The sequence below is a fragment of the Cervus elaphus genome, chromosome 7, assembly GCF_910594005.1.
Source record: "Cervus elaphus chromosome 7, mCerEla1.1, whole genome shotgun sequence".
Lineage (NCBI taxonomy): Eukaryota > Metazoa > Chordata > Mammalia > Artiodactyla > Cervidae > Cervus > Cervus elaphus.
In genome coordinates, this window is record NC_057821.1 from 21,117,357 (window position 1) to 21,189,445 (window position 72,089).

A 72,089-nucleotide genomic window follows, 5' to 3' on the forward strand; every position below is an offset into this window, starting at 1 on the left:
TTCCCCAGTTGAGCATCCAGATGAAAATGAAGACCAGTTAGCTCCTTCACAACAGTTTGTGAGACCCTGAGCAGAGGACCCAGTTAAACTGTGCCTGGTTCCCAAGTCAGGGAGACTATGAGATCATAAATGCATGTTGCTTTAAACCCCTAAGTTTGTGGCAGTTTTTTATATATAGAAGCTATTCCAATGTCTTTCTCTCTCTCTTTTTTTTTTAAGTTTCTTTCTTTTTATTTTTTGGCTGTACCACACAGCATGTGGGATCTTAGTCCCCTAACCAGGAACTGAACTTGTGTCCTCTGCATTGGAAGGTAGATTCTTAACCACTGGGCCACCAGGGAAGTTCCTTAAGTTCTTTTATCATTGTTTCAGTTGCATACTTGAAAGAAGCTGAGATGAATGTGTGTGTAATCAGTGAGTTAGACGACAATGGCATATGGCGTGTGACATGACACACTTTTAAAAGACCCTAATTTCAGTTAAAACAGGCAAGTAAACATTTCTAGCTACTTGCTATGGACTGAATAGTGTTCCTTCAAAAATCCCTATGTTGAAGCCCTAACCTCCAATGTGCTTATTTGGAGATAGGGTTAGTAGGGAAGTACTTAAGGTGGAATGAGCTGATCAGGGTGGGGCCCTAATCTGATAAGACCGCTGTCCTCATAAGAAGAGGAGACACCAGAGAGCTCCACTTGTGTGCATGAAGCAGAAGCCATGTGAGGACACAGACAAGACAGAAGAGCAGTCTCACCAGAAGACGAGTCCGATGGCACGTTCAACTTGGACTTCCCAGCCCCAGGACCGTGAGAAAATACATTTCTGTTGTCTAAACCACAAGTCTGGGATGTTCTATTCCAGCAGTCTGAGCTGACTAATATATTCCTACAGATAGCCGTAAATATGGACATGATTTGCTTTCATAATCACAAGCTGCTGGGTCTTAGGACATCAGGGCTATGTGTAAAATAGTGGCTAGAAGAGACCTGAGCTCCCTTGCAGACCAAGCAGTCTAGGATTCCAATTACAATTAAATAAACAATGTCAGTCTGGCTAGACTGATTTACATAACCCCCCTCTTACTGTAATTCAACTTCTATAACTTCTATCCTGGCACAGCCATTTGCCATCCGTGTTGCCCTGCTCACATGATCTCACCTCTCTCTGTGCCTTAGTTTCAGCAGCTATAAAACAGGGATAATAATATTCCTCCCTCTCAAGCTTATTGTGAAGATTACATGAGATTAAACACAAAACAGATACATGTATATTTATGGCTGAGTCCCTTTGCTGTTCGCCTGAAACCGTCACAGCGTTATTTTTTAATTGGCTCCATCCCAACACAAAATTTAAAAGCTATTAAAAATAAATAAAAAATAAATGCAGAGCAGAGCTTGACACATCGTGAGCACATACACATGTTGCTTCTTCTTTTCTGATTTCTTACCATCGCCGTCAGCATCATTATTATCACTACCGCTATTGAAAGGAATAGACACTTGCTTTAAGAAATCCTGCTGCAGATTTTTTAGGAAACTCTGGAAGCAAGGATGAATCAAAGGGCTTAGTTCTTCTGGGCTCTATGTTCAGGGCTGGAATTCAGGTGAGCCCAAAGTGATGGCAGTGAAATGTCATGGAAGGGAAATGTCACTTCCTAGAGTGTCTTCACCTGCTGCTTTGTTATCTCATCCCAAAGTAGCACCAACAATACGTGTAAGTAACTTCCAGTAAGCGCCTACAGTGTATTATGAAAAAAAACCAGGGTGCTTTAAGGCTTTCCTGAAAACTGACAATCAAACTCTCTCTCACTTTGCCTCTGACATAGAATTCTGGGAGGAAGAAATGAAGAACTTAACCTCACAAGGTTTGATTAGGATTGCAGGTAATTTTCAAGGCTGTTATGGGGCTGTAGAAATGGACTAGGAACCAAAGTCCTAAAAGTGCCCAATACCCCTTTAGTATCATCACAATGCTTGGCAAGTCACTTGACCTGTCCAAGCCCAAGTTTCCTCATCCCTTCATTCTGTCTGCCCAGACACCTCACGTCACTGGATGGGGACCAGATCAAAGTTCTTTGTAAACTGACAAATACTGCATTATATATATATATATATATATATATATAATCACATTGTTATAGTTTCTAAGTCATGGCTACAAAGCTGTCTGAAATGGACACTTCCCATTTTGTTTCTGATTAACCTTCAGACTTCAGTGACTGAATCTAAAAATACAAGAACAAGCATAAAATTTGACTGGAAACTGGGGAAGAAAATGCCTTTTCTCTAGAATATTTCACCAGTGATTTTTTTATAAGAAAGTAAACATGGTCCATCAATGTATTTAAAGTGATTTCATGACATTTCCTTATTCCAATTCAGATAATTGGAAATGTCACATGCATAATGCTAACTTATGAAAAAGGAAACCACAGTTTGTGGCAGTGAGAAGCTAGTACAACTGACAAAATTTCTGACACAAAACTAATCTTCTACATTTATGAAGCGATTCCTTTAAATCAAACCGTACAGAAATAAATCTCTCCATTTAATTGAAGATAAAAGATGGTGGTCATGAAGCTGCTGAAAGTTCCTTATTTTATTTCCAGATTTTTAAATCAGAAAATTCCATTGAATATCATTTCTTTGCTGACATTGAGCTCTGAATGTCGATTTACTAAAAAAAAAAATAATAAAATTATCCTTGATTTTAGGATTCCCTGCTTTGTTCAACTGATGAAAACTGAGTTAGCATGATGTCATGTGAGGATTCTCTAGTATAGGAAAATACATAGTGGCCTAAAAGAGGAAAAAAGAGAATAAGAATTATTGCTGTTATGTTGGAACAAGCATAAGATCAAAATTAGAGTAAGCCTATGCAATTCTTTACAATTCTGACAGTTTCATGAATAACTTAGTGTAGACCCGCATTTTATTAATGCCATCGAAGCTTACATCTCTCAGATTTCTCTCATTTAAGAAGAGAAACCCCACATTTTCAGATCCTGGGGAGTGAGATAAAGGTTTGAGACCACTGAAGGTTACTGCTGGAAGGAACCTTAGTGGTCTCTTAGTTTTTCATTTTACTGATAATGAATCAATGTCCAAAAAGGTAAAGAGATTTATTAAAAGCCCTCAGGCTGATTTTGGTGTACTTTTTGTCATGTATAGCTACGCATTCCTTTATTTTAACCCGAAGACCTTTAATTACACAAATAACGTATTATCCCCCAACGGTGCCCACAAAAGCCCTCAGACTGGTTGATGGCAGTGATAACAAGACCCAAAGCTTTTGGATGACCACATTGAGCATTTGGGGTGGGAAATGCTTTTTCAAGTTAAGACACCTGAACTTTATCTGAAATTCAAGGAATTTTGATCAGAATCTAAAGTGAATTACCCATGACAGATTCATATTCTTTCTTCCTACCCTTTGGAAACTTTGGTCTGTTTTTACTCACCTTTCGGTTGGAATGGGTTGAAAGTCTTTTCGAATCTGAGTTTGACAGATGAATCTGATAACTTCTGCTGCACCAAAGAAAACCAAGTCACTTAGGCATTCAAAGTATTCTTTCACATGCTTCCTTATTCCTTCACATTCCCTCAGAAGATTACAAATACTCATCTTTTCTTCTGCCAAATGTGCTTTGAAGATGAAAATCTCATTTCTGTCACCTACTCAGGAGACAAAAATCTCATTTTTGTCACCTAATTTGAAAGTGAAACTGCTGCTGCTGCTAAGTCGCTTCAGCCGTGTCCGACTCTGTGCAACCCCATAGACCGGCAGCCCACCAGGCTCCTCCATCCATGGGATTTTCCAGGCAAGGGGTACTGGAGTGGGGTGCCATTGCCTTCTCCAGAAAGTGAAACTGGAGGAGTACAAACGGAGAAGATGTGAAGCCCTCACTGACCACAGCTGCCTTCTGAAAAGTGAACACTTTATGTTAGAAACAGGGAGAAAAAAAACACTGTTGGGCATCTTTACTTTGGGGTTTGTTTTATTCTACTCTTGAGTGTTTTTCTTTCTTTGATTATCCAATGAGGAAAATTCTGACTCCCTGTTTTGTAGGATGGCGGGGGGGGGGGGGGGTGTCCTGTCTTACTTTACTAAAGGTTTATCTTTAATGCAGTCACACAGGCTGTAACTCCTTCTCTTTTTTTTAGTTTACTTTTAATTGGAGGATATATTATAAAATACTGTGCTGGTTTCTGCCATACATCAACCTGAAATCAGCCACAGGTATACCTAACATACACACGTCTCCTCCCTCTTGAGCCTCCATCCCACCCCATCCCACCCCTCTAGTGTGTCACAGAGCACTGGGTTTGGGCTCCCTGGATCATATAGCAAATTTCCACTGGCTTTCTATTTTACATATGGCAATGTGTATGTTTCAACGCTACTGTCTCAATTTATCCCACCCTTTCCTCCCCCTACTGTGTCCACGAGTCTATTCTCTACATCTGTGTCTCCATCGTTGCCTACAAATACGCTCATCAGTACCACCTTTCTAGATTCCATATATACTTGTTAATATTTGATATTTGTTTTTCTCTTTCTGACTTACTTCACTCTGTATAATAGGTTCTAGGTTCATCCACCTCATTAGAACTGACTCAAACGTGTTCTTTTCTGGTGAATAATATTCCATTGTGACATTGTGAAAAAGACACTTACTCCTTGGTAGAAAAGTTATGACCAACCTAGACAGCGTATTAAAAAGCAGAGACATTACTTTGCCAATGAAGGTCTGTCTAGTCAAGGCTATGGTTTTTCCAGTAGTCATGTATGGATATGAGAGTTGGACTATAAAGAAAGCTGAGCACAGAAGAATTGATGCTTTTGAACCATGGTGTTGGAGAAGACTCTTGAGAGTCCCTTGGACTGCAAGGAGATCCAACCAGTCCATCCTAAAGGAGATCAGTCCTGAATATTCATTGGAAGGACTGATGTTGAAGCTAAAACTCCAATACTTTGGCCACCTGATGCAAAGAACTGACTCATTGGAAAAGACCCTGATGCTGGGAAAGATTGAAGGCAGGAGAAGGGGACAACAGAGAATGAGATGGTTGGATGGCATCACCGACGCAATGGATATGAGTTTGAGTAAATTCCAGAAGTTGGTGATGGACACGGAGGCCTGGCGTGCTGCAGTCCATGGGGTTGCAAAGAGTCAGACACAACTGAGTGACTGAACTGACTGAATAATCCATTGTACATATGTACCACACATTCTTTATCCATTCATCTGTTGATTGACATCTAGATTGCTTCCGGGTCCTAGGTATTGTAAATAGTGCTGCGATGAACTTTGGGGTACATTTGTCTTTTTCAATTATGGTTTTCTCAGCTCACTAGTGGGATTGTTCAGTCATATGGTAGTTTTGAAAAGTGAAAGTGTTAGTCACTCAGTCATATCTGACTCTTTGTGACCCCATGGAGTATAGCATGCCAGGTTCCTCTGCCCATGGCATTCTCTAGGCAAGAATACTGGAGTGGGTTGCCATTCGCTTCTTCAGGGGATCTTTCTGACCCAAGGATGGAACCTAGGTGTCCCGTATTGGCAGGCAAATTTTTTAGTTTGAGCCACAGTGGAAGCCATGGTAGTTTTATTCTTAGTTTTTAAAGGAATCTCCATACTGTTCTCCATAGTGACTGTATTAATTTGCATTCCCACCAACAATGCAAGAGAATTCCCTTTTCTCTACACCTTCTCCAGCATTTATTGTTTGTAGATTTTTTGATGATGGCCATTCTGTCTGGTGTGAGATGGTACCGCATTGTAGTTTTGATTTGCATTTCTCTAATAATGAACCTTCTTTTCTTAATAGTAGAGAATGATTCATTAATTTCACATTTTCTGGCTCAAGGCATTTTAATTCTTCAAGACATACAATTAAAATCACAGAGCATTAGAACTTCTGCTTTGAGTAACTAGTCCAACACTGAATTTTTACAGTTTGAGAACATGAGACCAAAAGGTACTAAGTGACTTTCCTATGATCACACAATCAGTTGGTTACAGAGTCAGAAATACAGGGCAGGTCTCTCAATTCCTGAGTCATGGGTCCTAATTCACAGCACTCTCCAATGAAATGCAGACCCAGGAAAATCACTTCAACGCCAAAAGCGAATTGCCTCATTGTTTCTTTATTTCAAAAGTTTGTATTATCCCATATTAAAAAGAACTCTAAATATCTATGTATTTTCTTCATGCATTTAGGTCAATTGATTTTTATCAAACACAGAAATTTCTGCTTTAGAATCCTTTCTGAAAGACCTTCCATGTCTTACTGAAAGACAAAAGTATGAGGTAATGTCAAAAATACTAAATAGGGAGGCAAGTACTTTTGTTTCTAACTATATGGTTCCTTACACGGATTGCACATTTGTGGCAAAGAAAACAGAAATCCTGTCTCCATACAAACTTGGCAGTTTGTGGACTAAAGAGCTAAAATTGCAAGGGACAAAGTTAGTTATACCAGCGTAAGAGAGAAAATTCAAAGGGAGAATTTTTTATATTAGAAGTTAATGAAGACTTTCCACTCTGCTTTTCTAGAGTAGGAAAAGGGGTCTATAGGAGATCCAGAAAGTTAGGCAGAGAGAAAGACGCCATTGATTCTAGATGTTGGGAGACAAGTCAGACTACAGCAAGTGATACGCTTCAAATGAATTTGCTCGCAAGAACACTGCAGACCCCCATGCCTGAGCATCTTTGAAGCTTTCCACACATTTGCATTCATTCATTCACTCACTCATTCACTCACTCACTCACTGAAAAACTTTCTGGTGAATAGTGAGTGTATGCTGGACATCGTGCCAGATACCAGGAATATAATGGCAACAGAAACTAAATGGGTTTACACAAAACTGGGCCTGTTGTGGGACTGTGTAAAAAGTACAAAACTTCACAAACTGCCTCCATGGTAGCAGGAGATAATTACCTTTGATGCCTGGTCCCAGCAGCTTAAAGGAGACAACTTGTTGAGCAGCAGCTGTCGCAGCTATAGGGCAAAAAATAAATATTGAGGAGCTACCCATATGCAGTCACACATAGATATATCAAGAACAAAACTAGTAAAATTGTTATTTAGTAATAGTATTTCCCAGCGGTATTTAATAGACTGTAAGCATAGGGATCTGATGAAAGGATTTTTCTTTTATGTCTTTTCTTATAAACAAATCTAGAATGAAACAAAGAATGACAGTACCAAAAGCTATAATAATTCAGATTCTAGACATTAGTAACTGGCAATAATTGCTAACTTGAAGTTTATCTTTGAAGTGAAGAGTCTCCTCACTGACTAAATGGTGAAAACCACAGAATTATTTATTTTTATTTAATTATTTCCTTACAATCCTTCCAATCCAGAAGAAAGCAAATTACTTCTTTGTAAACAGGAGTTTGAGGGCATGTACAACAACAATTATAATATTTATAAAATATCCTTATCTTCTTATTAAAACAAAGGCTACATTTATTAGCTTACTATCTTTACTTCTCTCGGCAGAATTGCTAAAAGCTTGGAAAAATAACGAAAGTAGTATAAGTTTTTTTCTATTATCTTTTACTTGCATTAGCCATCCTTCATTAAGAATTTTATTTCATGTTAGAGGCTACAAAATATTTACTATATAAAATTCTAGAAACATAGAAATAAATAGGCTTTTCCAACATAAGGGAAGTTTTTTTTGCTGGCTAATTATGCCAAGTCAAAATTTGAAAGTAAAATCAAGTTTCCCCCTTTTTTCTACAATGGTCACATTATATGTTGTGGTTGATTCACTATAGCTCCATTATCAGCAAAGATCGTTTAGTTTCTTTGTATCCTGACTGAACCTGCCTTTTGTAAAATTATAGAACTTTTTTATGAAAGTACCCATGGTCTAACCTCTTATATATGAATAAGGATCTTAGAACTGAAGGGGAGGGATTAGATTCCTGGATTAAAGGAGGAAGAGAGAAATGAATATACATACCTTACTATCCAAGAGAATTCCAAAACATAAGATGAAAAGACCCTTTAAATGAAGGAATAAAGCACATATATTATCTCTTCCATTTCCAGAAAGAAAGTTTTTATATTATCATTATTCTCCTATATCCTCCAACATTGAAATTATTTCCTTGTCTGTCCCCCTATTGGCTGTGGGTTCCCTGAAGAGAAGGATACTATGAAACCTCCACAGTGCCTGGGTTAACACAAAGTACTCAAACATTTTTGTTGTTGTTACTAATTAAATTATTGAGTAAATAAAGTTTGAAACACATGTGGAGCTTCATGTTCCCCTTTGTGTCATGTGTCAAATAAAGAACTTCCATTTGCTTCTGTGTCTTAGGCTTTCTTTAGACATTAAACAAACGCCAACTGAGCATCTTATGACTGAAACCCTCCTCCTGGTTGGAGCACCCTCAGTTGGTGCCTATTCAGATAGCATGTCACCAAGGGCCCTGGATGAAAGCTCCCTACACCTGTCCCCATGAGGTGTGTGCTCTCCATGACAGTCTTTGGGTCACCACCTAAATGTACCCCAGTTTGCTGAAGTAGGTGGAGAACCACCTGCTTTCTGGAGGCATTTACTGAGCACTTACTCTGTGCCAGGCACAGTGCTAAGTACTGAATGATCTCATTGAACCCTTGTATTTACTCTAAGATACAGGTAATAATTGGGTTTCCCAGGTGGCAGAGTGGTAAACAATCCACCTGCCAATTCAGGAGACGTAGGAGACCTGGGTTCCACCCCTGGGTGGGGAAGACTCCCTGGGTAGGAAATGGCAACCCACTCCAGTATTCTCGCCTGGTGAATCCCATGGACAGAGGAGGCTGGCAGGTTACAGTCCACGGGGTCTCAAGAGTCAGACACGACTGAGCACCACCACCAGAGCACACAGATAATAATATTATCCCTGTTCACCAGATAAAAGAATTGAGGATAGAAAAATTAAATAACTTGTTAGCAGTCACACAGTTGGATAACATGATATATTTGAGTCCAGAGCTATTTAACTCCAGAGCACAAACCTTTAACCACCACTACCCTGAGACACTGTCCAGGGTAGGAGACCCAGCCAATGTTCCTTGAACCAGGCTTGAGGACTCTTCCAGATTCTCCAAATCTAAGGAATATTTTGCCCGCCTACTCACTGAACACTCCCTGATCATGGCGTATAAAACCTGTGCTTGGCAGCAGAGGTCCGCAAACCTTTTCTGTAAAGAGTCCGAGAGTAAATATTTCTGGTTTTGCAGGTCATCCAGATTCTTACAACTGCTCAGCTCTGTCCGTGTAAGGGAAACAGTCACAGACCCTGTGTAAATGAACTGGCGTGGCTGTGGTCCCATGAAATTTTATTTACAAAAACAGCGCTGCCTGCAGTTGGCCAGGCTCTGCTCTGTGGCACACTAGGGACTTCCTTGGCACCATTCAGACTCAAAAAGTATTCTTGATTTATTTCCCTTTCCCTGAGTGCCTTCATAGAGATCAGCACAAGATGAAGACGACTGAGTCAACAGCAAGGGAGGTGAGTGCTAGCTACGTGAATTCGAACTTGTAAAACCCTGGAATGGATTACTGAAGAAGCCTAATATTCTGCCTCAGTATGAGAATAACTATTGGGGAAAAAATGGATCTTTTTCTTCTGTTCACTGTTGCAGGCAGTTTTGTTTGGAATAGTCCTGCTGGAGGCAAGGAGATGAGATCATCTCCAGAGTGGCCTCCCCATCCTCAATTCTCTACACTCCAGTTACCTGATTATACAATAGGTTATTCTCATTGTTCTTACCTGGAATGCATTGAGAAATGCAAAAATAATGTGCCAAGACAGATTCCGGCTGTCCACCATTGTTGCTATGCCGAAACCCCAGGTGAGCCCCAGAAGAGGGGTCAGGATGAGGAGGCTCCTCCCTATGCGCATGACAGTGACCTTGTTGTCCTGGGCCAGCCTTTCTCCAATAGCTGGCCTCCAGAGCTTCGTGAGAACTAATAGCACCACCGCCAAATTTACAGCCACAACAGTCAGGGCAGGAACCGCAAAGGCCAAGAGAGGCTTGCTCCCATTGGACCAGTTAAGCCAACACGCATCCTTCCTTTTGTAGCCATTGCTGGGCTGCGTGACCGCAATGGTGACGATGGATATAATGAGAGGGCACCCGTAGCCCAAGCAGAACCCAACAGCCACCATCAAAGGTGTGGCCATGTGATGGAACACGAAGATCACCCGATATGCCAGCAGGAACCCGAGCAGAAGCATCCAGAAGAACAAGGAGAGGTAGAAAAAGTGTGCAAAGAATACGGCAGCTGTGCAGATGCCAGAAGAGTTTGCCGTGGAGTCCACCGTGGCGGCGACAATAAACCAGACGTCTGCAATCAGGAGGCACAGAGCTATGTTCACTATGCAGATGTGACGGCTGTGTGAGGTTTGGTTTTTGTTGACCCGCTTCCAAAACAGACCTTCGATGGTCAGGCATAAGATGAGACTTCCGATGGAGACCCCCAGCCCCACAAAGGTGATCCATTTCACAATGGGAACGATGGCAGGGGGGACAATGGGGGACATCAGCATGGAGAAGGAGGTCAGGTGAGTACAGAGGCATGTCACCGAGTTTGCAGTTTCGTTCTCTAGGTGGCAGCCGGTATCTCTCCACTGCAAATGACTGAAATCCCAAAACACACAATGAGGTTGGCTTAGATTCAATTTCATCTTAGAAAAAGTCAGGGAAATTTCATCGATGGAAGAGTTTGGGATAATAACGGATATCAGGGGCCCATTAACCTGAGCATTTGTATTTTTGGCAATGGGTAGAATGTTCCCCAGGGTCAAAGAGGTCATGCTGATGATAGTATATGGAAAGTGCTTCTTGAATTGTCCTGGGCCAATAAACACATGGCCTGTGATGGGACTGGGGGTATTTTGGCGGGGAAATTCAGTCTCATAATTGTAACTTTGATTGCTGAGATTTGCAGATACTGGAATCCCTTTCCAGTTAATGAAGTCTCGAGAAAAATTCAGAGGCAGAGCTGTTGAAGGTACCAGAGCGCTGATGTTTTCCAGTGATGCTAGTAACTGGGAACTGGCATCCTTTTCTTTCTGCAGTAACACTGTCCAGTTGGTTAGCGAAGCTGAATTAAGGATGTGATCAGCTATATTGATGACATTCTGAAATACAAGGATGAAAGTCAATTTGGATTTTGAGTAAACTGGTCAGAGGACTATGGATGGATAGTCACTAATCTTAAGCTCAAGAAAATTGCCCAGAGAATTGGCTCAGTCGAGGATCACACAGTAAAACTTAGCAGTGAAATACAGCATGGTGCTCCACACAGGGAAAGCTCTGGGCTAAGGAAAAAAGATCCACAGAATCATGTCAGTTCTGGGGTGAACACCTGCCAGGAATTCATAAACCAAACAGGGTTTAGGCATGAAGGAGGAGAATGCTGCAATGGGGGCTGCAAAATGTGCATTTTCTTCCTTCTGAGATAGCAAACAGGACTGCAAGACTCCTCAGGCTGAGGGTCCAAGAGTGAGATGTTCCTTGTAACTACTCTACCATATTATATTTATTTTGCTAACATCAGAAGTTCTAAATTCATGTCACAAATGTTCAAGCTTTAATTCATGTATATTTATGACATTAACAGAGGAAACTAAAAAGCAAAAATTCTTAAACCCTGGACATGCAACAAGGAAGCATTGAATTGAGCTGTGGGTTTTAAGGGTCAGTCTTAATTTAAGACGTTCCTTTTCCAAACATCCCTGAAAGGCAGTGTTTTCTTTACCAGGAGCCTCACTCACTCTCAACGGCTCTGGTCCCCAGGCATCTGCTCTGGGTATCTGTCACTCTAGCTGAGACTCACCCTGAACTCTCTGTGACTCCTGGCTCAAATCCCATAGTGGGTTTCTTTTACTGCTTTCAGCAACCTCTGCCTTCTTTTGGTTTGGGTGTGCAGCTCTATTTTCCCCTTTATTTCATTTTTAACTTTTTTTGTGTGTCATTTTGTTTTACTTGGTCTCATTAATACATAGTCAGGCTTTTTGAAAAAAATAGATCTGAGCATCTTTGTTTCAGGGAGTTTAACTTATTCACATTTAATGTCACTTCTGACATATAATGTTCACCTTATATAGTTAAGGACCATTGTATGATTATGTAACAGTATACATAATATAAAACCCAATTTTGTAAAATATTATATACTTTAACATATAAAATGCACACATCCAAAATTTTTGGAAGGATATTTATTTAACAAATAGTTATTGAGTACCTGCTGTGCGTCCCTTGTCAATCTTCTAGGCACTGAGATAACACCTAAAATGTAAGCAGTGGCCATTCTAGAGTGACAAGATTACATATCGCTTATTTTTCTTTTTGTTTATTTGCATATCTTATAGTGAGCATGTCTTATTTGAGGAATTTTTAAAGTTAATTTTAAAATATCCAAACTAAATCATGAATTCCCCACTCAAGAAATGGAGTTCTTAAAATGCACTAAATTTAATATACTAGAGTCAGAGTTTACAGCCACAGGAAGGAAAAACTGCAGACTCAATATTAAGTATCAGAAAGTTGGCACCTGTGTCATTCAGGGTCAGGCAGGTCAGAGACTTACACCTTTCCTTTAGCCAGGTGCCACCCAGGCGGCCTGCCTGGAGGCAGCTCCCTCTTACTTTGTACACACATAATTGACCCCAGGGGTTTCTTACACATTGCAGAGGAAGCAGCGAAGCTCACACAAAGACTGTTACATGGCTCTTTGGTCCTTTTCAACAGCGTCTTATCAACTGGGGCTTCTGCCATTCCTCTGACCATATCGAACATCTAAAGTGAGCCGTTTGAGCTCACGCAGACCTTACCTCCATTGTCAAATTGGACACCGTGAAGCTTTCCTTCAGAGATGAGATTCCGCCCAGAATTGACACCACGGAAGCCAGGTTCCCAGCTGTGGTTGACGGGCTTTGCTGAATGACCATCGCAAGCTTCTGCACCAGAGACGACACAGCCGCCTCAGTGTCAGTGTTGTTGCTGGCGAGCTCACTTAAATTCTAGGAACAGAAATGGTCACATTCTAGGACACAATGTAATGCTTGTGCTTCATCAGACTTAAATCAGCGTCATGGCCACATATAACTAACTCTTGTATGGTGCGTGATAACCTAGGATAATCATATAACGATGACAGTAACACGGCAGTGGCAGTCATCCAGTGCTTTCTGTTTCCCATACACTGTTCTAAATGCCTCACTGGGGATTCACTGATTTGATTTCGTCCTTACACTACCCTTTAAAAGAGGTACCATGCTTATTTTCATTTTGATTAAGGAAATTAAAATTTGAAGAGTTTCATTAAAAAGCATTTTTACATAAATTCTTACCCTAATTATACAGAACCTGAAGTTCAGTGAGATTCAGTGACTTTCCAAACAGTACCCCGCTAGGAAGCGGAAAGGCATGGTCTGCTTGGCACTAAATGTTATATCCATTTTTACTATGCTGAGAAATCCCTGTAGAGCAGGGGTCCCCAACCTCCAGAATCTAAAGCCTGATTATCTGAGGTGGAGCTGATGTAATACTAATAGAAATAAAGTGCGCAATAAATGTAATGTGCTTAAATCATCCAGAAACCACTCCTCTACCTCCCAGTCCATGAAAAAATTGCCTTCCAAACTGGTCCCTAGGGCCAAAAAGGTTAGGGACCAATGCTATAGAGGATTTAAAGGGATGTATGTGGAGATTTGACTACACTTGGTCACTGGAGTTGGGGTTTTACTTTTTCCTGAAGCCTCAACACTGAGCTAATTTGGAAGGCAGCTAGAAGGGATATTCTCCTTACTCAAAGACTGTCAACCCAGGAACCCAGATCCCTCTGTTTTCCTTTTTACTCTTCTCGTTGACAGAGCTGTTCTCTGCCTCAGGCACCTGGGATCTGCTTGTCCTTATACGCTGGGGTGGCCTAGTCCCAGCTATGGTTATGTCCAGAGCTTGAAGCAAAGAAGGCAAGGAAAAGGATAAGCCCCAGAAGTCATCTGCTCCAGCCTCCCTCCCAAGTTTACAGATGAGAAACTGAGGTCCGGAAAGGGAGCAGTAAACCTTCCCCAGTCCCTTGGTGAATACCATGGTGGGTTCTTTGCTTCTGAAGCAGGGTATCTGTCTGGGACTGAAACCCTGTTCACTATGAAGGTCTGTTTGCAGGATGATATTTGTGAACTGGTCTTGGAGTCCCTTTTCCACACCTGAGTTTTAACTCGTCACCATTTGCTTCCATTTTTCTATTTATCAAGTCTTAAGTACTTGAATCTTCCTGAGAGGTCATATGAAGGTCATAGTCCTAATCAAGTGACCACGTTTCTAGTTCAACACTATTGCTACCTGAGGGACCATTAGGCTCCTAGTCTCTCCTTTTCCAATCTATTGGATGAAATTGGTAAGATGCATGGCCCTAGAGAGCCATTGTAGTTCTCTCATTCTATATGGTTCACCTCTGGCTGACCCAATCCCTACCCCCATTTCTAACACATGACAGCTTCACTTGTACTAAGGTTATGGCTTCGGACTTAACACCTTCACTTAGATCTTCAATTCCCAGGCTTTCTGGATTCAGTTGCTGTTCTGCCATCTATGGTAGCCCTCTACAGCATTGATTCACGCCTCTGCAGCACCCTCCCCCCAAAACCATCCAATCCGACATTTCTGGCATTCTCAGCTGCCACTTAGGCTCACTACTCCTGGCTACACTCCCTGGGTTTCCCAGGGTCTGACGTCATCGACATCTGACCAATGAGACAAACTGATACATATTACACGTACAGGAGGGTTCACTGGAGACACCCACTGTGAAACTCAAAACCAGGGCAAGTATGCAAAGTGGAAATGCCTTTTTTTGTTTTACCTTCTTCAGTTCTTCCAGCTCAGAGAGCACACACATCTCCCTGAGGATACGCCACCCAGAGGATTGGCACCTGACCGTGATGCTTCCGATGTAGCCGCGGCTACAGGGAAGAGTGTACTCGTCATTCTCAGACCCAAATCCAAAGGCAATGCTGTTACACTGGGCTGGAAAAAAATAGAAATAGAGAAAAGAATAGAAATAGTAGAAGAATGTCTTGAGACTCTCTATAAACTATGTATTAATAGCAGTGCTTTAGAATGTTTTGAGACTCTCTATATAAACTATATATTAATAGCAATGCTTTAGAAGTCATATTTTCAGAGCCAAGCCTAGGCAAAATTCAGGAGTAGGAGAAGTTTATCTTTGATGTCCAGCTTTACCCCCATCAGTCCCTTTTCCTCTTTCCTGATGTTCTGCCCTCCCCATGTCTGGCCCCCTTTCCCTCCAGGTATGTAATCTAGGCCAACAATATGACTTTAAGTGAGCTATCAAATAGTACATATTCGCTGAGAACAAGCCAAGGTGTGATCCCTCCCAGAAAATACCTACCCTCTCTAAGGGAATGCTAGAATACCAGATAAGCTTCAAGATACTGTGGGACAAAGTAGGCATGAAAGGGTTAAAAGACAGGTAGTTGCCATTTGGGGGTGACATGTCCCACTCTGTTCCCCTTTAAAAGCTTCTCACATCATGACCAGACACTTAGTTCCCCTTGCACCAGGCCCTTCATAATATGTTCTTACCATGATTGTGACTGGGAGAAGGAAGAACCACAAGGACTATGGTTTTTGTTTCTTTTCCTCACTGCTCTGTCTTAAGTGTCTAAGCACTTTGTACACTTAGTAAATATTTGTTGAATACATGCTGAAAGTGGCAAAAATCTTAGTAAGAGAGATGGAAATTGAATGCAAAGACTTTTTCAAACATTTGAAGAAATGAAGTGGAGTGTGTGGGCCTGCATATTTCTCTGTGTGTTTGTGTATGTGAAAGACCTGAAAAAAATGCATTCTTTCCTGGGTCCCTTGGATTATAATTTAGGAATGTCATCAGCCCCAGGGCTCTTTCAACATGGACACCAGTAAACTATTGCTGAATCATTTCCAACAGAGCCTGCAGTGAATCAGTCTTGCATGACACTTACATTAAGAATAAGAGGTCAGATCACCCATGAGCAAGAGTCTGAAACAGTCAGCTGAAATTGAGTTTCATCCTGGTGGGAGTTGGGGAGGAGGGAACAGCTGCTTGATAAAGTCAGTCTTAGATCAGTTCTGTTTTGGGAACATCTCCAATACACAATCTCCTAATTAGGTTCCCCTAACCTACTTCCCTGGAGCTTCCCAGGTGGCTTAGTGATAAAGAATCCACCTGCTGATGCAGGAGATGCAGGTTCAATCCTTGGTCTGGGAAGATCCCCTGGAGGAGGAAATGGCAGCCCATTTCATTATTCTTGCCTGGAAAATCCCATGGACAGAAGGACCTGGCAGGTTACAGTCCACAGGGTCACAAAGAGTCCCACATGACTGAGTGTCTGAGCCCGTATACAGGCAACCTAATTCTACAGAATCCAGCATTACCTTCTCCGTACACTCTGAAAGAGTCCTCTTCTAGCGCATACAGCTGGCGCAGATATGTCTTAGCCTTCTCAACCATCTGCTCAATGCCCGACAGGAGCTCATATGTGTTGCTGGAACCAACAACTTCATACCCAACAACGATGCTTCCTTCTCTACAGTGATGATGTGGAAAGAAAAATGAGATTTACTTGTTAAGTCTCTCAGAGCTTACTCTGTGGGGGTGACATTAGGTCTGTAGGAATAGATCAAACAGATTTGATTTTTGCCTACATGGAGCTTACATGCTGATGGAGAAGGCAAGGAAAATAGAAAAAAATAACCACTATATATAAATATATATAATTCTAAATTTTGTTAAGTGTTATGAGAGACCAGTTCAGGGATAGAGTTACAGATATAAAAAACAAACATGGTTACCAGGGTTTAACATGGGGGCAAGGATAAATTGGAAGCCTGGAAGTGACATATACACACCACTGTATATAAAATCTTTCCCAGATTTTAGGAAGAGATTGAAGGCTGGAGGAGAAGGGGACAACAGAGGATGAGGTGGTTGGATGGCATCCTGACTTGATGGACATGAGTTTGAGCAAGCTTGGGGAGTCGCTGATGGACAGGGAAGCCTGGCCTGCTCCAGTCCATGGGGTTGCAAAAAGTCAGAAAGGATTGTGTGACTGAACTGAACTGATATATAAAATAGGTAGCTAATAAGCACCTATTGTATAGCACAGGAAAGTCTACTCCATACACTGTAATCACCTATATGGGAAAATAATCTACAAAGGGTGGATAAATGTATGTATAACTAATTCACTTGGTTGTATACTTGAAACTAAGACAACGTTGTAAATCAACTATATCCGATAAAAATTTCAAAATAAAGTTTCTTCATCCAGGTCTTTTAAAAAGCATATTGGGACTTCCCTGGTGGTCCAGTGGTGAAGAGGCCACCCTGCAATGCAGGGGATGCAGTTTCCATCCCTGGTCAGAGAACTAAGATCCCACATGCTGTGGAGCAGCTAAGCCCACGTGCCACAGCTTGAGAATCCATGTGCTGCAGTGAAAGACCCACGTGCTATAGCTAAGATGTGACACAGCCAGAAAAAGTCCCTAAAATAAGCTCGGAGAGCTCTAAGATTTGGGTCTGTACAATGAGGAGAATAGCATCTCTGGAACTGAGATGGGGAAGATGGCGGGAGAAGAATGTGAAAGGTTATGATGGGGGGAGATGGAAGACCCCCATTTTGGACGTGTTACATTTGACATGTCTACTACAAAATCAACTGGAGATGTTAATAGGCATTGGATATTTGAGTCTGGAATTTAGGGGAGAGGCTGAAGTCAAGTAACACATGTAGAACCCACCTGCATACAGATGGTATTTGAAGTTATGAAAGCCAGTGAGATAAATATATATTAATTTAATCCTGCGATTCAGTGAGGGTTAGGCTTAGGGTTATTCTCATTTTATAGGTAAGGGAACAAAGTCCTAAAAAGAAGTTGGGTCAGGTCATAAATTATTAATTGATGGGGACTTCCCTGATGGTCAAATGGCTAAGACTCCAAGTTCCCAACGTAGGGGGCCCGAGTTTGATCCCTGGTTAGGGAACTAGATCCTACATGCTGCAACAAAGAGTTTGCATGCCACAACTAAAATGATTCTGTGGGCCACAACTAAGACCTGGTGTAGCCAAATAAATTAATATTTCTTAAAAGTTATTAACTGATGGATAAGAACCTCTGGCTCTCTTAAGCTCAATTTTTTTTCTTTTTTTTTAGATTAAAAAAAGAAATTACTCCAAAGGTCAAATTCTTAATCACTTCATTGAACTAACATTGAGGTACATTGAACTCACAATAAATAAACCCGAATACCATTTTAGGTTGTAATGGTCACAGTATTGTTTCATTGATACGGCTCTTCTATAGTGTTTGAAAAGTATTTTTCTACTTATTATTTCATTTTATGTAATTGACTTTCAATCAGATTTCAGAGCTATTAATAGTTCTGTTTGACAGATAAATAGAGAGAGTGAGAGATTAAAGTTTACTTTAGATCATATATGTAAAGAGTAAGACCCAAATAGTTGCATTTTATAGACAAATCCACTTCTACTGTGATTTTGTCTATGAATTATTGGAGACAATTTGTAAGATAGATAGATAGAAAATTTGGTGGAATATAAATTAGAAATATAAATAGAAACCCAGGACCAAGGAAAAGAAAAATGTGAATATTGAATACAAAACTGTTGACTACTTTTCAATTTTGTCTGTGAATTCAATAACGACAGAGTCAGAAATAGAAGTTACATGAATTATATAGATGTTGATATAAGAAAAAAGAAGCAGAGTGTTTCCTAGCACTAAATTTTAAAGAATATTATACATGTGAGCCTTTTTGTAAGTATATGAGAAGACTTAAAGGATAATGGTCAAAACAATATATTTGTAACAAATGTTACTGAAAATTTCCTGTAACTATTCTGTAACTATGGAAAAAAAATATAAGAAGCTAAATTCTCTGACCTCTAAGTCACTTCCTCTAGCAGACTAGAAATAGCTGGTAATCAATACACACATGGGTAACTAACCAAATAGCTTTTGAATTAAAGTATAAACAAAAGGATAATTTACTAAATATCTCTCTATTTGCTGTAGACAATGACTACTGGGCTTTGAAGTATGGTGCATACATGATATCTACACAAAAAATTTAATATTTTACCCAAGGAGCCCCTTCTGGGTCCCAGTTATACAACATTACACCCTCTCTGCTGAGGAGCAAACCCATTCCTTCACAACCCACGACCCTCATCCCCACCCCTCGCCCCTTCCTATTCATGCCTTCCTGCTTCTTTCCAAGCTCTGCCCTGCCATCTGGGTTTCTGATTCTAGTTTCTGATTCATAGTTTTGAGAATGACATTTAATATTTATGCTTGCAAAAACATTTAAGTGAGAATATAGGCTTTCTTCTTCAGACTTTTTCAAGCATCACAGACTTTTATCCAGCTTTAGCGAGAATCCTACATCAAAGACCAGTTCTGACCTATTTTCTGTCGTGGTCACTTGGAAACAGCACGAGACATCCTACTTGGCTCTGGGGAGGCCCTTCTAAGACCACTGTGGTACTTACCGAAACTGGGTGACTCGAACGGATTCAAAACCCTGGATTTCTTTGTATGCTTCCTTTAGCTTTACAAAGAGAGCAAAGGGCAATGTGTTGATCTTTGTCCCCACACAAGAAAGACATTTGAGCAAAAAAGTGGATGCAGACAATAAACAAACCAACTGAAGCAATGAGCAAAGGAAAGAGACATGGCGGGAGGTAATTGTGTGTTGCAGAAATACTCTTCAAATGAGAGCAGAGAATGAACACTCACACACCTGTGCACACACATACGCTGTAATTTTGAGGTGGCTAATAAAGAACGGAGAAGCAATTTCTTAGATTAGAGGATGAACTGGGTACCAGACAGTATAATAAATTCACCCCAAGCCCATCTTTTCCTTCCCCTAAATAAGCCCTTTATTCCAACAGATGCCTAAACTGAATCTACCTGTGAAGCATTTGTGCATGCCTTCAGTTAGGACCACACCTGAACCACCAGCCTAGACAGAGGTAATTTTATGTGACTTCAGTATCAAGTCCAGAATTTTGGAGAGGAACTCTCTTTAGCTTCTAACAAGAGAGACTTCTTTAAGGAAAAAAATCCCAAATGTTGACAATTGCACTCAGATCATGAAAACTTTCTTTTGACAAATAAAAATCAGAAAATAATCAATAAGGCTTGGTTTAATATTACGCTAATGAATGAGCAAAACCAAGCACTAAAGGAATGAGAAGAGGTCAGCTGCTTAATACTCCTTGAAAGAATATGTTTAAAATATATTCCTTGTGGGCAGAGTAACTGCTATGTAAGAACTAATTGAAAAATGAATGAAGAATATGTGTTAAATAAACATGTTGAATTAGAAACATCTGAACTTATGTTTAACCAATAAGTTCTTATATAATAAGGGGCAAATGCTTACCTGCATTTCAATTCCAGTGGCATATTTGGCGTACATAGCAGAAGATGAGTCCAAAAGGTCTTCTGTAAATTTTTCATTAATTTTGAAAGTACCCCAAACCTCTATGGAAAAAAAGAAATTTACAGAGATGAAAATTACTCACTTGATATAGCATAAAATTACAAGTCTAATTCAGCCCATCTATTTGACAGTGGTACTTCAATTCTTTTTTTATTTTTTTGGTCAATTTCTTTTTATGATGAATGTTCCCCTAAAGTAAGTAATACAGGAAGAAAAATACTTCTCTTTTGTGGCTTTGGAACATAATGGGAAATTGCAGTAATCAAGACTACCTTTTGCTGTTGTTCAGTGGCTAAGTCATGGCTGACTCTTTGATATTCCAAGGACTACAGCACTTCAGTCTTCCTTGGCCTTCACTATCTCCTGGAACTTGCTCGAATTCATGTTCAGTGAGTCAGTGATGCTATCTATCCATCTCATCCTCTGCAGCCCCTTCTCCTTTTGCCTTCAATCTTTCTCAGCATCAGGGACTTTTCCAATGAGACAGCTCTTTGTATCAGGTGGCCAAAGTATTACAGCTTCAGCTTCAGCATCAGTCCTTCCAATGAAAGTTCAAGGTTGATTCCCTAGGATTGATTAGTTTGAACTCCTTGCAGTCCAAAGGACTCTCAAGAGTTTTCTCCAGCAACACAATTTGAAAGCTTCAATTTTTTGGCACTCAGCCTTCTTTGTGGTCCAAATCACACATCTGTACATGACTATTAGAAAAAAACCTAGCTTTGACTATATGGGCCTTTGTCAGCAAAGAGATGTCTCTAGTTTTTAACATACTGTCTAGGTTTGTCATAGCTTTCTTTCCAAAGAGCAAACGTCTTTTAACTTCATGACTGCAGTCACCATCCACAGTGATTTTGGAGCCCAAGAAAATAAAGTCTCTCATTGTTTCCACTTTTTCCCTTTCTATTTGCCATGAAATGATGGGACCAGATGCCATGATCTTAGTTTTTTGAATGCTGAGTTTCAAGCGAGCTTTTTTACTCTCCTCTTTCACCTTTTTCAAGAGACTCTTTAGTTCCTCTCCACTTTCTGCCATAAGAGAAGCATCATCTACATATCTGAGGTTGTTGATATTTCTCCTGGCAATCTTGATTCCAGCTGGTGATTCATCCAGCCCTGCATTTCACGTGATATACTCTGAATAGAAGTTAAATAAGCATGGACAATATACAGCCTTGACATACTCCTTTCCCAATTTGGAACCAGTCCATTGTTCCATGTCCTGTTCTAACTGTTGATTCTTGACCTGCATACAGGTTTCTCAGGAGACAGGTAAGGTGGTCTAGTATTCCCATTCCTTTGAGAATTTTCCACAGTGTACTGTGATCCACACAGTCAAAGGGTTTAGTGTAGTCAATGAAGTAGATACTTTTCTGAAATTCCCTTGCTTTTCCTATGATCTAACGGATGTTGGCAATTTGACCTCTGGTTCCTTTGCCTTTTTAAAATCCAGCTTGAAAAAATAAAATAAAATAAAATAAAATCCAGCTTGTACAGCTGGAAGTTCTCCGTTCACCTACTGCTGAAGCTTAGATTGAAGGATTTTGAGCATTACTTTGCTAGCCAGTGAAACGAGCACAATTGTACAGTAGAGCAGTTTGAACATTCTCTGGCATTGCCCTTCTTTGGGATTGGAATGAAAACTGACCTTTTCCAGCCCTGCGACCACTGCTAAATTTTCCAAGTTTGCCGGCATGTAGAGTGTAGCACTTTAACAGCGTCATCTTTTAGGATTTGAAATTGCTCAGCTGGAATTCCATCACCTCCACTAACTTTGTTCGTAGTGATGGCACTTAGGTCCCACTTGACTTCACACTGCAGGATGTCTGGCTCTAGGTGAGTGACCACACCATGATGGTTATCTGGGTCATTAAGACCTTTTTGGTATAGTTCTTCTCTGTATTCTTGCCATCTCTGCTTCTGTTAGGTCCATACTGTTTCTGTCCTTTATTGTGCCCATCTTTGCATGGAATGTTCCCTTGGTATCTCTAATTTTCTTGAAGAGATCCCAAGTCTTTCCCATTCTATTGTTTCCCTCTATTACTTTGTATTGTAAACTTAAGAAGGCTTTCTTATCTCTCCTTGCCCTTCCTTGGAACTCTGCTTCAGATGGGTGTATCTTCCCCTTCCTCCTTTACTGAGATGGGGTGCTATTTCCTCCTCCAGTGGCATGGCTCATGACTTCATTCAGTTACATAAGCCCCTTTGCAATGGCAAAGATGTGACCGATGAAGGGGATGACCTTATAAGCAGGTAAGCAAGTAAGCACTCATATGTGGTTACAAACAACAGTCACTAGCAATGAAATATATCTCAATTTAGGCACTGAGCTTAAACATTGTCCCTATTGAAAAAAAAACTTAAAAAAAAAAATCACTATTTGCTAATTCCAACTTAACCCTTGCTTACATATCACTGGTGCCTTTCTGCTCTGGGACAGGCTATTCCCTACCTTTGGATGGACAAATCCCGTGTCGTTCATTCAGGACTTGGTTAAATGCACCTCTTTCGCAAGGCCTTCCCTAGGTCCCATATAAAAAGAGTCTTTCTCTCCTTTAAATTCCTACAGTACTTTATCCATACCTCCCTTCCAGCCTTTACACCTACACATCTACCTGTGAACACACCTCATGTGTATACATTCCCACTCTATTTGGGAAAGATCCTTGTAAATGTAATCCCTGTCTGATTCATGTTTGTATTCTCCCAAAGATGGATCAGAAATGGACCACTCTTCAAAGAGTAGGATTCCATCAAAATCTATTGAAAATATGACATCATCTTTTTACATGTGTTAACAATCTGGCCTCCGCAAGCAGCTTGCTAATTCATCAACAGCAAGAGAAATGCATTATAGTGACCTCCCAGAATTTGCTCCAGATCTGGATATAAAGATGGTGCTTAATAATTACATGTTATTTGGGGAGGAAAGGATTAGTCATTTGGGATTAGCAGATGCAAAGTATTATATATAAGATAGATAATCAATAGGTCCTACTGTATAACACAGGGAACTATATCCAATATCCTTTGATAAACCATAATGGAAAAGAATATATGTATATATATGTGTATATATTCACATATACATATACATATGTATATGGACTTCCCAGGTGATGCTAGTGCCAGTGCAGGAGACATAGGAAACCTGGATTCACTCTTTGTGTCGGGAATCCCCTGGAGGAGGGCATGCAACCCACCCCAGTATTCTTGCCTGGAGAATCCCATGGACAGAGGAGCCTGGCAGGTTACAGTCCATTGGGCTGCAATGAGTCAAACACAACTGAGGCACCTTGGCATGCACAGATGCATACGTGTGTGTATGTGTGTGTGTGTGTGTGTATCTGAGCCTCTTTGCTGTATAGTAGAAATTAAACACAACATTGTAAATCAACTGTATTTCAATACAGCTTTAAAAATAAATAAGTAAATAAATAAGCATCACCTTAACCTGAATTGCTGTGGTCCTGGGAAAGGGACCTAGGGATACCCAGGGAAGCTGGGCTATTTCAGGTCCTCCTTTACTGTTTGCTCCACTCTACCAAACTCTGGAGCTTCAAGATAACTGGACTAGTCACTGGGGACATTTCCTGAAGTCATTTGGTCTGTTGGGGGCCCACATCATCCGGGTCACCATAGCATACACTGAACATCAACCTAAGCTGGCAGTAGCTCCTTCAGAATCCACTGGTTTCCTAAGCTAGACTTTCAACTTCCGTTTAGTTTTGGCAGTTCATTCAGTACACATATTTGTTGGCAATTTAGAGCATTTCTTTCACTGTAATTACTAGATAACCCTCTCTGTTTCACACCTCTGAATTTTTATTTTCTGGAAATTGATGTTGGCCCAAGAAGTGGAAAGAAAACGTTATTTACTCAGGCTGTTCCCTGATTTGGAATCCCAGGGAATCTCCCTAAATTTCAGAAGAATCATAGAATTGTCGAGGTGAACTAGATGTACCTCCAGGATAAACTGGCACCCAAACACCAACTTGCATATCTGAATTTTCTGCACTTCCAAATTTCTCAGTGTGTCCAGCCAAGCCTAACACGGTACGTCATCACTGCTTTTCCATCTCCCTGTAAACACTAGCTCTCCTCTGGGAGGCAAAGAGAAACATCGGGATGCAGATCTAGGAGTCCTTTTCCTCTCTGTCACTTGTGGACGTGGGAGGCGCCCTGGGCTCCCCTCTGGGTATCCATAGGTGCTTACTTGTTCTCTCACAGAAATAGACGCTCTGGGTGAGGTTGCTGGGATGACAGTCACAGCTCTGGAGTGATCCTGCCTTGAGAAGGGAGCAATTCTGGGGGTCGAGGCACTGGGGAGGAAACCAAGAGTAGCTGTCTTCACAGGCACAGCGCAGGACCCCGTTCTGGTAGCCACAGTCTGCAGGAAAAACAGAGCTGGGTCTCACCGGGCCTTTTTCATAAACTGGCTATAGCTGAGTTCTCCTCCTTGGCTTTGACACAGAATATGAATCAAAAGCTAGAGGTATCTCTCTCCAAAAGCTAAACCAAAATGGAAACAAGCATGTTTAAAGTTAAGGAAACATCCTGCTCCATAGATACTGAGGTTGGATCAGAAAGCCAGCAAACAACAAGCAAATATCTTGAGAAGTGAAAGTGAAAGTGTTAGCCGCTCAGTCGTGTCCAACTCTTTTTGACCCTATAGACTGTTGCCCACCAGGCTCCTCTGTCCATGGAATTCTCCAGGCAAGAATACTGGAGTGGGTAGCTGTTCCCTTCCCCAGGGGATCTTCTCAACCCAGGGATCAAACCCAGGTCTCCCACATTTCAGACAGATTCTTCACCATTTGAGTCACTAGCATCCAAAAGAAGGATGTATGTTCCATTGATATCCTTTGAATGGAGAAGGAAGCAGAAGAAGGTTTGACAACCTGAGGGTTATTTGAAGGATTCTAGAAGGTATTTGTCCACTGTCTTACTGGAGGCTCTCATCAGCCTAGCATCACTCCCCCAAAGTCCCTGTTAGCCATATGGCAAAGACAGAGAGACCTTTCTGTTGAGAGTTATAAGGAAAAATTATACTAACCAAACCTGTATGTTTCTATTTGACCTAAAACTCCCACCAAAAATCTTTCCTTTTTAACAGACCAAAAAAAAAAAAAACTGGGGCAAAGTCACCAGACAGTGTTGTGAAATTACACACGACTGTGCACAGTAAGTGGTTCTCAGACTTGATCGTGCATCAAAATCTTCTGGGAGGGGTCTCATTCCAAAGTTTATGAGGCAATGTCTGGGATCTGCATTTTTTTTTACATTCCCTGTTGCTGCTGCTGCTACTGCCAGTCTGGATACCACACCCTGAGAACTCTTGTTTTAGATAAATTTCTTAATTTCTCCTAACCCCACTGTGGTGGTTGTTAGTTGGGCTTCCCAGGTGGCTCAGTGGTAAAGAATCCTCCTGTCAAGCAGGAGATGCGAGTTCCATCCCTGGGTTGGAAGATTCCCCTGGAGAAGGAAAGGGCAACCCACTCCAGTATTCTTGCCTGGAGAATGCCATGGACAGAGGATCCTGGCAGGCTACATCCATGGGGTCACAAAGAGTTGGACACAACTTAGCAACTAAACAGCCTTCTTTCCAGCCATAGCTATTGTGGGAGTGACAGATTCCACAGGATAGCCTAAGCTTTACCCGACTCAGGCATCACATTCCCCGTTTCTCCTCCCAGTCAACAGAGACGGACTCACACGTGGTGGCCTTTGCTCTGATGATCTTCACTGGCTGAGGTAATAAAAATGAATAAGGGACCCAAAACTTCAGAAATTTCGTCAGCTCTCTTTTCTCCTTGGAATTTCGATAGTGCACCTGAAGCAGCAACTCGTATTCCTGGATTGAGCCTAGAGAAGAGGAGAGACAGTCAGAGGCATCCTTTCTCGGGCTGGGAGGGAGATACTGCCGGGCAAGTGATCACAGAAGAGAGGTCAGGTTCAGCGTGGGGCTCACGGACGCTGCTTGGTATTCACTTCCGCTCATGCAGTCATGGACTAAAAATAGGCCTCCAGAGTTAAGCATGCAGACCGCCCACACAGGCCCAAGACACATCTCTTCTCTGACTTCTGCCAGACTAGCTGCCCCATGCTCGCCAATCCAGCTCAGCTCTGACGTCCTGATTCTCCCTACTTCTCAGGTCACATCCAGAGTCAAGCTTCTGGGTCAAGACTGAAGGGACAAGAGGTGAGGAGCTCTTAGTCACTCTCCCTTCCCGCTCCCTCAGCTCTGATCTTCTGAAAGCACCTCTGATACTAAACCCCCAGTCCGGACTTCTCTGGTGGTCCAGTGGTTAAGACTTCACCTTCCAATGCAGGAGGCGTGGTTTCAATCCCTGGTCGGGGAGCTGAGATCCCAGAAAACCAAAAAAAAAAACAGAAGCAGCAATAATATGTATACCTATGGCTGATTCATGTTGATGTTTCACAGAAATCAACACAATTCTGTAAAGTAGTTATCCTTCAATTAATAAATTTGAAATTAAATAAAAGAAGTAATATTGTAAATTTAATAAAGACTTTAAAAATGATCCACAAAAGAAAAATCTTCAAAAAATAAATAAATAAATAAAACCCCCAGTCCCCTCTTTCCTCTCCAAAGAGCCTTTCCCTCTCACACACAAATGTTCCACTAGTTAGCTGAGTCTGATACTGAGATGAAACGCAAAAGTAAAACCAAAGCAAACCTTACTTGAACCTTAGCGCACTCTCACCTCCACCTTATCGTTTCTGAGCAGCACCTCTCGTTTCCTTAAGGAGAGGCCATTAGGTGCTTTGGGCTGGTGTAGAAGAGGAACCCCACCCAGAATTTACTTAGACACATTCATATGAAATTTGGCATCAAATTCCATGGGGTCTTAATAGCCTCCCAAGGTCCTCTGTGGACCCCAGACTGAGATCGTCAAGGACTTCAGAGACAAAGAGGCAAAAGGTGAATATCTTTTTCCCCTGAGTCTCATTTCATTGCCATTGCAAAGAAACCTCTAAGAATCCCGTAGATTTCTCAGGACACCACCGTGCTTTCTATGGGCACAGATGAGATGGGGAGGGCTCCTATGAAACTGTCTCATTTCTTAGGGGCCCTGGGGAGTTGGAAGATTTATAGGGAAGAAAAGCAGCTGAATCAATCCCTAGGCGAGGAGGGCATGGCAACCCACTCCAGTATTCTTGCCTGGAGAATCCCATGGGCAGAGGAGCCTGGCGGGCTACGGTCCACAGGGTGGCAAAGAGTGGGACATGACTGAAGTGACTGAACACACACACAGGACAATCCCTAGGCTTCTTGGAAGGAAATCCAGAGGCTGCAGCCTGCCCCGGGACATTAACAGGAGACTCCTGTCTGTCATGGTTGCCACCTATTCACCTCTCCCCTGTCTCCTTCAGGCTGGAAACTCTATCCCAGCCTTGGGAATTACCCCCAGTGATGAGGGCTAAAGAGATATCCACTGCCATGGCCCAGACAGGTCAGAGGTGGGGAACTGGGGAAAGGTTGACCCTGGCCAAGCTGTCAGGGGTTAATGCTTCTTGTTCTGGAACCAGACGGATTGGGGTTGAACCACGCTTCCTCCCACCCCTGCCCCTCCCTGGGCTCTGTCAGTTTCACACTCTGTAAAATAAAGACGGTGATTGAACCTAACTGATAGGATCCATGTGGGAATTTAATTCATCTAACACATCTAAAATAGTGCCTGGCATTTGTAGCAGTTCAACGTGTACTTGTGCATTTACCATTTTATTGCATTCCAAGTTGCAATTCTGATTTCATTTTCCCAAAGAATTGTGGCCTTGCGACAATGTGGGAAGGCCTATGACTCTGTGAGCATATTGTCGGATGGCAGGTTTTCTGTGGTGGTTTAGTCGCTAAGTCGTGTCTGACTCTTTGACCCCATGGACTTGTAACCCGCCAGGCTCCTCTGTCCATGGGATTCTCCAGGCAAGAATACTGAAGTGGGTTGCCATTTCCTTCTCCATGGGATCTTCCCAACCCAGGAATCGAACCCAGGCCCCTGCACTGCAGGCAGATTCCTTACCGACTGAGATACGAGGGAGGCCCAGACGGACTGGGGTTGAAGATTCACTACACCGTAACAAAGCTTTAGTGGTCTGACCCAGGAATCTAACAACCATCTGTGTGTATTGTTTCCATGGGGAAATATATTAAATGCTTGAGACATCACACTTGCAAATCAAATTTCAGATCACAACTCATTTCTAGATTGATGTCTGTGCCTTTAATTACATTATTGGGGTCAAGATGAGGAAGGAAAGAAAGAATATGGGGCAGCTACTGGCTGGGCACGGGATAGGATACTATGCCTCTATTATATTACTTCATCCTCACAAGGAATTACTGTTATTATCATTTTACAGATTTGAGGTATTTAACGACAAGCCCAAGATCATACAACCCATCAGAAGCACTCCTAGTACTTAAACCCTGCTCTTCTGGCTCCAGTGACTCAGAAGGTAAAGAATCTGACTGCAGTGCAGGAGGCCTGGGTTTGATCCCTGGGTCAGGAAGATCCCCTGGAGAAGGGAATGGCTACCCACTCCAGTATTCTTGCCTGCAGAATTCCATGGACAGAGGAGCCTGGCAGGCTACAGTCCATGGGCCTGAAAAAGTCAGACATGACTGAGTGACTAACACTTTTACTTTCACTCCTGGTTCCAGTGAATGCCTCCAGTGTATATGAGTCTTACCTGGAGGCTTTTGCTTATTCACAATGAGTTCTCGTTTTGTTTTGATGCCATCATCCCACTGTTAAAAAGAAAAGAAAAAAAAAAGAATTACAGCAAGGGTTTGTCATGTTGTGTTTCATAAAACCTTGTTGGATTTCCCAGATTAATTAAAATTATGTATCTAAAACCTAGCGGGATGGTGAGTGGATATAAGACAAGACATGGCTGAGACACCTTTTGAGCACAGATCTGAAGGAGGTGGGAAAGGGAGGATCTCCGAGAAAGAACTTTCGAAGAGGAGGGAAAAACAGCACATGCAAAGGCTATGGGATAAGAACATGCCTGGCACGTGAAGGCCAGAGTAGCTATGTGGTGTCGGAGAGGGGGCAGGAAGTGAGGTCAGAGAGTAGCTCTAGGGAGGCAGGTCCTGTAGATCTTTCTGGGTTGTGGCAAGGGCTGTACAGAACAGGGAACTATACTCAATGTCTTATAATCACCTATAAAGGAAAAGAGTCTGAAAAAGAACACAGATGCGTATATATATTGGGCTCTCCTGGTGGCTCAGTGGTAAAGAATCCACTTGCAATGCAAGAGACATGGGTTCAATCCCTGGTTTGGGAAGATCCCCTGTAGAAGGAAATGGCAACCCTCTCCAGTATTCTTGCCTGGGACATCCCATGGGCAGAGGAGCCTGGCAGGCTAGTCTATGAGGTCACAAAAGAGTTGGACATGACTTAGCAACTAAACAACTCAATCACTTCGCTGTATACCTGAATTGAACACAACGTTGTAAATTGACTGTGTAAGCTTAACTAAAATACGTAAATTATTACTTCAGTTTTAAAAAATGGGAACCTCCCTGGTCATCCAGCAGTTACAAAGCCATCTTCTAATGTGGGGAACACAGGCTCCATCCCTGATTGAAGAGTTGAGATCCCACCTGCCCCATGGCAACTAAGCCTGTGAGCTGCAATTAAAACCTGACATGGCCAAATAAGTAAATTTAAAAAATAGACAACTCCTTATTTTTAAAATGACTATTGGAAAAAAAGAAAGTGAGAATAGGTAGGGAAGAGTCCAAGAATTGCTAATGTCGATTAATGTGGATTTATATGCTCTTTCCTCCATCAAAGAGGCCATAGGAGAGGATGTGCTGAGTTAGATGTGATCTCCAGGATGGCTTAGTCCAAGATGCTGGCTTTGCAGTCAAATCATCTAAGCTCCAGGAGATAAAATGACTCGACTAAGGCCACACAACTAAGGCAAGCAATGTTGAGACAAGAACCCAGCACTTCTGATTCCAAGTCTATGAAATTATGTCATTTCAGTTGCCTAGAGAGTGATGGGGATTCAAAGTGGCAGAAGGACAGAGAGGAAAACCGGACATAGGCCAGCTCACCTCTAGGAAGCTATCTTGGCCCTCGGTGATCGTGAGGAAGGAGAAGAGCCAGAGAGGATGAAATCTCATCTTCTGATGGTCCCTCCTGGGCCTGGAGTCACAGTCTGTGGCTAGACGTGTGTGCCATGCAAGGATAAGACATGAAGACAAGTCATTCAAACCAAAATTTTAAAATGCATTGGTGGGGGTGGGGATGGGGAGGGGGGAGTACCTCCCTGGTTGTCCAGTAGCTAAGATTCCAACCTCCCAATGCAGGGGGCCCAGGTTGGGTCCCTGGTCAGGGAACTAGATCCCACATGCCACAGCTCAAAGATCCTGCATGCCATAGCGAAGACCTGGTGCCTCCAAGTAAAATAAAACGCCCAGAGGGGTAAAACCTAAGTGGGCTCATCAGAAGCTCTGAGGGTTTGGTTATTTATGTTCACCAGAGAGACCATCTCTTCTACTCTCACTGTAGAACTGGTGAATTTTTCTCTTTACAAACTTACTAGACAATTTCTCTGGAATTTCTTCTAAGTGATCAAATATGACTCAACACAGGGCCTCCCTGTTGGCTCAGATGGTGAAGAATCTGACTGCAATGCAAGAGACCTGGGTTTGATCCCTGGGTAGAGAAGATCCCCTGGAGAAGAGAATGGCTACTCACTCCAGTATTCTTGCATGGAGAATTCCAGGGACAGAGGAGCCTGGCAGGCTACAGTCCATGGGTTTGGACACCCATGTGTGACTAACACTTTTACATGACTCAACACAGGCTATTTTAAAATCTTGACTTGCTTCACTTTGCAACTGAGTGCATTTAACATCCAGCCTTTTATATTTCACTGAGGTTTTCTTTTCATCTCAGTAAAGACATACACTCAAACAACCAAGGACCCTAGAAACTCTAATATTAAGATAGAGTATTTTAGCATAAAAATAGTCATGAACCGGTCAAATTTCCTTCTTTATAGTTCGTGTGGTTAGCAACAAATTGTCCTCCAGTTCATGGTTATCTCAGAATAATTTAGACACAACTCAGCCCACAGTCATGGCCACAAAATGCCCTTTACAGCTCCACAGGAAAAGATGAAGAGCTATGATTCCCCAGCATTGGAATCAGTGCCTGGAGTCAGCAGCACAGAAGATCAGCCCAGCACTTACCTTCCTCTCTGGGTGCCCTTTAAACTTCATGCACGCTTTGCCATCCCAACAGCACTGCCCTGAGCTTTGCTCTCTGATCTACATGAAAATACAACAGTTGGGGAGGGATGGAAGGGGAGGTTGGAGTTAGCAGGTGTAAGCTTTTATATGGATAACAGATTAACAACAAAGGCCTACCATATAGCACAGGGCTTCGCTGTGTATGCTTGGCCACTTAGTCATGCCCAACTCTTTGCGACCCCATGGACTGTAGCCCGCCAGGCTCCTCTGTCCACGGGGAATTCTCCAGGCAAGAATACTGGAGTGGGTTGCCATGCCCTTCTCCAGGGGAATCTTCCCAACTCAGGGATCAAGCCCAGGTCTCCAGCATTGCAGGTAGATTCTTTAACCATCTAAGCCACCAGGGAAGTCCCAGAGAACTGGAGTGAGTAGCCTATCCCTTTTCCAGGGGATCTTTCCCAACCATGAATTAAACCGGAGTCTCCTGCATTGCACAGCACAGAGAGCTATATTCAATGTCCTGTGACAAAGCATAATGGAAAAGAATATAAGAAAGAATATATATATAAATATAATCCCTAAATCACTTTCTTATTCAGCAGAAATTAATACAACATTGTAAATCAGCTATCAGTCAGTCAGTTAGTTCAGTCACTCAGTCGTGTCCAACTCTTTGCGACCCCATGAATCACAGCACGCCAGGCCTCCCTGTCCATCACCAACTCCCAGAGTCTACCCAAACCCATGCCCATCGAGTCGGTGATGCCATCCAGCCATCTCATCCTCTGTCGTTCCCTTCTCCTCCTGCCCCCAATCCCTCCTAGCATCAGGATCTTTTCCAATGAGTCAACTCTTTGCATGAGGTGGCGAAAGTACTGGAGTTTCAGCTTCAGCATCAGTCCTTCCAATGAACACCCAGGACTGATCTCCTTTAGGATGGACTGGTTGGATGCTATAGTTCAATTTTTAAAAATGCATTGATTACGAGACTTCCTTGGCTTCCCAGTGACTAAGACTTCACACTCCCAACAGAGGGGGCCCAGGGCTTGATCCCTGGTCAGGGAACTAAGGTCCAACATGCCACTACTAAAGGTCCTGCATGCCACATTGAAAATTGAAGATTTGAATTCTTCAATTAAGACCCAGTGCAGCCAAATAAATAAATAAATATTTTTTAAAATATTGATTAAATAAAGAAAAAAGACGTTAAAGACTGCAACTACTGCCACAGATATGGCCTATATGTTAATAGAGAGTCTTTCTAGGGCTTTCTAGGACAGCATGAAAAATAAGCCATGGGACACACACCCCTTCTGTATTTACCTGCTCCCTTTAGTGAATGGTGCTCACATGCCCCCATCCCCTGCCTCCCAAGACTCCCCCTAAATAGACTGCTTTAACTTTCTTTGGGCAGCAATCTGGACTCCAGATCATTCTTCTCCTTCTTGCTTCCCAAAACCTATCTGCTCTGAGTCCTGGTCCCTCTGACTTGTGCTTTTTGCTTTCTGAAAGTGATAGGTTTTTGTCTCTAGGGTGGTTGTTTTTCCAGATATACACTATGCACAGATATATATATATACACAGATATATATAGACCATCAAGTGTAAAATAGATAGCTAGTAGGAAGCTGTTGTATGGCACAGGGAGCTCAACCTGGTGCTCTGTGATGACCCGGAGGGGTAGGATGGAGGGGATGAGAGAGAGGCTCAAGAGGAAGGGAATATGTGTGTGTGTGTGTGTGTGTGTATATAGCTGATTCATGTTGTTGTATAGCAGAAGCTAACACAACACTATAAAGCAATTATATTTCAATAATAAATTTTTAATTTAATTTTTTAAAAATAAAAATCTTAATTAAAAATGAAATTTTAAAAATTAAAAAAGTTGACTCCATAAAAATAGACATATTTTATAACATGAGTATATGTATATAGGGGCTTCCCAGATGGCACTAGTGGTAAAGAACCCGCCTGCCACTGCAGGAACTGTGAGACGTGGGTTCGATCCCTGGGTCCGGAATGTCCCCTGGAGGACGGCATGGCAACCCACTCCAGTATTCTTGCCTGGAGAATCCCATGGACTGAGGAGCCTGGCAGGCTATGATCCGTAGGCTTGCACAGAGTCGGACATGACTGAAGTGACTCAGCACACAGGTATGCACCCATATTTATATTGGGGCTTCCCTAGTGGCTTAGAGTAAAGAATCTACTTGCAATTTGGGAGACCCAGGTTTGATCCCTAGGTCAGGAAGACCCCCTGGAGAAAGGAAGGGCTACCCACTCCAGTATTTTTGCCTGGGGAATTCCATGGACCGAGGAGCCTAATGGGCTACAATCTATGGGGGCTGCAAACAGCTGGACCTACTGAGCAACTAAAAAAAAGAAAGAAAGAAAAATAAAGATGTAAACATAGATAGATACACACATACATAATAAAACATGTCTATCTATATCTGTATCATGTGTATATACACACTCATACATAATAAAATTTCATATCGATGTAAAATAGCTGAATTGTTTTATGAAATAGAACTTCTTTTCCTATGTCCTTTGGATATTTTCTATTTGTTTTTATTTATACATATATTGTTATTGCTTATTTGTTGGCGAACTGCCACATCCTGCTAAACTGAAACCCTGATCCTAAGTTCCAATTTACCTCATCCTGCTAAGCCAATTTTCCAGTACCTTCCTGAAGTGAAGTCACATTGCAGAGGAATCTGGTGCTCTTTGTAGCCCCTTTCACACTTTTTCTCCACTTCCAGGGATGACTTTTAACCTGATCTCCTCTTGTTCTCTTGTGCCAGGGCCTGCTTCCATGTGGGAGGCTTGGCAATCACATGGCTTTTTCTCTCCATTTCTCTCTCTCCCTGAAAAATCTCTTTCTCACATATGGCACCCAGGCCTGAGGCTGCAAACCCAATGTGAGGAGGCCTGGGTGATAGTTCCAAGGGTCTTGAAGAAACTCTCTTATCCTCTTGGCCTGTTTATTCCCTCTTCTTCCCCGGCTGGAGGGTGGGGCATGAGCTGTTTGTCTCCTTGGACTTGCTAGAAATGGTAAACTGGAACTTATAATCAGGGTTTCAGACCAGGGATTCCCAGTCACTGGTCCAGAGGCCAATCATGAGTAGCTAGACTACGAAAAGGAGGGGGAGGCATTGGGAAGGAGAAAAGGAAACACTTCAGGGCCGATTTGAAAATACAGGCACCCGCATTCCACCATAAACCTACTAAATCTTATGCAGACCAGGCTCTGCCATGTGTGTTATTAAAGCTTCCCAAGTGAGGCTGACCCCTAGACAGCTCTGAGAGCTGTTATTCTAAACTGCTTCTAGGAGAGGGAAAAAAGGTTCTGCTCCAAGGCTAATTAGAAAGACTGAAGCTGAAGCTGATGCAAAGAGCGGACTCATTGGAAAAGATCCTGATGCTGGGAAAGATTGAGGGCAGGAGAAGAGGGTGACAGAGGATGAGCTGGTTGGATGGCATCACTGAACCAATGGACAAGGGTTTGAGCAAGCTCTGGAAGATATTGAAGGACGGGGAAGCCTGACCTGCTGCAGTCCATGGGGTCTCAAAGAGTCAGATACAACTGAACAACCACAATTGAGGCTAATACTGTGACATGAATTCTCCTTTTAGAATTTGAGACCAAAGCTCCAACTTACCAAAATGTTTTCTTTGCTTCCTTGGTACACTCAGCTTCCTCTAGGGTAGGGTTAGAAGACTTACTGATAAATAAAGAATAATTTTTTAGTGTTAGGTATGAGCCGCACAATATTTGGGACACTATTCATTGTTCAGGATGACTGTTGTTTTTCTGAAATTCAAATTTAACTAAGGGACTTCCCTGCTGGTCCAGCGGTTAAGACTCCACACTCCCAGTGCAGGGGCCCAGGTGTGATCCCTGGTCAGGGAACTAGATCCCGCATACCACAACTCAAGATTTTGTGTGCTGCAACTAAGACTTGGAACAGCCAAAAATAAATAAAAATAAAAAAAAATTTAACTGGGCATCCTATATTTGACAACTAATCGTAGACATGGGTAACTCAAGGTGCATGGGTCAAAACAGGCTCTGTGGTTAGCCTGCCCAGGATTCAGGTCCTGGCTTTGACATTTATTAACTGGATGCTCTTTGGCATTTTCTTAATCTTTCTATGCCTCAGTTTGCTCATCTATAAGATGGGGAAAGTTTATCAAATTCAGAGATTCTTTAGAGAATTGAATGAGTAATTGCATATAGAGAACCTAGAGCAATGCCCAGCAGATGGTGAGCCTCAATGATTGATAGCTGCTAATATTAGCATAACTAGTATTTCAATCTCACCACCAGTTTCCATAGTAACTGTTGGATTGTTCCAGAATTTGACTTCAATCTGAGTCAAATTAACTAATCAAATAAAAGGTACTCCTGGGTTGATGCCCAGTATGGTATCAATGGAGGGATCCAAGCTTCAAGGAAGTAAGAATACATGTTTACAATAAGTGAGTTAACAGATTCTAAAGACGGTTAATTGTGTGTGTGTGTTGAGGAGTTGTTGTTTAGTTGCTAAATCGTGTGTGACTCTTTTGCAACCCCATGGACTGCAGCCCACCAAGCTCCTCTGTCCGTGGGATTTTCCCAGGCAAGAATACTGGAGTGGGTTGCCATTTCCTTCTCATGTGTTAAGGAGGTGTAATCTTAAATCCTACTTAAATTTGCCTTCACTAGAGGCAAGCCCCATGGTATTTTCAGCACTTCCCTTCTCAGTTGGAAGTGTCTTGATTATTTTTAAAAAAAGAAAATTTCTCAGAATCCAAGTGCCCTTGCCATAGATGAGGAGCTGTTGTTGTCATCAGTGTGTGTGTTTGTTTACATGACACCTCGCTGGGGGTCAGTGATACCTGACCTACAGCTGTGTCGGCCCTGGCATCCATGGGAAGGCTTGGCCATAGTGGGACCCCCTTCACTTCCTTGAATTCATTCAGTTGAATTCATTCCTGATAATCCTTGTCCTTCAGTTTTTGGAGAACAATCATTAGCATTTACTATTATGCTTCTGGAGACAGCTGCCCATTGTCTTCCAGTCTTCCAGTTATGTATTTATGGATCAAATATCATTTATTTATGTCAACAGCTATCTCCTTATCAACAGTGGTTCTGAACTGGGACTGCTCTCAACTACAGTTTCCAGAATTTTTAGCAACAATCTATTCTTAGGCAGAGTTGAACTCGGATGGCTTTCTGGCATCAGTATTTATGGGATTATGTTTCTTCCTCTATAAATAAAAGAATTCCCAGTAGAATCGTCACCCTCCTCTCTGTCTTGGACTCATGTGCATGCACGCATATGCACACGTGCACACACACACACATACGGGAAGAGCAGATCTCCAACTGGGATATGAAAGATGTTATGATTCAAATAGAACTGGTTAACAGATGAGAGCCTGCCAAACCTTGGTTTTATTTTATTCTTTTTTTTATGAGTTTTTGGTCATGTTTTCATTGGGGTCTGCCTTTGTATAGGAATCCCTGGGCCATTTGCCTTTGAGAATTTCTTCGTGATTTTCAGTAGGCAGATACAGTAGAGAAGACAGGTGGAAATATAGGTGGGAAACAAAAAAGAAAACCAGTGTCACACTTGGAAAAATATTTGGTGGTTTGGTCGTTTTTTTGAGCTAGACTGACTTCTTCTGGAAGGACTATATTTAAAATTTCAGTGTCTGTCTGTGTTGTGTCCCCAGTACAATTTAGACACATATTTTATATATTAGCATGTTTTCAGTATGTTAATATTTAATAAACTTGCTGGGAAAAGACCTAGATGAATTAGACCCTAACCTCAACTTTGTCCTTTATCTGCTAGAAAATGTACAAGCTAAAAAGAACTCTTGCTGGACTCAACTTCCTCTTCCCTAAAGTAAGCAAGAAAATAAGATGCACTCAGATCTGTTCTCATTTAGATTCCATTATTATATGCGCATTTGGCAGCTTCTATTTATATATCATTTATGTTATTGTTCTTTACATTAGTGTCGATCAGTTACTGAATCTGAGCTTGGAGAGATTAAATTTTTTTTACTGGACTCTATTCTTATTTTCTCTAGTTATTATCATACCTGAACATCTTTTAAGGTGAGCTGAGAATCTACTTAGAATTAAGTCCTTAGGATGAGAATAGCAGTGGGGTGTTTTAAGAACTCCCAAGGTTGGAAGAGATAAAAGAGACTACTTAGCTAAGCTGGCCTTTCCCTTGGGACACTTCACCAGTCTGCAAAGCTTTAATTTGTCCGATCACTCTCTCCAATTTCCTAGGCAGGGTGTTTGCTCACTGTAGCTCCACCCCCTTGGGGAAGCTCCATAACCGTGATCAGACCTACTTTTGAGAACAGCTGCTGCATTGCTTGATTTTCTCTCCTCCAAAGTCCCTATTTAAATTTCCGATGGTTCACTGAATGGATCTCCTTTCAGAGTCCGGCTTAAGACCCTATTTCTTCCCTGATCCTTTTTCCTTCAAAAATTAAGATACATTTTTTTTTTCACAAGTCCCTGTGTCCTTTGCCATGAATTGGAACTTCAGCTAGAGAGCATTTCTCCTGTCGCTGGTGCTGTCAGCATAGCTCAGCTGTCTGCTCCCTCCTCACATGGATTCTGGTGTTTGTTGTTTTTTTTTTTAGTTCATTTATCTCCACTTTACATCTTAAAAGAGTTGCAAGCTTGCTCAGTTTTGTCAGACTCTTTGCGACCCTATGGACTGTAGCCCACCAGGCTCCTCTGTCCATGGAATTTTCCAGGCAAGACTACTGCAGTGGGTTGCCATTTCCTCCTCCAGGGCATGTTCCAAACATTGGGACTGAACCCGAGTCTCCGACATCGCCTGCATTGGCAAAGAGGTACAGAATGACTTGTCGTTCTTAACTCATCGCCCAATACTTCTCCGGGTGTCCTACTTTATCCCTCATAGATAAGTCTAGCTCCATTCTGCTGTAAAAAGCCTGACTGCCAGCCTCAAGGGTTGGGTCTATTCCAACCCCCGGTAACTGAAGATTTTCTCCTGTCACTCACAGTTCAGTAGAGCACAAATTACCACCAAGCCCTTAAAACATGATTAATGGCACTCCAGAGGAGGTGTGCCAAGCTCTTTTTTGCAGCCAAGACTTCAGCTTAGCAATGGGGACCCAGCCTTCCTGGAATCCCCCGGTCATTATTTGTCATCTTCCCCGCTTGGTTTTGCCTACTGACAATCAGTAAAGCCCAGAGAACTTGAGTTTCCTCTTGGACTGTTTACTTGAAAAAAAAGTACCTGAATAGCACTCCAGGGAGGGGATAGTTACATAAGAAGAAGTAAGGATAATTCTTTCTAATTTACAAAATGCTTTCATATGTATTGCTTTGATTATTTTGGCAGTTAAGTGGGAATTATTTTGGCTTCACACTTGTATGAAATGAGAAGAGTAAACCTAAATTCTAAATAAAAAGACTGTATCAATGATTTCCTTAAATTTCTCTCCCTAAAGAACCTCATATTTCTCTTAGACTCTGGGCCCGGTTCATTTTATTGCTTGGGCCAAGGTCTTTCTAAAATTTGAGTATAATTGCTTTATAATGCTGTGTTAGTTTCCTCTGTACAATGAAGTGACTCAGCCATATGTACACATATATCCCCTCCCTCTTGAAACCCCCTCCCGCTCCTCCCCCATCCCACTCATCTAGGTCAAAGCAGAACACCGAGAGGAACTCCCTGTGAAACGGAGCAGGACCCTATGGTCCTTGCCCCGCATGTCCTCTGCCTGCCTTTTGTCTGCGGAAAACTTTAGTCAAAGAATACATTTAATCATAAAAGTGAGAAATGCTGAAACAAAGAAAAAGAGTCAAAGGAGACTAAATAATAATAATACCGTCATTAAAGTCAAGGACCTTTAGTTCTTTCTCAAGGGCTATAGATAATATTCAGAGCCATATCCTGTGAGCTGTCTCACAGATATTAAAACACCGGGTGGGAGAAGTTAACGACAAGATGACCACTCTACCCAGGACATGAGCTGCCACAGTTTCAAGAACTGGCTGCAAAGAAATGGGAACAAATGGACCTGGAACTAAAGATTAACCATACCCCAAACAACCGAGATGATGTTGGTCAGACCCCTGATGACCAATTTGAAGATGGCTCTTAGAGATGACTGTGCTGTTTCCACATGGAACTCAGTTAAGCTCTCTTTGTGCAAGAAAAAGAAGAATGTATGTTTCAAAGCTATCTTCCTAACAAATGTGAATGTCATTTTGTATCCAAGGAAACCTAACTCTTCAAGAGTGAAAACATAACTCATCAGGCCTACTGGAAAGAACCTACAGAACAGACTTTGTGGGGTCTTCAAGGGTTAAAGGTCAAATTAAAGATCTTACAAACTGTTCTTAGGTGATCTGTTCTTAAATGAGTAAAACAATATCTGACTTCTCATTCAGGGCTCACATTGATAAACCTTGTTTCAAATCTACCAAAAAAACACTCATTCTATAAGTTTCCCTACCCATGTATTAACAGTATTTTCATCATAATTTCCTAGTAAGTAAAAGCCTATTTTACTATCATATTCCCCAAATGATTTTTCTAGAAATAAAACCAGTTGCCTGGCATTCCTCCTATCCTGCAAATACTATGCTAATTCAAAACTAAAACACCTTCATATTATGCATAGATGAAAAGCAAACGTATCATGGTAAATTTGTTATTTAGACTCCTATAATCTGTCTTAAATGTCCCTTCTATTAACCTTTTTCTTGTTCATCCTTCATTCCAGATTATTTTGAGTTTTGATAGACATGGCCAAATGAGCCTTTTAATTTGTATCTAGTTATAGTCCCTGGTAAGGTGTAGAAATGCCTGTTTCATCACACTGGTCCCAACATGGTTATAATGCTTGCCAAACTAATTGGCAAATTTTAATCTAATTGTTTTAATTTCTAGGCTTTTGATTATTAATAAAATAAAACATTTTTTCAGATGTTTATTGGCCATTTATATGTAAAACTAAGATCATGGCATATGGGCCCATCACTTCATGGCAAATAGATGGGGAAACAGTGGAAACAGTGTCAGACTTTATTTTTGGGGGCTCCAAAATCACTGCAGATGGTGACTGCATCCACGAAATTAAAAGATGCTTACTCCTTGGAAGGAAAGTTATGACCAACCTAGATATCATATTAAAAAGCAGAGACATTATTTTGCCAGCAAAGGTCCGTCTAGTCAAGGCTATGGTTTTTCCAGTAGTCATGTATGGATGTGAGAGTTGGACTGTGAAGAAAGCTGAGCACTGAAGAATTGATGCTTTTGAACTATGGTGTTGGAGAAGACTCTTGAGAGTCCCTTGGACCTCAAAGAGATCCAACCAGTCCATCCTAAAGGAGATCAGTCCTGGGTGTTCATTGGAAGGACTGATGCTGAAGCTGAAACTCCAATACTTTGGCCACCTCATGTGAAGAGTTGACTCATTGGAAAAGACCCTGATGCTGGGAGGGGTTGGGGGCAGGAGGAGAAGGGGACGACAGAGGATGAGATGGCTGGATGGCATCACTGACTTGATGGGCATGAGTTTGAGTAAACTCCGGGAGTTGGTGATGGACAGGGAGGCCTGTCGTGCTGCGATTCATGGGGTCGCAAAGAGTCGGAAACGACTAAGCGACTGAACTGAACTGAATATGGTATTTTTCTGGTTTGACTATTTAAGTCTTTATATCAAGTGTTTCTATTGAAATGTTCACCTTTATCTTAAGAGCTGCTTTTAGGAGCTCATTATAGCATGGATATCAGCTCCTTGTCACTCATGTTATAAATATTTGCCCATCATTTGTTTGTGGTCTCTTAACTTTTTATGTTGTCCTGTTTAGCACAAAAGTTTAAAATGTTCATGGAATCACATCTGTCAATCTCTTCCATTATGGATTTTAAATCTGGGGTCATGCTAAAAATTTTTTCTATGCAAATATGGTAAAAAAAAATCCTCTTATATTTACTTCTCACACTTTTTAGGCGAGTTCATTTGTTTGTTATAAACATTTAAATCTTCAATCTTCCTGAAGTTATTTTAGGTTTGGGTATAAAATAGGGCTTTAGGATTTCCCAGGGGGCTCAGTGGTAAAGAATCCGCCTGCCAAGTAGAAGACAAGGGTACATTTCCTGAGTCAGGAAGACCCCCTGGAGGAGGAAATGGTGACCCACTCTAGGATTCTTGCTTGGGAAATCCCATGGACAGAGGAGCCTGGTGCGCTACAATCCATGGGGTCACAAAAGAGTCGGACATGACTTAGCGACCAAACAACAACAAGGGCTTTACTCTCCTTTTCCTCCAAATGAATAATTAGCTATCCCAGCTACATTTCTTCACTGAACCATTCTTTATCAAGATCACCTGGGAAAATCTTTATCAAGTTTAAAGGTGCATATTGCCATCATAAAATTCTAACCTGAATATTTTTAAAATTCTATGCTGTCTTTGTCTTTTCTTTTGCTAGTTACTTGCTTAATTGGCATCTTGGTCAACAACATAGAAGAGTGTTATGTTATAAGCCTAAGAATTATATTGTTAAGTTTCTTATTAGAAATGATTAGCCTGATACTCTTAAGCAATTAAGCACAGGAATGTCATCAAGCAAAACTGGGCTAAAGTACAAACAAAAAGTCCAAAAGGTTTCCTGGAAAATATAATCTACTTAATCCAAAGTCTCTTTACCCAAAACATTGCAGGTGTGAACCAGTCCTAACACCACACTTTTATAGTAAATGTCTGCTTATCCCTAAATAATAGAGGAAACCTTATGACCAGATTTTTAAAAAATTTTATCTTATGAGAAAGAGGCAAATGATAAAGAAATTATCTTCAAGACTTTATTTAAAGTCTGTATTTCAAAAGACCTTCTTTAAAGCAAAACAACAGTTTCCACTGCCTGTGGGCCTCTGAAGATTAAAGACTGACATTTACACAGAGAACCCAGAGACTATGATGACCAGATCATTCTCATCAACAAAATTCAGCCGTATTTTGCACTTTTTTCATGTCTGTTCACCTTTTTGGATTTTATTCATTTAACTGACCGTGCACAGGAGATTTACAATAACTCTAGAAAATGCTAGGGCACTTTCACACTTATTAATTCTTATGGATATTTGTCCTCCATATGCCAGAGCCCAGGTTTTCATGTGCCATTGAACTGGAGCTTCTATGAGATTCTCTGTGGCTTGCTGGGGAGTGGGGTGCTCTAAGAGACACCCCTCCCCGCATTTCCTCTGGTTTTGTGTACTACAGTGGTGGAATTCAGCAAGACTAGAACTACCTGGGCATGGGAGAGAGGGTAATGCTCTACATCTTTTGCACCATCCTTCTAGGTTCCTAGATTATTTTCACAGCTATTAAGACCATATATCCAGTCCAGAACTATGAAGGCCTTGATATCCTGTGAGCACATCTCTGCTCAGACACAATCTATGTAACTATGGGTATTTCCTGACAAAAATCTTTGGAAAGAGAACAAGGCAGAATGTTTTGAAAATTGCAAAGATGTATGTTTAGATCGGGTAGAATGTTGTTTCATAAGGCATTCCTGTTTGTTTAGTCACTAAGTCATATTCGATTCTTTTGTGATCCCATGGACTTCTGTGACTCCATGGACTATAGGTTCCTTTGTCCGTGGGATATGCCAAAAATAATGGAATGGGTTGTCATTTTCTTCTCCAGGGGATCTTCCCGACTCACGGATCAAACTTGCATCTCCTACATTGGCAGGTGGATTCTTTACCTCTGAGTCACCAGGGACACGAACATGAATAGCCTTAAGCAAAACTGTGAATTCAGTGACATTGTTGGGGGAAGCCATTCGTCTACTTTCTGAGTTGTTCACCCTGGGGACACACCCCAGCCACTGCTCACATCCTTCCATACCCAGTACCCTATTGCTTCTTCCAGTTCATGCTTGCACCAAACCAAAGTGCTCAGAAAGCCTTCCTCAGTGATCATTGCAAAGAAATAGAGGAAAACAATAGAATGGGAAATACTAGAGATCTCTTCAAGAAAATTAGAGATACCAAGGGAAATTTTCATGCAAATATGGGCTCAATGAAGAACAGAAATGGTATGGACTAACAGAAGCAGAAGATATTAAGAAGAGGCGGCAAGAATACACAGAAGAACTATACAAAAAAGATCTTCATGGCCCAGATAATCAGGATGGTATGATCACTCACCTAGAGCCAGACATCCTGGACGCGAAGTTAAGTGGGCCTTAGGAAGCATCACTACGAACAAAGCTAGTGGAGGTGATGGAATTCCAGTTAAGCTATTTCAAATCCTAAAGGATGATGCTGTGAAAGTGCTACACTCAATATGTCAGCAAATTTGGAAAACTCAGCAGTGGCCACAGAACTGGAAAAGGTCAGTTTTCATTCCAATCCCAAATAAAGGCAATGCCAAAGAATGCTCAAACTACCACACAATTACACTCATCTCACACGCTAGTAAAGTAATGCTCAAAATTCTCCAAGCCAGGCTTCAGCAATACGTGAACCGTGAACTTCCAGATCTTCAAGCTGGTTTTAGAAAAGGCAGAGGAACCAGAGATCAAATTGCCAACATCTGCTGGATTATCGAAAAAGCAAGAGAGTTCCAGAAAAAAAACATCTATTTCTGCTTTATTGACTATGCCAAAGCCTTTGACTGTGTGGATCACCACAAACTGTGGAAAATTCTTAAAGAGATGGGAATACCAGACCACCTGACCTGCCTCTTGAGAAATCTGTATGCAGGTCAGGAAGCAACAGTTAGAACTGGACATGGAACAACAGACTGGTTCCAAATAGGGAAAGGAGTACATCAAGGCTGTATATTGTCACCCTGCTTATTTAACTTGTATGCAGAGTACATCAGAGAAATGCTAGATTGGATGAAGGAAAAGCTGGAAACAAGATTGCCGGGAGAAATATCAATAACCTCAGATATGCAGATGATGCCACACTTATGGCAGAAAGCAAAGAAGAACTGAAGAGCCTCTTGATGAAAGTGAAAGAAGAGAGTGAAAAAGTTGGCTTACAGCTCAACATTCAGAAAACTAAGGTCATGGCATCTGGTCCCATCACTTCATGGCAAATAGATGGGGAAACAGTAGAAATAGTGACAGACTTTATTTGGGGGTGAGGGGGGCACTCCAAAATCACTGCAGATGATGACTGCAGCCATGAAATTAAAAGACACTTACTCCTTGGAAGAAAAGTTATGACCAACCTAGACAGCATATTAAAAAACAGAGACATTACTTTGTCAATGAAGGTCTGTCTAGTCAAGGCTATGGTTTTTTCCAGTGGTCATGTATGGATGTGAGAGTTGGACTATAAAGAAAGCTGAGCACCGAAGAATTGATGCTTTTGAAATGTGGTGTTGGAGAAGACTCTTGAGAGTCCCTTGGACTGCAAGGAGATCCAACCAGTCCATCCTAAAGGAAATCAGCCCTAAATATACATTGGAAGGACTGATGCTGAAGCTGAAACTCTAATACTCTGGCCACCTGATGCAAAGAGCTGATTCATTGGAAAAGACCCTGATGCTGGGAAAGATTGAAGACGGGAGGAGAAGGGGACAACAGAGGATGAGATGATTGGATGGCATCACCAACTCGATGGATATGAATTTACATAAACTCCGGGATTTGGTGATGGACAGGGAGGCCTGGCGTGCTGCAGTCCATGGGGTCGCAAAGAATAGGACACGACTGAGTGACTGAACTGACTGAAATGAAAGTGCTCAAAAATGTCACTGACACCCTAATTTGAATGAGTGTGTTCATTTACTTTTCCTAAGAGTATATTTCTGTCTCTTTAATTACAGAACGAATGGCATCAGAGGGCACATGGATACCAAACTATCGAGCCCCCTCGTCCTCAGCACAAGACATAAACCCTTCATGAGAATCCTGTCCCTGTTTTTCAAAAAGAGTAAAGGAATACACTGTCTTTTTAGAGAAGCAAGATATATGTACCTATGAGGCACGTCAGCAACAATTTACATCAACTTGTGGTCATGCATTAAATAGGAGTGCGTGCAAGTCAAGCCTCTTAGACTCAACATGTTCATGCTCCAGTTTTGACACTTTATGCTCATGGCTACTATTTTGCACATTAAATAACTAGAACAAGAACAGCTGAATAATTTGCTCAAGATTATGCCACTTGGTAACGGCAACCCACTCCAGTTTTATTGCCTGGAGGATCCCATGGCAAAAAGAGCCTGGTAGGCTACAGTCCATGGGATCGCAAGAGTCAGACACAACTTAGTGATTAAACCACTGATGGCTGAATAAAGTACTCTGTGTGGTTGTATAAAGTACGATCCTTTTAAATTTGGGTTATGGTTGAATAATTAGTAGTTGTTTTATTAAAAACATAACAAAAGGTTTGTGTTAATACTCTGATAAATTACAAAATATATTTTAATCTGATTTTGTTACTTCCCTTGACTCTGTAATCTCCAGCCTACTGTGTGTTATTACCAGGTTTGATTTAATGGATTTGTCCATGGAAATGCCAAAGGCATCATTTCCCCCTACCTGTGACCTTCCTTCCATACCTCCTTTGGTAACTTCCCATGATTTAGTCTCTGGCATGGATGAATTACATTGAATATCAGGCTTTCATACATGGATTCTTCATGAAAAAGAAAAAGGAAAAGAAAAATGACTACATTTCAAGGCCTGTCAGAAAATATAACATGTCACTTTGTACTTATTTAGGGGAGAGAGACAAGGAAGTGATTAAAAACATCAGTTTGTGAATTTTTCAGAGCCCAGAGAAGAAGGTAAATTGGAAATACTTCCTGGAAATACACCAATTAGGTCAAATCTTAAATTAATTCATCCTAAAGTGAAGATAAACTTGATCTTCTTAGATGGCTCAGTGGTAAAGAATCCACTGCCAATGCAGGAAATGCGGGTTTAGTTCCTGGGTCAGGAGGGTCCAAGGGAGAAGGAAATGGCAACCTGCTCCAGTATTCTTGCCTGGGAAATCCCATGGACAGAGGAGACTGGCTGGCTATAGTCCACGGGGTGGCAAAGAGTCAGACACGACTTAGTAACTTAAAAACAACAAGACTAATATATTGCTAATTTGTGGAAGCCATGAGATTGAAGTTTGTACAATTATCTTTGGTGGATGGAACCTTCTTTATTTCAGTCAATCCACCTCCCAGACACCCCCTCTCCAAGAAGAAGGGATACTGTATTGAAATCGATAGAGAGAAGGTTATGCTTTGAATCAACAACCTTGAGCCTGAGACTCACATAACATCTCAATTTATATAGTTACCAAGAAACTGAACTCGATTGTATCTGTTCATTGTTTTCTCCACTCTCCATTCCTTTAGTTACCCTTCTTCAGGAAATGGGATATTGAAATATGAGTTTCAATTATCGAAAACTAATCTCAGATTAACAGATGGTAAGGATGATGCTAAGACACGTTCTAAGGAATCAAATCACAGCGTTAGGGCTTACCTGTGATTCCACTCTTCACATCACAGCCCCTGGGAGCCCTTCTTCCGGGGTAATCGTGGCTCAATCACTTCTTGCTCTGTTTGGAAAGACAATCGTAATATCTGAGCCGCAGCAGCTCGCTGGAAGGTGTACAGGCCACTGATTTCCCAGTAACTCCTGTAGCACATTGCTACCCTGTAGGCAGACAAGCCCAGAACACACCCCCTTCAAGAAGGAAGAGAAAAATACCTTTCTGTTGACTCTCCCTCCCACTTAGCGTCCCTATCAGGCCTGGTAAGAGGAAGGAGCTCAGAGCCCATGACCTAACAATTCTCCCAGCAGACAGAAATCACGGAGGGGAAATGGGAGGAAAATGCTCTAGGGGAATGCAGGACACTTCTGTCCTCGATGTGTGTGTTTCACAGTGTCATTCTGCCCAGCTTCCACAACCAGCCTCTGGACACCCAGGGTCATACCTCATAAAGCAGAAGGAATGCAGCCCTCCGTGTGTAAGTTTCAGGTGGGGAGAGGTGGGTCATACCAGTGGGGTATGGAGAGAGGCAGATATTATTTCTCCTTTTCTGATTTTCTTGTGCAACACTGAATAATTGGCCTGCTACTTTCCCAGATGGAGCCCCCTCAGACTTCTGTTTGGAATACTACAGAATGAAGGTGGGCAAAGGAGGGCCCTGGCATGTACGCACAGGGAAAATGCTTTTAATATGTTGTTTGTCCTTAGAAAACCTCATGCTAAAACTTGTTCACTTCTTGCATAAGTTTCTTTCTCCTTTCTCCCATCCAGGTTGAAAACTAACACTCCACAATCACCAATAATTTGAGGTAGCTGACTCTAAGTCACTCTGTAACTTACAAATGATTTGAGGCAGCTTATAATACTAACACTTAAAATCATACTAGAATAAACATAAAGAAATTTAAACTGTAATAGTTCTATACACAAACTATATATATATGTATATGGAATATTAAAAAGAGAAACTATAAAAGTAGAGCATCAACTAAGAGAAAGAATGTAAATAAAAACCTATTAGGTAGTTGTCATGTTTTGTAAATTGAAAGCTTGTCTATGAACAGAGCTTCCTAGCAAGGAAAAGAGGAAGCTAGTCTGGTAGACTGCTCTTATTATCAGAAGAGAGAGGAAATATACACTTTCTCAGGAAGAACAAAAAGGTCTTGGAGCACTAAAATCTAATAGAAATCTTTTTTTTAGAGAGAACAATATTCCCCAAACTATCAAGGTCCATAACTTCGAGTTGAAGACTGACCTTCAGTGCCAAGCAGGCCTAACCTCAAAGTGATCTTCTTGTTTCCAAATCCAGCTTGGCCACTGGTCCACATCCTCGCTCTTCATGACCGGGCCTGGATCTGGTCCAGTGGAAGAGTTGACAAGAGAACGAAGCCATTCTGATAACCCCCAGTTTTTCAAGGGCATCAACCATCCCTCCTGTGTCACCCACTAGCCTGGGTGGAATAGAGCTGATGTCATAATTCAGCCAAGTTAATTCCCTTCTCTTCATGTGCCTTTTCAACACGATTTTGCCTGTTTTGGAGATCCACCAATGGTAAGTGGGGGCCAAATATTCATTGAATACGAAGAGTCAAGGTCTTCTAGACCTGTGTGCGTGCCTTTGGTTGATCCAATGCCTAACGTTCTAGGATCAGATGCCATCTTTGCAGTTCAGTGCTGCCTTTTCCTTTTGTCTGTATTAAAATGCAAGAGCTTGTAGGAGCACTTATGTCACTGACATCTCAGTGTTCGTAAAATGAGGCTAATATTTACTAATTACTTAGGGAGAAAGTAGCAATAGAATTGGGTGGAGGGGGAGGGAGAGAGGTAAGGAAACAGTGGAAGAGTGAACAAATAAAAACCGATCAATCAGCATAGAACTAGGCATGGTGAGGGCTGGCAGCTCTGATGACAGCTTTATTCACCTCCAGCTCTTTGTGCCATGAAGCCCAGCAACTTCCTAGGCACTGGTGTATAACCCTTACAACCAAAGTGACCCCTACTGTTTCTTAGACCAAAGAAATGGTTTCATTTAGCAGATACAGTAAGTCTCCTACATATGAATGAGTTCCGAACCAAGCGTGCATTTGTAAGTCCAACAAAGTTAGCCTAGGTCCCCAACTAACACAGCTGACTATACAGTACTGTGCTGTAATAGGTTTATAATACTTTTCACACAAATAATGCATAAAAAACAAACAAAAAGTTAAGAGAATATTTTTAGTCTTACAGTATTGTATCTTGGAAAATACAGTGGTACCGTGCAACAACTGGCATACAGGGGCTGGCATCAAGCGAACAGGCAAGAAGAATTACTGCCTGGAGGAGGAAGATGAGATGGGAGATGGTAGAGCTGAGGGATTGTGGCAATAGGGAACAGAGGGCAAGCTGCAATTTCACTCACACCTGATGATGATGGAACCTACATTTCAACGCATCTTTGAAAATCTGCAAGTTGAAGCTTCAATATATAGGGGGCTTACTGTTACAAGAAAATTAAGCACCCAGTAAACATCAGTGGTTTCATAAATACATTGATTCTGGTGAAACTCTGAATCCAAATAAATTAATGTGTTTAATAGCTAATTCTATAGTTGATAGAATACGATCATAGTAGGCACAATATTTAGGTTGTGCCGAAAAGACCAATGCAGGAGCTCCAGAAGATTCGAGTTTGATCCCTGGGTCAGGAGGATCCTCTGGAGGATGAAAGGGCAAGCCACTCCAGTATTCTTACCTGGAAAATCCCATGAACAGAGGAGTCTGGTGGGCTACATACAGTCCATGGGGTCACAAAGAGTCAGATGTGACTGAGCAACCGAGTGCCCAGGCATGTCACACAGAGGGTGTGCTTCTAACTACAATGACTCAACCCCAAACCATTTAGTCACCCCTTGTAGCTTCCTCCTAATAATTTGTTAACACACGCAATGCTGAATTTTTCATTATTTCCTGGTTAGGGGATGGGGTGCCTCTGTCATGGCAGAGAACAAAAAGAAAAGGGAAGAAGCATAGTGTGAGCCTTGGGGTGACATGTATGACACGTCTTTGTTATAAACATAAGAAGAGCACCTTCTGCAAAGGCAGAGTCATGGAAACACTGCTGCTCTGGTATGACTGCTCCTTCTGCCCCCAAATCTCACACACTGACCTATGAAGCAGAAACAAGGTTCTTCACTTGACAGTACAAAGGCAGCTAAACAAATGCATTTTGGTCCATCTGGTCAACTCTACACTTTTTTTCCTCTGGTGGTCTTGACCACAGAGCTTCCTTGGCAAGGCTGGCTCCAGCATCCTGCGAATGCTGAAGAAGAGCAAGAAGGAAGAGCATCAGACCTTCTAACTCCATCTATTTGTGTTGGTTTCCTGAGCAGTCTGATGGCTTCATTTCCAGCAAAAGAGCAGTCACAGGAATAAACAGCAATAAACCTGAGGTCTGGGAGAAAGGAAATTGTAAACAAAATTGTATTATCAAAACTAGTTATCTAACTCTTCTGACCTCAACAAACCTTTCTGGAGAGACAGTTGTGAGTCTGAGACAGTATCTTAATTGAATCGGCAGGTGGACCTACAAAGGACATGAACCCATGCCAAGGAGTGTTCATCCATCTGATGTGCTGGATATCCTTTGAGCTTGATTTCTGAGAAGCTCTGATCCAGGAGCAGCAAACACAAATGGCTACCTTAAATGATATGGTGATTCAAACAGGGGAGAGGACCTGAACTGATTCCGGTGGCTTTATTCCATTATTGTGAAAGGGTTAAATGCAATTTAAAAAAGATTCAGGTATAATTATACAAAAAAAAAAAAACTGAAAGGAGAAGTAAAGAAGGGAGGAGTTGATTATAAAATGCAAATTTCAGTGAGTAATGTGGTAATTCTTACAAATATGGCAAAACAATCAAAATGGATGTAGTCTCTTACCACTCAGAACTAGGACTTAAAGAGAGGCAGGTGGGGACTTATTAGACTGTCTGAGGACAAAACTTGGTCAATGTGACTTATGAGAAACTGTTGTGGGGGATGGTGTTATTGCAAAATAATAGTATTGCTACTAAGCATTAATGTAAAGGACATTTGGACTTCCCTGGTGGTCCAGTAGTTAAGAATCTGCCTTGCAGTTCAAGGGACCAGGGTTCATTCCCTGGTTGGGAAGATCCCACTTGCCTTGAAGCAACTAAGCCTGTGAGTCACATCTACTGAGCTCGCATGCCACATCTAAAGAGCCTGCACACTGCATGGAAACATCTTCAGTGACTCAATGAAGATCCCATGTGCTGCAACTAAGACTGGACACAGCCAAATAAATAAATAGTTTTTTTAAAAAAAAGACATTGAAGTAAACAAGGAGAGAGTTTGCAAAACTAACATGTTTAGTGCTCAGTAAAAACAGCTGATTCTCAACGCTTGACAGTTCATCTCATTCTCTCCTTTGCTGTCTAGGTCAACTTCTAGGTTTTTGATTGTTACACTTGTCTCTTACATGATTGGGAGAAGTTCCTATAGTCTTGCAAAGACTTGCAAATTACTCTCAAGGCAATGGTTTTTCCAGTAGTCATGTATGGATGTGAGAGTTGGACTGTGAAGAAAGCTGAGCACCGAAGAATTGATGCTTTTGAACTGTGGTGTTGGAGAAGACTCTTGAGAGTCCCTTGGACTGCAAGGAGATCCAACCAGTCCATCCTAAAGGAAATCAGTCCTGGGTGTTCACTGGGAGGACTGATGTTGAAGCTGAAACTCCAATACTTTGGCCACCTCATGCAAAGAGTTGAGTCATTGGAAAAGACCCTGATGCTGGGAGGGATTGGGGGCAGGAGGAGAAGGGGACGACAGAGGATGAGATGGCTGGATGGCATCACCGACTTGATGGGCATAGGTTTGGGTAGACTCTGGGAGTTGGTGATAGACAGGGAGTCCTGGTGTGCTGCGATTCATGAGGTCGCAGAGTTGGACACGACTGAGTGACTGAACTGACTGACTGAATCATGTTCCAAGGACTGTTCTGAGTCATTTCCATGTGTTTGTATATCCTCAGCACTCTGTGAGGCAGTAACCACTAACATCCCCATTTTACAGATGAGGAAACAGAGGCACAGAGCAGTTAAGGAAATGATGGGCTACGAGAGGAACACAACCAGACTTCAGAGTCTATTTTCTGAACCTTCATTGCTTCTTAAAGACATACGAGAAATACATAGAGAAGTGCCCAACGCTTGCGGAAGAACCAAAGGAAAGGTAAAGGCAAGGTTGTCTCAGGTACTAAAGAGACACAGCATTCTTAGCATCTGAACTTTCCATAATAAGTTGGAGACCAAAACCCCATAGAATCTACAGTTTCATTTCATTCAAGTGGCTTCAAGAGTCATTAAATTCAAGGCCCTGGGTAAATTCAACAGTCAGGCAATCCTCTAACCACTGCCCTTAATCAGTTCAGAATGTACTATGTTTGAATGTCAGAGATAACAGAGAAGAGAGAGCCATGGACTATAAAAGTAGTCCATGAGCTTTTTACCCCCTACTCTGCCTGTCTTTAAAGTGAGAATTATGCAGCACCAAAAAAAAAAAAAAATTCCCTGAGAGGCCAGTGGTTAGGACTTGGGACTTTCACTTCCAGGGCCCGGGTTCACCCTCTAGTCAGGGAACTAAGATTCTGCAAGCTGTGCGGCCAGCAGAAAGAACAATAAAATAAAATAAGAAAGGACTCCCACCCTAGTGGACCCTGCAGACCCTCATGAGGCACATGAAATACACAACCACAGGCACCAGAACGTATCCTTTGTGTACGTGTGATGCTCAGGAATTCACACGAGCACCTGGCAGGCTCAGTGAAGAATTCCTACTAATACAAGCATGTGTGCTAAGTCACTTCAGTCGTCTCTGACTCTTTGTGACCTGCTGGTCAATAGCCACCAGGCTCCTTCCTCCATGGGGTTCTCCAGGCAAGGATACTGGTGTTGCCATGTCCTCCTCAAGGCAATCTTCCTGACCCAGGGATCCAACCCCATCTCTTATGTCTCCTGCACTGGCAGGCAGGTTCTTTACCATTAGCTCCAACTGGGAAGCCCTAATACATTTTCCACGTTGAATTCTGCTTTTACTACACAGGTTCTAGAGTCCAAACCCTTAACAGTAAGATGTATTTCTCCACCCGCTGAAGCAGCAGAGTAAAGTAACACCACAGAGATGGAGAACAGTTGTGAATCTGTTAGATTAGAGGCTAAAAATCCAACAGACTGTCATTTCATTGCCCCTAAGGGTGCATTTTGAGGATGAAAAGTTGTCCCAGAACAAAATAAATCTGATTCTGTCCCTGGGCACTTTTTCTTTGACATTATGGCTGTCTTAGGCTTCCTTAAGAGAATAAACATCCGTTGAAGCTGTGACCTGAGATTAGGGCATTCTTTTTTACTTAAGAATTGCTTCTTTTTACCAAACCACAGGTTGACTCCAGGCCTTCCCAGGAGGCTCAGTGGTAAAGAATCCACCTGCCTATGAAACAGGAGACACAGGTTCAATCCCTGGGTCAGGAAGGTCCCCTATATGGTGATGGAAACCTACTGGAGTATTCTTGCCTGGGAAATTCCATGACAGAGGTGCCTGGCGGGCTACAGTCCATGGGGTCACAAAGAGTCAGACATGACAGAGCTATTGACCACATACGTTGACCCCAAGGCTTCAGAATGTCCTTTAAGCATAGGGAGACATCTAGCGGCCAAGATTCACAATGTGCAAGAAGCCACCTGTTAACAAAATCGGGTACAACTGCTCAGATTGCCATGAGTGCCCAGGGGACCTTGCTGGGAGGTGAGGGGAGGAGAGAGTGTGGTCTAATCTCCAAGAATCTGAGCTATTTTGTCTACTTGCAGTAGAGTTCACTCATTCATCTACTTAAAATTCAGCTAACTTTCATATTAAATACCTACTAGGTGAAAGATGCTGTGCTAGGTTCTGGGGACCTCAAAATCTGTGAATACTTCTATTTATAACTCTATCACTTAATAGAAAGGCTTGAGCCTAATGGAAAAACTAGGCCACCAACAATCAATTAAAATCCATTGTGATAAGGGCTACCCACACTACGGCAGCCCCTGGAAGAGGCCCTTGCATCTTTGAGGATTAGGGGAAAGCAAGTCTAAACCACAGGTCTCAGACTGGCACCCTCAGGGCCCCATCTGGCTCACAGATGTGTTTCACTTGGCTCAGGCAATGTTTTTAAAACTATCTATTTAGTTGCTAACATTTAAACATAAGGGGATTTCACATGCAAATTCAGATTTTTTAGTTGGGGCATTTTTTGAAATGGGCATGTCTGACAATACTGTTTCCCTATTCCTGCCTTGGTGACATTTGGTTGGAGCTGAATACAGGCTGCCCATATTCTTGTAGCTTTTTTCCATCACCGCCGAGAATGTACTGTTTCAGCGAATTTTTGGTAGGTTTCAAATGAACAGGGTAAAAAACTCAAACTTAGAAAAATATATTTGTTGGAAAATTAGTCTCCTAAAACTTGTGTTTCACAGCCCACAGATTGTCATCTACAAAAGCACACACTCTCACCAGTTAGATAGTATATAAATATGTATCCCTACCTTACAACTTAAACCGGAATCCATTTCATCTGGGTTACATGTCAAAACAAAATATGAAACTATAAAGATACTAGAAGAAAAATGGGAGTTGTTGCTCTTGTATCCCTTAATTTGTTGAATTAATGACAAAATCTTTCCAAATTAAAACCCTAGCCCAGACATGACCCAAAGGAACAATTGGTATTCAACTATATAAAAAAGATGGGGGGCAGGGGAGGATGCTTCACGGTAAAAAAAATACAAAAAAAATAGCATCTAAATATAAATAATTGGGCTTCCCTGGTGGTCTAGTGGTTAAAAATCCACCTTGAAATGCAGGGGCCAACGGTTCAATCCCTGGTCTGGGAAGACCCCACATGCTGAGGAGCAACTAAGCCAGTGGGTCACAACTGCTGAAGCCTGTACACCCTAGCCCTTGTGCCCCGCAACAAGAGAAGCACCACAATAAGAAGCCTGCCCACCACAACTAGAGAAAGCCTGCACGCAACAGCAAAGACCCAGGGCAGCCAAAAATAAAAATAAATAAAGCTGAGTCTTAAGAAGTGAAATAAATAAATAAATATATTTGGGAAAATACTTTCAATGTATATCTTAAGTGACTCTTCTCTTGAATGTGTAAATAGTTCTCATAAACCTGTAAGAAAAAGTTATATCTGTTGAATTACTTTCTAGGCCCACTGTTTACCTGGGATGTTGCTGATTAGCAAACTCCAACCTGGGTAAATTTTGTGTCCTTGTAAATGCTCCACTTGACCTGAAATGCCGTCTATCCAGTCAGCCAAATATCAAGCCAACTCTGGGCTCTATATTCATTTCCTTGTTCTTTCTCAGCCCAAGCAAGCAGACTCTGTAGCCTGGGTCAATCAGATATTTTCTCTTTGCTCTTCCTTATTCCTTGTTCTTTACCCTGTAAAGCTTTCGTTTTGCACTTCTTTGAATGGAGACTTTCTGCTTCATGAAGTGTTAAATAAAGCTTGTTTGTATCAACTGAACTGTCTTCTTTAACCATTTTTACCACAACCAGAGAGAGAAGTGGACAGAATGATATGAAAAAAACAAAACAAAAATTAAAATAATTCTATTATTTTATTTTTTCACATAAATATATGAAAAGCAAGGAAAAGTCTAATATAACAAGAAAAATGAAAAGCAAAACATTAATGAAATATTATGTTTCCCTTCTCCGGTGGGGCAAAGGGTTGATAATACTGTTGCCGGTAGGAGGAAATAAGCAGTCTCATATCTAGCTAGTGGGAGTATAAATCAGTAAGTCTCTGCCAAATTTTAAAATGCACATATTCTTTAACCTAGCAATTCAATTTTCTAGATATAAAAAACTACAGATATACTCGCTCACGTGCAAAATGATATCTATATAAATATGTCTGGTGCAGAATTATTTTTGACATGTGACAATTGGAAGCAATATAAAAGTCCACCAGTAGGTGTGGGGATTGTTTTTATTTAAAACGTCTGCACAATGTAAACCTCTTTTGTTTTAAGCAACTGAAATTCTGAAATTGTTACCACCATGTGACTCCACTGGCTAGTAAAGAAATCAGTTCAAGAGTGGAACAAAAGCTATCCATAAGAGAAATCTGAAAAATTAATGGCATTTGCTTCTGGTCTGGCTAATGTGCAGCAAAGAAACTGTTGCAGGAGACTGAACTAAAAGCAATCCATGAAAAAAAAAAAAAAAAGGCAATCCATGTAATGCCATGAAACAGTTGTGAGAACTTGTCTGGCGAATAATAACATACTGAATAAGCTCATGGTCTTAGGTTAAGAAGTTAGAATCCCTTTTAACACAGCTATTGGCTCTCTAGACAATGTAACTCAAAAACATAATTGGCTTTTAATCTGTTTTATTCCAATTAGTTCAATGTGCCAGTCACTATGCCCCATTTCTTTTCCCAGCAGCTACCTTGAGTGTATCAGGCTTTGATGGGAGAACTGTACAGGTCTATAATTCTGGAGCAATTTTGTCCACTGCAAGGATTTACCTAGACCCACTTTAATTATTCCAGATGTTTAAGCACAAGATTTGATCATCATACTCTTGACTTGCTCCTTGTCATGAGGCTTAGTTGTAATTGGCCTTAATCACTCAAAGGCCATATCAGGTTTAATTTTTTCTAGTTAGAAATGGGAATTAGTTATAGCTTCTGTCTGACCAGATCCTGGAGTTTGAGGACTTTTCTTCTTTTCATTCCTCCTTGAGAACAGCCATCTTTTTCTTACAATGCATGTTTGGTTTTTTTTCCAGTTATCTACTCATTTGTTCCAACACTGTTGATTGAATAATCCATTTTTCCTCATTGATTTGACATACCACCTGTATTAAACATGAAATTTTTTTGTGCCCTTTAATGGACTTCACATTCTCTGCATTCATCACTATCTACTCAAAGACCAGCTTGGCGTTATGTGCTATAGCTTCATAATACACTTCTAGATACTTACTCAAGGGAAATGAAAATAATCTATCCACACAAAGAGCTCTATGCAATGTTCACAGCAGCTTTATTTATAATAGCCCAAATCTGGCAATAATCCAAATTTCCATCAACAGGTAAAAGGACAAACAAATTCAGATATAGCCACAGAATGGAATACTACTCAGAAGATGTGTAATGTTCTTAGCATGATATCTGGGTGTGTAAGCTATAATAAGGAAGTTGTGTTCTGTGCAAGAACAATGCTGTACAAGGTATAAGGTATAAGATATTGGGAATTCCCTGGTTGTCTAGTAGTTAGAACTCTGTGCTTCTACCACAGGGGGCACAGGTTTGATCCCTGGTTGGGAAACTAAGATCCTGCAAGCTGTGCAATGCAGCCACCAAAAAATGCCTTAAAAAGAAAAAAAAAAGGCAAATACAAGGTGTTGCCTTCCTTGGTTTTAATCTGTACTCATCCTGATGAGCTTCACCGCTCTTTGCCTACTTTGGATTATAGTGTTTCCATGACTGTTCGAGTGGATGATAACTTCCATTCTATTCAAAAAGTATATACCAAGACTCTATGCACGGAGCCCATCATTAAGTACTAATACTTAAATACTGTCAGAGACACAATTAGAAGTAAACTGGGTCCCAGGATGTAAGACAGGAGCTAACAGTTTTGTATGGGAAACAGCACTAATTCATTAAAAAAAAAAAATTGAGAACAATATTAGGCATCACAATGAACATTTCCAATGCCTCTTACCTGTTTACGTTCAATAAAAGCAACAAGCAGAAGAATAACCTTAGTATCATAAGAACTTAATCAACACCTTAAGCGATGCCACACTCGCAGATCTTCTCACTTCCACCTGGTGGGACAGCCAATTTGTCTTATGACGTCATTTTCCATGGACTGGGGCTCCAACTTTTGGCTTTCCTGTTTCTGGCTTTTCAATAAACCATCACGGTGTTATCATACATTAAATTGTTCACCCTTTGCTGAACTTATTTTGTCTTTGGCATGTAGTTGAAGTTATCTCATGGAAGTTATTCTAATCCCTCTTAAATGAGTCCCTTTAATTTGTCTTAATTTTAATTTTTAGACCTCAGAGCACATTTTTACACAGAGTAATCTCAAACTTAGTGCTTCTTTCATGATTTCTATATATTTATTCATATATATTCTCAAGGTTACACTTTGCAAGTTGGGGACCTAATTTGTAATTTGTCACATGTAAAACTTTGTAACAAAAACTTCAAAGAAAATCCACTTGAGGACTTCCCTGGTGGTCTAGTGGTTGAGAATCCACCTGCCAATGTCTGGGAAGATCCCACATGCCTGGGGGCAACTAAGCCCAGTGTACCCCAACTACTGAGCCCACACGCCTAGAGCCCATGCTCAGCATCAAGGGCAGCCACCGCAAAGAGAAGCTCTTGCACCTCAACTAAACAATAGGGCCTACTCATGGTAACGAAAGAAAGCCCACACACAGCAAGGAAGACCCAGGGCAGCCAAAAAAATCCACATAAATTTAGAAGCTTTTAGGAGGAGATCTAAATTGATCTTTATAAAGCAGCTCACTGTTAGGCAGCAGGCCAGGGCTTGGAGTGCAGATACTTAAATGTGGGAAATTTAAGTGGCCCATTGAATGCCCGAACATACTAAAACAGCCAAACAAAAACATGGCTAATTTACCAAGTGTAATAGAGTTCCCCATAGAAATAGGACCAACAGGTTATACATATATATCAATATGGGACTTTACTGGTGACTGAGTGGTAAAGTCTACCTGCCAGGGCAGGAGACTCAGGTTCAATTCCTGGTCCAGGAAGATCCCCTGGAGAAGGACATGACAACCCACTCCAGTATTCTTGTCTGGAAAAACCCCATGGAAACAGAGGATCCTGGCAGGCTATAAACCATGAGGTCGCAGACAGTTGGACATGACTTAGTGACTGAATGACAACAATACATCTATATAGGTGGAAAGAAATGTATTATAAGGATCTAGCTCACTGCATGTGATTATGGAGGCTGAGAAGCCCATGACAGACTGTTGGCAAGCCAGAAACCCAAGAGATCCAACATGTAGCTCCAGACTGAATCCAAAGGTCAAAGAATCAGAAGAACCAATGGTATAAGCAAGCCCCCATCTGAAAGATCTGAAAGCCAGCAGGCTCAGGATCCCAGAAGAGCAGATGTTTCAGTCCAAGCCTGAAGGCTGGAAAAGACCAATGTCCCATCTCAGTCAGGCAGGATTGAATCCCTCTGTTCACAGGAGGGTCAGACTTTTATTCTATTTAGATCTTCAGTTGACTGATCAACTGATAAGAGCCACATATCATATTAGGGAGGGCAATCTGCCTTGTCTAGTCTACCAATTCAAAAGTTAATCCCATCCCAAAAACACTTTCACCAACACACCCAGGATAGTGCTTGACTAAATATCTGGGGACTCTTTTGACTTGACACATAAAATGAACTGTCCAGCCTAGAGTCTGCAATTCTAGATTTTTCATGCTGCTGTCTAAGGCTTACCTGATTTCTACCGCATTCTTTAAAAATCATGAAAGTATACTTTTCTATTGAGACTCTTCTATTTAACCCATCAGAAATTGATCAGATCACTGAGTTACAGGCATTGCACAGAAGCCATCAATATATCAAGACCCTGCTCTCCTTTGTTGATGGTAGAGAGAGTTTCAGGCACTTCACTTGGGTCACCTTAGCGACCCCGATCCCACAGATGACTCCTACAACCTCAGGAGATGCCAGGACACAGCCCAAGAAGAGCCCAATACTAAGTCCAACTACTCCCAACAACACTGACTAGTTAAATTCTGGACCCTTCATTTACATGCAACAAGCATCATTACTGTATTGTTCACTGTGACCCAAGATCCCAAGGGGTCTTCAAGGGCAACATCTTTTCAGGGTGACCTCTTAGGCACGGGGAATATACTGATGGGTACTCATATCAATTCTTCTAATCATTAGAGCACTTTCAGATGTTGACTTGCGTGCAAGATACAAGAAACAACATCCAAGGAAAAGAAGAGAAGCTTTTGGCTGAGGGTGGGCCACCTTGGGTGGTCTTTGGGAAAGATGTGTAATGACTCATAGAACAGGTTTCTATATTAAGAAACAAGGAGAATTGCCTTTCAGAAAAAATGTGAGGCCTCTCCCTTTCTCCAAGAGTGGGTGTGGGGTTGGAGGCAAGCAGTGAATTTCTTTAGGCATAACAACACCTGTGCATTTCCCACACTGACTCATGAAACCTGCTCAAGTGGTTTTCCACGCTGTTGTCCCACAATAAACATGCCACAACACTTCCTCCACCCACCCAACCTCTTTACCACCTGCTCCTTCCTAGGAGACAAAAATAACCTCTAACCTCTGAACAAAAATAGCTGAGGCAGTACCACTAATTTACTTCACCTTCTAATTTCACATTTATGGAACACTGCCTAGTGCCAGGGAATCCTTTGGATATATTTACTCAATTAAATTTCAGAGCAATTATCTATGATGGGTTCTATTTTTTCTTCTCCTGTACAATGATGAAACTCAGGCTTTGAAAGGCTAGCCAGTTCACCCAAGGTCACACAATCAGTGGAAAAGCTGACTCTGGGAGTCAGGTTTGTCTATCTTAGGTTCCTAAGTTTTTCATCATTGATCTTGAAATCATGCCTTAGTGCCTCTCTGTGCAAATTTAGAAATCACAAGACCTTAAGTAGATGGTTAAAAGCAAACTTTACAAGAAGTCTTGAGTTATTTCAATGGATGAAGTTCCCCTCCAATATGCCCAATGAATAACAGTTTCTGGACCTATTGGTTAAAAGAAATATCATTTCAGAGGTTTTATTTGGGTCCCAGAATATAAATTTAAATTGCTGTTTTAGATTCTTAAAAGGGTTCAACCATTCGAGAACAAGGCAATGGAGGCTTTGAATCTGATTTCTTTGTAACTCTACTCAGAATCATATGGCTGAAGATAAAAGTTTTCTTTTTTGCAACTTTATTGAGATATAATTGTGTGAGTTGAGGGTGTACAATATGTATATATTGTGAAATGATTGTCATTAAATAATCTAATTTCATTAATTCAACTAGAAAGCCAACAGAGAAGACCAAGGGAATTGGAGAGAGTTCCTGTGATTACTGAGTGAAACACTAACCATCCCCATCCTTAGGGAACATACAAATTAATAAAGGACATGGACAAATAGTAAGAGTGAAACCACGTCACCTATAATAGGAATTTGGGTCTAGTAGAAATGATGATGAACAGATTCATCCAGATCATTTCATTAGCCTCCCGATGAACTGATCCTACATTATAGGAACCCGAATTTAGGGGTTGCCATTTACATTGTGATGGCAGGATTTTCTACAGCATTAATATAATGGCTCAATATTAGATCAGCAGATGTTCAAGACAGTACTGAACACCTAACCCATGCCTGACCACAGAAAATGTATGTCAGTTGCAGCCATTCTGCCAATCAATCTCCACTCTCCATTTCTTTTCAGGATACCAGGTGTCTCTCCTGCTCCACCATAAGAAGCAGTAAAGCGCAGGGGTTAAGAATAAGGGCTCAGGGAGACAACTGTTGGGTTAACCATCTGATGATACTGAATGAAGTATTTCACCGCCCCTTCCCTCAGCCTCATCCATAAACCTAGAGCATTTCATGCCTCCTTGTAGGGCAGTTGTGAAGATTGAATGAGATAATGTGGGTAGAGTGCTTTGCTAATGACTAGCCTTTTACCTCTGTAATGCAGGAGACCACCCGCAGTGCTGGTGGAGATGAGGTCCCTTGGTCGGGAAGATCCCCTGGAGAAGGAAATGGCAACCCACTCCAATATTCTTGCCTGGGAAATCCCACGGACAGAGGGGCCTGGTAGACTACAGTCTATGGGGTAACAAAGAGTTGGGCACAACTGAGGGACTAAAGAAAAACAATAATAAGCATTTACTAAAATGCTTTAAAAACTGGCTTCCTGAAATGCCCATTTCCCTCTTTTCTGTCTCATCAAATCCTATGGAGACTTTTCTAAATGAATATTGCCTGCCAGTAAACAAAGGATGTTGCAGCCATCAAGCCATCAGCCATTGCAGCCACCTTGGACTGTGTACTCTAAGGGGATTCAGGAGGGAGAAAAAAAGGATACCGACCTTAGATAATTAAGGTGAATATTAAAGGAATGATCTCAACAAGCCCAGACTCCTATCTTTCCTGTACACAGAAAAGTGCTAAATTCACTAACTTGAGATGTTTGGTTTTCTCTCATTAACAATAATTTTTGATGTTCCATCTATCTGGTTTTTGCTGCAAAAAACTCCTGTGTATCCTGGCTTTTCCCATACCTCTTTTGAGCAGTCCCTCGGAGCTATCTAAGGAGTTGCTTCTAGGGCTTAAGTCCTCAGCAAGTCCAAGTATGTGAATAAAACATAATTCTCAACTTTTAAGTTGTGAGCTTTTTTTTTCAGATGACGACTTTAAATCCTGAAACAAGTTTTCTACTCCCTGACTGCTCCAGCTCTTATGGGAATGACTTCCCTTAAAAAATCCATGTGCGTGCCTGCTTGGTCATATCCAAATCTTTGTGACCCCGTAAACTGTAGACCTCCAGGCTCTTCTGTCCATGGGATTTCTCAGGCAAGAATACTGAAGTGTGTTGCCATTTTCTCCTTCAGGGGATCTTCCCAACTCAAGGACTGAACTGCATTTCCTGAATTAGCAGGCAGATTCTTTACTGCTGAGCCACCTGGGAATCCCTTTAAATAAACCACACCTCACACTTAAGCCTTGGATAGATAATAGGCTGATCAGATGCTAGTAACTCCTGAAAAGGAAGTGGTGGCATGTGGATGGGTTGGGGTAAGTATGCAGCAAACAGGCAAACACTGTTAGCACAATGCCACTCATGGTGTCCCAGGTTGGCTAGGTGGCCAGAGTGTCCCCGAGAGGGGATGGGACAGAGGGGACCAGAGACTGCATTTCTACTTTGCCCTCCTCCCCGCTCAATCCACCTACTAGCTGCGTATCCTAAGATAAGGCCAGGCCTTGGTGGCTTTGTCTGTCAACCGGGCAGGTTCCCATTTTCCCATGCTGAGATCAGAGAGTTGAACCACTTCTTAATGTAGGACCTCCTCCAGCTTCAGATCTGGGATTCTCCTAAGGTGTGTGGCCCTGTGTGGGGGGCGGAGGCGTATCACCCTGCAGCCAGGTGCCCTGTGCATCCAGCCACTCTTGAGGCCTCCACATCCTCTGAGTAAACAGGACATGTTGTTCTTATTTCCCTCCACTCCCTCCAAAACCTGGAATCTCTTACCAGTCAGGCCAGGAGCCAACAGCTACTAACACCCAGGCTGCCAGCCGGGCAGTGCCCAGGGCTGGCCGATGTAAACACTGAGGTGGAATGACTGAAGTTTGGCTCGCCTGTCCCTTTTTGTACTATCTTCAGCCAAAGGCCTGTAGGCTTTCATCTGCTGAGCCCAGCCGTGTTCAACAACACTTTTCTTCCTGCCTGCCTTGACTCCCACCCCTTCCTCTGGCCGATGTCTCAAAGGAAATACCCAGCAAGGTCTGAACAGCCCCTGCTATTTAGACTTCTTGTAAATGGAAAGGATGCTGGGAGAGACAGCTGGGTTCTCTGCTTCCTTTAATGCAGACCTGGTGATAACTCTCAAGGAGGAACAAGATACAGTAAGAAGAGGTGATCAGAGACTTCTTTGGGATGGAGAAGAGGGGGAGATTTGTGATCAGAGTCTTGATCCAGGGACTTCCCTGGTGGTCCAGTGGCTAAGAGTCTGCATCCCCAGTGCAGGCCTGGGTTCATCCCCAGTCAGGGAACTAGATCCCACATGTTGCAACTAAGACCCAGTGAAGCCAAATAAATAAATATTTTTCTAAAAAAGAGTCCCTACCCAATCTGTAACCAGACAAGTTCTATCTGCCTTCAGGTCGCCCCTAGATACTGCAGGAGAAGGTCCATGGTGACAGTGACCAGCAGTCAAAATTAACATTTTTATGACAAGACAAGAAAAATTTAAACAAAAATGTTCTCTGCCCTTCTTTCCTCTCTCCCCCTCACAGTTCATTGTGCATTTGGCATCAACCAAACCTCCCCATCAGCAGAAATACCTGCTCAACCATGAAAAGCAACATTCTCCTAGCATCAATAAGACAACTCCTTAAAGACAGAATGTCTTCTGGATCTCATAAGGGGTCACATGACCCACCACAAGGGCACTTAGATCTGAATGATGTAAGCTGTCAGTTATAGATTATTTGATGTACAGTCTTCTGTCTTAAAAAAAAAACTTATAGAAATGTGCTTTGACTTCTAAGGGGCAGAATAGTTCTCAGAGCTTTCTGAGATGCTCTTCCTGGGTTATAACCCTCAAATTTGGTGCAAATAAACTTTTCGATTTATTTCTTAAATTGACTGATTAATTTTTCCTTGATAAGGTGAAAGAAGAAAAATCATATAATCGTTTTAACTGATGTAAGGAAACATCAAAATTCAACATCTATTTATGATTTTTAAAGTGTGCCTCAGAAAACTAGGAATAAAGAGGAACTTCCTCCACTTGATAAACTACCTATAGCTAATATTATGCTTAGTAGTGAAAGACTGAATGCTTTTCTCCTATGATCAGAACACAGCAAGGATATCCACTTTCATCACACTTATTCAGCGTGTTGCTAGAAGTTTTCTCTAATGCAAAAAGGCAAGAAAAGAAATAAAAGGTATACAGATCAGAAAGTAAGAACCAAAACTGTCCCTCTTTGCAAATAACATGATTGTCTACATAAAATAATCCCAAGGAAGCTAACACACACACACACACATACATACACCTCCTGTAACTCACTTATTATAAGTGAGTTTAGCAAAGTTGTAGCATCATCACGCAAAATCAGTTGTATTTCCATATGCTAGCAGTTGTACTCCTGAACACTTATGTAATCACATGGTCACAAAAAAGCTATGTATGAATGTTCATAGCAGACTTATTCATAACAGTTTCAAGCTGAAAACAAGTCAAATGTCCTTCAATAGGTAACTGGTTAAACAAATTGATATACCTATACTGTGGAATACTATTCAGCCATGTAAAAAACTACTGAAACATGTGACAATCCCTGGATGAATCTCTAGGAATTATGCTGAGCTAAAAAAGCCAATAAAAATTACACACTATATGACTTTATTTATATAACATCCTTGAAATGACACAATTACAAGGATCATTAGTGATCCTTGTAGCACTAGAAGTGCTTTACATTTTGACTGTATCCATGTCAATATCTTGGTTATGATATTGAACTATAGTTTTGCAAGACGTTACCCTTGGGTAGCATGGGTAGCAATATAGTGGATCATTCTGTATTATTTCATACAACCTACATGATCCTATAATTATCTCAAAAAAGGAGGTTAATTTAAAAATGCAAGTGTATATATCATGCAACTATGCAAGGTAAATGTAGTATCGAATTTTTAAAAAAACAAACAACAAATAAAAGTTTGGCAAACTGATTATTACCCAGTTCTGTGGGTTCCAAGTGAGTTGTAACACCATTCCACACTCAAGGAGAGGGGAAGTAGATTCCACGTGTGGATGCGGGCATCACAAGGTCACATTAAAGAAAAGTGTGTGGAAGGGAGATACATTTGGGAAATACAATCTATCACAAAAGGAATGATGTTAACCAGGGACTTCTCTTTGGTCCAGTGCTTAAGAAACTACACTTCCACTGCAGGGGGTGCAGGTTCTATCCCTGGTCAGGGAACTAAGATCCCACATGCTACTTGGTATAGCCGAGGGAAAAAAATGAAATAAAATAAGATAAAAATAAAAGGTAATACAAAAAAAGATGCCATTTTATTTTTTTAAAGAATGATATTAACCACCATCATATTCTTGATTATTAAAAACATTGGGAAAACAAAATGGCTTTATCTCCTTTCTCATAGCAGATATCCTCTAGGAGTGGAAGTCCTCAGTGGTTAATACTTGGGATTTGCAAGTTACATTTGCAAATCGTTGACATCCTATTCATTCATTTACTCAAAGAAAAATTTATTCAGTTTTGGCACTGTGATAAATGCTAAACAAAAATGAGCAATTACATTGGTAATAAAGAGATATCAAGTCCGTGTTAAAGAAAGTACAGACTACCATGAGACTCAGTAGAATATACTTCTGGTTGTCCCTGGAGGTAAGGGATGGGTTATTATTCAGGAGAAGTCTCCTAGTGATTAGAAGTGAAATAACTTTAAAATTGGGTCTTAAAACAAATATATAGATAATATGATGCTGCAGTGGGTTTAGGGTGGAGGAAAATGGAGCAATAGCAAGTGAGGAAGGTCAGAAAAGGAAGAGCACCATTCTTGGCAAGGTGAAAAGAGGGAGTAGGGTTAGTTTGCATCTCTGTGGGGAGTAGAGTGTGTGAGGTTTAGGTGAGAGATGAAACTGGAGAACTGAAAGGTAGGCTGTGGCTACACGATTTAATGATCCCACTAAAGAGAATGCAAAGGAGAAAAGGAAAGATATTCCCATTTGAATGCAGAGTTCCAAAGAATAGCCAGGAGAGATAAGAAAGCCTTCCTCAGCAATCAATGCAAAGAAATAGAGGAAAACAACAGAATGAGAAAGACTAGAGATCTCTTCAGGAAAATTAGAGATACCAAGGGAACATTTCATGCAAAAACGGGCTCAATAAAGGACAGAAATGGTATGGACCTAACAGAAGCAGAAGACATTAAGAAGAGGTGACAAGAATACACAGAAGAACTGTACAAAAAAGATCTTCATGACCCAGATAATCACGATGGTGTGATCACTCACCTAGAGCCAGACATCCTGGAATATGAAGTCAAGTGGGCCTTAGAAAGCATCACTACCAACAAAGCTAGTGAATGTGATAGAATTCCAGTTGAGCTATTTCAAATCCTGAAAGATGATGCTGTGAAAGTGCTGCACTCAATAGGCCAGCAAATTTGGAAAACTCAGCAGTGACCACAGTACTGGAAAAAGTCAGTTTTCATTCCAATCCCAAAGAAAGGCAATGCCAAGGAATGCTCAAACTACTGCACAATTGCACTCATCTCACACGCTAGTAAAGTAATGCTCAAAATTCTCCAAGCAAGGCTTCAGTAATACGTGAACTGTGAACTTCCAGATGTTCAAGCTGGTTTTAGAAAAGGCAGAGGAGCCAGAGATCAAATTGCCAATGTCCGCTGGATCATCGAAAAAGCTAGATAGTTCCAGAAAAACATCTATATCTGCTTTATTGACTATGCCAAAGCCTTTGACTGTGTGGATCACAATAAACTGTGGAAAATTCTGAAAGAGATGGGAATACCAGACCACCTGACCTGCCTCTTGAGGAATCTGTATACAGGTCAGGAAGCAACAGTTAGAACTGGACATGGAACAATAGACTGGTTCCAAATAGGAAAAGGAGTATGTCAAGGCTGTATATTGTCACCCTGCTTATTTAACTTATATGCAGAGTACATCATGAGAAGTGTTGGTCTGGAAGAAGCACAAGCTGGAATCAAGATTGCCGGGAGAAATATCAATAACCTCAGATATGCAGATGACACCACCCTTATGGTAGAAAGTGAAGAGGAACTAAAGAGCCTCCTGATGAAAGTGAAAAAGGAGAGTGAAAAAGTTGGCTTAAAGCTTAACATTCAGAAAACTAAGATCATGGCATCTGGTCCCATTACCTCATGGGAAATAGATGGGGAAACAGTGGAAACAGTGTCAGACTTATTTTTTTGTGCTCCAAAATCACTGCAGATGGTGACTGCAGCCATGAAATTAAAAGATGCTTACACCTTGGAAGGAAAGTTATGGCCAACCTAGAGAGCATATTAAAAAGCAGAGACAGTACTTTGCCAACAAAGGTCCATCTAGTCAAGGCTATGGTTTTTCCAGTGGTCATGTATGGATGTGAGAGTTGGACTGTGAAGAAAGCTGAGCGCCGAAAAATTGATGCTTTTGAACTGTGGTGCTGGAGAAGACTCTTGAGAGTCCCTTGGACTGCAAGAAGATCCAACCAGTCCATCCTAAAGGAGATCAGTCCTGGGTGTTCATTGGAAGGACTGATGCTGAAGCTGAAACTCCAGTACTTTGGCCACCTCATGCGAAGAGTTAACTCATTGGAAAAGACCCTGATTCTGGGAGGGATTGGAGGCAGGAGGAGGAGGGGACGACAGAGGGTGAGATGGCTGGATGGCATCACCGACTCAATGGGCATGAGTTTAAGTAAACTCTGGGAGTTGGTGATGGACAGGGAGGCCTGGTATGCTGCGATTCATGGGGTTGCAAAGAGTCAGACACGACAGAGCGACTGAACTGAACTGAACTGAAAGAGTATGGGCCTCCTCTCACAAGCAATAGGGCACCACTGAAGGCAGTTCACTCTGGCTGCTTTGTGGGAGGTAGACTGCAGATGAAAAAACTGGAGGTAAAAAGAGTATTTTAATAACCCAGGAGAAAAGTCAGGGATGGGGAAAAAAAGGGGAGTAGACACATATCAGAGAGGCTGTGGCGGTCAAGTCTACAAGACTTGGTAACAGATGGGGTGTAGGAGCTGAGGGAAAGAGAGAAAGTTAGGATAACCACCCAGGTTTCTGACTTGGGTGAGTAGATGAATGGTGACATTATTTCCTGGGTGGGATACAGGAGGAAGACCAGGTTCTACAGGAAAGATACGTGCAACTTTGAGTATGTCGAGTTTGAGTTGCCTGTGTGGTGTCCAGGAGAAGAGATCTGCAAAGAAGCGGTTGGAACTTAGGGGAAGACATGGAATGGAAATATAAATATAGGCATCAGCAGTACATAGGTAGAAGTAAGAACCATGTACATAGGAGAAATTGCCTCGAGGAACATCAGCATTTGAGGGTTGAGGTGGAGAGGAATCATCAGAGAGAGGGAAGAAGGAGAATTAAGAGGGGGTGGTTTCTTAAAAATCCAGAGTAGAATCTCAAGAAGCCAGGACTGACTATGGAGACAAGTGCTACATAAAAGTCAAACAAGTTGAGTATAGACTCCTTTGCCCCTGACAAGTAGGTCCTTCATGTCTTATTTCAATCACTTTCCTGGCTTGGGGACTGGAAATAATAAAGTTGCTGTCCGGGAGGTAGAGAGCTTAAAGAGGAAATCATAGGGTCTTCCCTCGTGGTTCGTTGGTTGAGAACTTGTCTGCCGATGCAAGACAAGGGGACACTAGTTCGATTCCTGATCTGGGAAGATACCACATGCCACGGAGCAAGAAAGCCCGAGGGCCACAACTACTGAGCCCGTGTGCCCCAGAGCCGGCACTCCTCAACAAGAGGAGCCACCTCAAAGAGAAGCTCATGGACCGCACTAGAGAAAGCTCATGTAGCCATGAAGACCCAGCGCAGCCAAACATAAATAAACAAATTAAAAAAAAAAAAAGAGGAAACCACAGTGATGAAAAGTGAAGCAGGCAAAGTGCAGATAGAAGTGGGGATGTTCAATATAAACTATCTTTTGAAGGATCTTATCTGGGAAGAGAAGAGAAAGAGAAGTGATTGGGGTGGGGGAGATAGAAAGATGGGTTAGGAGAGGACGTTTTCAAAAGATTAGAGACACTTGAGTATTTTTATAGGATATAGCAATGGAGTCAACTAACTAAGAAAAAGGACGCTACAATGCAGAGCAGACATAACTTGGAACCGGCTCCGGAAAGAGACATTTGGATGAAGAACTCAACAGGAAGGACAAGCAGTAAATTGGAGAAAGGTCGCCTTTGTCTGAAACTAGAGGAAGCAAGTATAGGGTGGGGAGTGGATTCATCTTCTCTCCCAGGCTGGAGGCCAGGAGGTCTGCTGGCAGAGGAGACTTAAGAGGAAAGCGGAAGGTTTAGGAGGGCAGATGTGCTGGAAGTAAACCTCCTAAATGAATGAGAACACTCTGTTAGGAACTGTTTAGGCTACAGCCCCTGGAGGTAGTTTTCCTCTGAAGTGATAACCAACTTCCTTCGAACTTCTTTTGCCCTTTGTTTTTTCACACTTCTGTGTTTGTTTTAATTAAATCGGCCTTTATTCTGGTAAATCATCAAGGAATATTCTGGGATGGAGCATGTCACAGCATGCAAATCAGCTACACTCATTTCTCCCCCGGGATGGAATTAGCGGCCACCCAAGGTTCAGCTAATTTGAGTGACACAGCCGTCCTTATGGTGGAGAATTAGAGTAAGTCTGGTTTGGCAATCCACAGAGGTTGTTAAGGGTCCTTGTGAAAGGGGCGAAGTTCCTGGTACCAAGGGGACAGAACCGCTGTGTGTGGCAGTATTGTGGCTGAGAAGCTCAGATCAAAAAGGGGCACAACATCTCCTCTGGAGACCAGATCATGGGGCCAGACGAGATGCTATCTGGCCTCGTCAGCCTCAGAAAAAGAAAAAAAAAAAAAGATCGTCTTGGAACAATTCAGGCAGGGAGACAAGAGAACTCTTTATTTCTTGGCACAGGAATGAATGAATCTTTATTCCAAATGCAAGGCAGGCATTAAATCCAAGGACAATAAATGGTGGGACCAGCATTCCAGGAACAATCATGAGCTTTGCTCTCTCAGTGAAAACAGCCCCGCGGGGCTTCAAAGAGACATGTGGGGATCTTTTGTCTTCTTAGGCAAACAAAATGAAGAGAGAACAAGCACTTCCTAGGGTTGTGAATGCCCAGAACTTCTCCTGACCCCATCCCCACCCTGACCCCAACCCAAGGAACTCTCACCTTTCCTGGCTGACAGCATCGTGGGACAGAGTGACCTTGAGGTTGAACCGCAAGCTTTCTGGTCACTGCTTTGAGGTCAAGTTTGAAACATTCTCCAAAGCGTAATGAGTTTTCCTAACCTCCTGTACTTCACTGCCTGCCCCCTGTTCTTTGAAGATAAATTTATGTCTTTGAAAAAGCCCCAATATAGATCACGTATGCTTGCAAAATAGGTAAACTTGGGAAGTGGGGATGGTCAGATGATTCATGTCAGAAAAGTATGCATTGGGGTACTTAGAGTTGCAAGCTCTTTGATGCATTTTAAAAATTGTTTTTTGTTGATAGAAGTAAATGCGTTTGATCTACCAGGACAAAGGGACATGTCACCTGTATTCTTTGAGTTCAGCTTTTCCCCCCTGAAGGAGAAACTTCGTGCTAAAAACTAGCCTGAAAACAGTTAGTGCTGGTCAGTATGGGACCTAAAGGCAGCTGCTTCTGTGCTGTGTACTTCCTGTCAGATTGGCAGGGTGCCATGCCAATAAAAGGTCTTGTGTTTAAAGAAGCAGGCAAGACTCCTTGTGGAGTCACCTCTTGGTACTTACCAGAAGTCACTCCTGAGTCAGGGAATTACAAATAAAATTTGCTCCACATCCTATGATACCCTCCTCCCACAGACATCCCCGCTTGAAACTCACGGTTTACATATTCCCATAAGGTCAAGTCAAGGATGTTTGGTCACATGCAGAGTTATGGAAAACAGCACACAGAGGGTTGGACAAGTGACAAACTCAGCGATTAAAAATTTCTCTAATTTCCATGTAAGATTTCACATGGGACTGCTTCCCTTTGACAGAGAGCTGCCTTTTCTCAGAGGGAGAACATAGTGTGACCCGTCTTTTAGGACACAATATTACGATTCAGTTCCACGAATATTCCTGCCCTGCTTCTACCATTTGCTAAAGATGAGGATCTTAAAAGAA

General features: G+C 41.7%; 1 protein-coding gene across 5 annotated transcripts; it reads right to left on the reverse strand.

Annotated features, from left to right (window-relative positions):
- Window positions 1-2,572: 2,572 nt before the first annotated feature.
- Window positions 2,573-55,665, reverse strand: ADGRF1 (adhesion G protein-coupled receptor F1). 5 transcript variants are annotated; one of them, XM_043908734.1, is made up of 18 exons: window positions 55,586-55,665; window positions 47,304-47,379; window positions 35,455-35,517; window positions 31,787-31,864; window positions 30,644-30,753; window positions 29,266-29,323; window positions 26,266-26,415; window positions 24,767-24,940; window positions 20,494-20,594; window positions 19,595-19,653; window positions 16,458-16,609; window positions 14,884-15,047; window positions 12,851-13,039; window positions 9,779-11,152; window positions 7,978-8,019; window positions 6,942-7,001; window positions 3,458-3,524; window positions 2,573-2,795 (listed from the first exon to the last, which is right to left on the reverse strand). In XM_043908734.1, the coding sequence occupies exons 5-18, from the start codon at window positions 30,710-30,712 to the stop codon at window positions 2,707-2,709; spliced, it is 2,748 nt and encodes a 915-aa protein (XP_043764669.1). In that variant the 5' UTR covers window positions 30,713-30,753; window positions 31,787-31,864; window positions 35,455-35,517; window positions 47,304-47,379; window positions 55,586-55,665; the 3' UTR covers window positions 2,573-2,706. The 5 variants fall into 5 exon arrangements, with proteins under 5 accessions (XP_043764669.1, XP_043764671.1, XP_043764670.1 ...); XM_043908736.1 differs by lacking the exon at window positions 55,586-55,665 and adding an exon at window positions 47,532-47,594; XM_043908735.1 differs by lacking the exon at window positions 35,455-35,517.
- Between the last annotated feature and the right edge of the window lie 16,424 nt (window positions 55,666-72,089).

What these genes read in the sequence shown, in the direction of transcription:
- ADGRF1 (XM_043908735.1), bottom strand. Translation starts at nt 30,712, where the DNA reads ATGAGATTTCATCCTCTCTGGCTCTTCTCCTTCCTCACGATCACCGAG. An exon ending in CAGAGCAAAGGCCACCACGT is followed by an intron (nt 24,941 to 26,265) that starts GTGAGTCCGTCT and finishes TTTTTCCTGCAG; the next exon opens with ACTGTGGCTACCAGAACGGG. An exon ending in CCACTGGAATTGAAATGCAG is followed by an intron (nt 19,654 to 20,493) that starts GTAAGCATTTGC and finishes CTCTTTGTAAAG; the next exon opens with CTAAAGGAAGCATACAAAGA.